Genomic DNA, 72,089 nt, shown 5'->3' on the forward strand with positions numbered 1-72,089 from the left:
AGATAGATGTAAGCACGCCCTCCAACTTCACGTATCTTCAAACTGCTCGGGTTTGGATAACTGGCCCGACTGGACTGACCAAACTTACACGGTGTATTTTAGATGCTGGAAGTCAGTCCAGTTTTATCGAAACAAGCCTCGTGGATCAGCTCAACCTTACTGTTGTCGAAAAAAGGAAACTGTCTGTTACGGCATTTGAGTGTGATCGACACACGGTTACAACACGTAGGGTTGTCCAGTTTAACATCAGTGGCGTGTGGTCGAAAACTAATATAATGATAACAGCTTTCGAGAGCGAAAACAAGTATTCCCCGCATCCTGCTGTTCCACACGATGTCTATTCTTTATCATGCGCCCGAACGTTGCAATTAGCAGACCCCAAGGACAATGAAAGCGACCTGCCTATTGAACTTCTCATAGGTGGTGATCACTACTGGAAGGTGATCCGAGATGGCCAACCAATACGCCTTTCTGAGTCCATAGTACTTCTCCCGTCTAACTTGGGTTGGGTTCTTAGCGGAAACAAGTCAGGAATCACAGTCCATCATGTCGCTATAAATCATGTTCATACAAGTCAAGAATTTGAACCTAAAGACGACAGCATGCGACAATTCTGGGATTTAGAGACCATGGGAATAAGAGAGCAGCAAGGTAGAACACTTTCTAGGAAGGACGCTACCATTCTTCAACAGTTTCACGATTCATTTCGTATGAAAGAGGGGCGGAGAGTAGTGTCTCTACCCAGAAAACAGGAAGTTATCTTACCATCAAACCGCGTCAACGCCAAGAATCGCTTTAGATCACTTGAAAGGAAACTTCACGACAATGCTGAGTTTCGAGAAATGTACTGTTCACAAATGACTGACTATATTGAGAAGGGTCATGTTGAAATGACTGCTGCAGAAGATAATCTAAGCGATGTTTTCTACCTACCACACCACGCTGTCAAGAAAGAGAGGAATGGAGCTATCAAATGGAGGATTGTTTTCGACGCTTCGTCACACGAGAGAGACTCGCCATCTCTTAACGACGCTCTGGAAGCAGGACCAAACCTCCTTCCTGAAATTCTGTCAACGCTAATCCGCTTTCGTACATATCGAAAAGCAATAGTCGGAGATGGAACTCAAGCCTTTTTGCAACTGTACCTAGATGAAAAAGACAGAGACTTAACCAGATTTTTCTGGTATCACGTCCAGAAGAGGGAAGATGGTAACTGGCAAACAGCAGATGAAATTGTCACGTACAGGTTCACGCGGCTACCGTTTGGTCTTACGTGCAGTCCTTTCCTTCTATCTGCGACTCTACGTGAACTGGCTTCAAGGTACAGTAACACATACCCCACAGCAGCAGAACTCTTAGATCAGAGCACATTTATGGACGACTTCGTTGCTGGTGCTGACGACGACAATGGGGTCATAAGCTTATATTACGAAGTAAGCTCCATGCTCAGGCACATACGACTACCAATGGATAAATGGGCAACGAACTCAGAAACACTTAAGAGCGTATGGCAGTCTGAGAGACGAGATATCAAACAAGAAACTGGAGTATTAGGTATCAGGTGGAACACAGAATTGGACTGTATCCTTTTCGATCATCGAGAAATTACTGAAAAGCTAGCTCACATTCCTACCACGAAACGTCAGCTCTTACAAGGAACAGCAAGATTTTACGATCCGCTGGGGTTATTCTCACCCGTCTCAATTGTTGGAAAGTTAATCTTCCAAGATACTTGGTGTCGAGGCATAGAGTGGGATGAGATTCTTCCACAGGATATAGCCTTAAAATGGCAACTTTGGATCTCGAGCATCAAACAGCTGTCACTTATAAACGTCCCGAGGTGGACTGGAATGTGTAAACAGATGCCAAACGCTACGCATATCCATGTGTTTTGTGACGCTTCTGAGAGAGCATATGAAGCCGCATTGTACACTAGAACGGTAACAGACGATAATATATCAATACACTTGGCCTGCAGTGAAAGCAGATTGTCTCCAGTTAAAAGGATTACACTCCCACGACTAGAACTTCTGGCTACCTTGATAGGTTCCCGCCTCTTGAAATATTTTTGCCAGTCAACAGGATTTGACAGCACGCGAGCTACCCTATGGTCGGACTCTATGGTGGCCCTCGGTTGGATACGGAGTGACCCAAATCGCTGGAAGACATTCGTATGCAACCGCGTGACAGAAATTCAAGACTATCTGTCGCCGGTTCAGTGTCAATATTGTCCCAGTGAAGACAACCCCGCAGACCTTCTGACGCGTGGAATGTTAGCGACAGATCTAAATTCCTCTTCATTATGGTGGAATGGACCACAATGGCTTGCTGAGGCTCCCACTTCTTGGCCACAGGAAATCTCACGTCAGAAGGTATCACTACCCGAATCCAAGGAGGCAAACCCTCAAGTCCTTGTAATCAGTGCCAATGAATCACTGATAGATATTTTACGATATAGTTCGTATTGGAAGGTAATACATATCACCTGTTGGATTTTACGTTTCGTGGAGGTGACACGGAGAAGAGTGGAGTATCCACGCCATTTGACAACCACAGAATTAGAAGCTGCAAGGCTCTACTGGATACGCCGAGTTCAGGAGGAATGTTTCTGTACAGAGTTTACTGCCCTGACACGAAAGGAACCGGTACCGGCTACATCCAAGATTGCACGATTCCATCCACTTCTAGAAGACAATCTGATTCGACTTGGTGGTAGGCTCCAGTTTGCAGATCTTTCCGAGAATGAGCGAAACCCCCTACTTCTTGATGGCTCTCATCATTTCACTAAATTATTGATAAAAGAAACGCACGTAAGACTTCATCACATGGGAGTTCGTTTTGTGTTATCAGAATTGCGTCGTGAATTCTGGATTTTGAAAGCTAGGCAAGTAATCAAGAAGGTCGTTTACTCATGCCTTCCCTGCAAAATAACACACGCCAAGAGATGTGAACAGATAGAAGCTCCTTTGCCAATGGACCGTGTTAAGTTTCAACGGCCATTCACCGTTTGTGGTGTAGATTTTGCAGGCCCGTTGTTCGTGAAGGCTGGAGCTGCAGAGAAGAGATGCTACATCGTGTTGTTTACCTGCGCAACGACAAGAGCCATTCATCTCGAGCTTACAACTGATTTGTCAACTGATAAATTCCTACTTGCCTTTCAGCGCTTCGTAGGAAGACGTGGACTTCCGAACACCATGTATTCAGACAATGCTCGAACGTTTCACGCCGCCAACAAAGAAATATCCGAACTCCAGGAATTATTAGAAGATTCAAGAGTACAAACTCACATGTCACACCACCATGTTACATGGAAATTTATAGTACCAAGAGCCGCATGGTGGGGAGGCTTCTGGGAAAGGATGGTAGGGTCCACTAAGATGTGCCTCAAGAAGATACTCGGACGAGCTCAAGTAGACGAGGAAGGGCTAAATACTATTTTGGTGGGGATCGAGGCCACTCTAAACTCGCGCCCTATTACCGTAGATGACAGTAACTCTGATATCCTGACACCTTCACACTTCCTCATAGGAGAAAGGCTGATATCTCTTCCAAGTACAGCAGATACTTCCATCTATCAAGATTTGACTAAGGTGTACAGACAGAGACAAAAGCTAATCTTACACTTTGAGCAAAGATGGAAAAGGGAATACCTCCTTCAATTAAGGAGTTACCACGAAGTGAAGCAGATCAAAAAAGAAACCGAACTACGGATAGGTGATGTAGTACTTTTACAAGAGGATCTGAAGCCTAGACTGGCGTGGAAACGAGACCGAATTTGTGAACTGCACCGAGGACGAGATGACAGAATCCGAACAGTCATTCTTCAGCTCCCGGATCGCTCAATGGTCACAAGACCAGTGCAGCTGGTCGTTCCCTTAGAAATCGACCGACCAGGGTGGGGAGGATGTTGAAGATTATGACCATGTACAATTAGAGAATTTTACTTTTGTATGTTGACAGTTGATATAGATGACAAAACAGTTGACAGTAGATTATTGTATTGTATGGACACGAGACGTAATAAAACATCACGATCTGCTCGTTTTGTAATAAACACGCTTTCAATTAACACCCGTAAAACATATCACATGGCCTTTGTGTTCCAAGAATGTTGAATCTTAAAGTTACCATATGAGGCCCCATGCCAATCGTATTGAGAAGCTTGAATATATCTTTATATCGCAGAGGCGACACGAGGCAGGAAGATGGCTGCTTTCTGTCCCACGCTATGACATGTGACGTCATCCGCACGTGTCGAAGGTGGATGAATACAGAAGAGTGTTTTGGTTAAATAAGTATATTTAAATAAAGGAATTAGCAATGAACGTAGTATAATAAGTGTCCTGTAATTATCTGTAAGGCAGTTGGTCTTTAGTAAGACAGATTTGAGATTGATAAGCCATTTCGTGGATATTTCAGGAAGGACGTGCGTGTCTATTTTACCCTGAGTCGTCAGAATATAGTACCTATCAAATGAGGTCAATTAACCAGTTAATTTGGTATGAGATGATTTTTAATGATCATGAACAATGTCACTAGCAGGTTAACAAGTACTTGGTTACAGCAAAAACTGTTATAAATACATTTCCACAAAGTCGGAAAAAGTACGCAAAGTACGGAAAGAAAAATGACTGAGAGGGGGAACAGAATCTATAAATATAAGGGGACGCCATCTTGAAATCACCCTGCATTGTATCATTGAAGCTCGTGAGAGATGGTTATACTGTTGAGTCAATCGATCATCGAGAAACAGACTAAGTCCAGCAAAGATAGACTTTGGCCGATGTGGCCGGGGTCTTGACTCCAAGTGGAGGTAGTTGTTTATCACAAAATTAACCTGATGTAGAGACGGTCAAGATACCGAAGTAGTATTTGTGAAATGATAATATCTTGTGTTGTAAAGAAAAGTATTTCGTGTGCGGGCAACAAATCCAATCATTCGAGTTCGATCTGCGAAGACACCGAGTGAAGGGCATTTCTTTTTTATGCTTTATTTTCCAGGAAAGAAACATGAATGAAACCAAATGTGAAGCCAGAAATATTAAAATGGCTAAATAAAATGCCAGATGGTTGCTTGTGAGCAAACAATTGAAGCTGACATGCAGGTAAGGTAGGTGGAATGCCATCTTACCGCCAATTATATCTTGTTTTATGATATCAAACTTATATGTATTTGTAATGGGTATTTATGACGCAGTTTGGTCACCCATTTGTTTCGTGAATGTCAGAAATATGACGGAAGGTCATTTGTTTTCTTTTCCTGCTTGGATAAATTTTATAAATTATTACGAGGGCCGTGTAATGTGTTGTAAATAGTCAATGATGAGGTTTACGAAGTGATATCACGTCCAAAGTAGATCGTCATTTTCCCTGAGGTTATTGCCTGTATTTTGTGGTGTCAAATTAAGATGTGTTATCTGACGTAACATTTTTCTGTTTGAATTGATGGAGGTGGCGTAAGATATCCGTGGTTAACAAGTTTCAATCGGGTGTAAGCGGGCTGTCGTGTTGAGTAATGCAGATCGGTGAATATCTGTCACGAAGGGGAATGCTATTCTATGTCCGTTTAAACTGTGTCTGATTGACAATAAATAACAGTAAAGTTGTCAGCCATTTTTGTGAAAATCCAGTTTTTAAATATACGAGATCATGTTATGCGAAGTTGTTCATTATTGCGTAATTATGTGTCGTGGATTCTAGGGATTATTCCATTCTTTTGTCAGTAAGATTGTCGAATTTGAGACAAGAGGTTAGATTTGTCTTATGAATTGAGGTATGATTTGTGAATCAGGTGATTGGAAGCCTGTAAATGACGCCGGGACTTCTGCGTGAGCCCGAGGAAGATGTTTGTATAATGTTTGGGATGGGAAAGTGTGAGAGTATCCTCGTAAGTGTTAATTTGCGACATGTATAATTACTGAATGACATCTTAAAAGTACATCTATGTGCATAAATGTTTGGGTCAGGAATGTTGTATTTATAATTCTATTTGCGAAGTCGAAGATTTCATTCTTGTGAGACCAGTTAAGCGTGAACATAGGACAGGTGTTTTGTTTCAAAGAGCTCATAAGGAGGGTTGCTTGTTTCCGATGCTGCCTGCTGATCGAGGGTTTGCAGCTCGAAGATAGCGGTATTTGTGCTGCCTGTTACGTGTTGAAAACGAGAATGTATTTTTTAGAAGGGGATAGTAACTTTGCGAGAACTAGTTGAAATTTTCATCTGGGAGTAACGTGTAGGTTATTAGAGAATATTAATTTGTTTAACCGAGATCTGAATGTATATTTCAAACCACGAAGTTAGACTATAATGAGCGAAGTTAGCCAATTTCAGGGTGTCCAAAATAGTCTGATGGTTGTAGTGATTGATTTATTTTTGAGGGGTGCACAAAGCTTTATGAAAATGTCATGGTGGGATATGACATACTAATTGGCTTACATTTTATGGCGAGTTACTTATGCAGATTTTTGTTTTGTATTTAATTATTAGGGTTATCCAAGTAATAATAAATTGCTAGTATTGGATTAAGCTTAAAGTGTGATGTCATGAAACAAGGGATAATACTGGAAATAAATTATGTAAAATTTCTTCCAGCTGCACGATAACAAACGACGATATAAATTATAAAGGAATTACAATTAATTACGTCAGAATTTGAATAGGGACTTGTTAAAGAAACCATTCGTCCGCGGAGATAGAATTTGTTGTTAATTTAGATTCATAAAACCATTTAAAATTAAATTATTAAACTCACTGAAAACCGTATTTGTGAAATAACTTAAAACCAAGTGAATAACTTGAAGGAGCATTCTGGAAATCTTAGTTTACTTTTCTGGGAAACTTCAAATATTAACGTAACGCTTAAGGGGACATGTCCGAAGGTAATGGATTTTACTGCCACAAAATATTGTTGAGTGTTGTTGTTGTATTATTTGACTTTGATTGATTGAGCATTAAATGTGCTGGGATTAATCAAGTGGAAACTTTGGTCATCAACCGATGTAACTTAATTGTGTTTAGCCTTCAGCTAAGAAACTTGGATGGTCATGGGGTCATCAACCTCAGTGACTTAGATTAAGGCCATATTCCACTATAGCATCATTTTCCTCGCGGTCATCATCCACAATGACTTTAAAGTAAATTAGAAGTTTAGATGTCGGTCCATAACATAGTCGCAGGTCACATCGATTTAATTAAGGGTCCGTGCCGTACAACCACTGTGTGGCACACACCGATTGGACCCAGAGTCCAGAGTTCGTGTTACGAGGGCTGGACCATCACGGATCATTACGATGGTACATGCAGTCTCACAGGGAAGCCGAATTTAAGGATTTCCAGACTTTGTTTTCTTCATTCATAATTTGTGGCAATGGTTTCTAGTAAGGATACCCATCAGGCAGTTAAGTCAAAGGCTCAAACCAGTATTCTGCTCCTCTGTGTTGTAAATATTGTGGTGTTAATTGGACAAGATGAGTCCAAATTATATGTTGATTTCAACAATTTTCTTTATTTCTTTAATAAACACAAAATATTTCTTGAATAGACCTTTCATTCGAGTAGCTAGAGTCAAATATGAAACCCCACCTTACCTCAGCAAGTGATGAAGAGCCCGTAAAGACCAAAGAGACAGATCTCATGCTAATTGCTGATAGGTAAGGAAGGTAGGTATCCTTTATGTACCACCAAAATGGTTCAGTATGTATGTGTGTGTATGTAAGCGCATCACGAGAAAATGGATGAAGGGAATTTAATGAAAATCGGTATGTAAAGCCGGGAGATAAGTCGCTGCAATCTAGGCCATACATAATTTTGTTCACGTTGAGTGAAATGGTAGTTTAGGGGAAGGCCAAAAATTTAATTCTCAAACGTTTATGTTATTAGTGGTCCTATCGATAAATACTGTATACACATAAATACATACATTCATTATCATTATAGACTATTATGCCTTTCAGCGTTCAGTCTGCAAGCCTCTGTGAATTTACTAGACGTCGCCACAATCATTTGCAAGCAATGCTGTGGCGTCATTTAGTTCTATACCTCTTATGTTTAAATCGTTATAAACTGAGTCTAACCATCGTCGTCTTGGTCTCCTTCTACTTCTCTTACCCGCCATAACAGAGTCCATTATTCTCCTAGGTAACCTGACCCTACCACCGAAGCCGGCTTATGCGTACAGCTTCACCCATCCAGTTAATTCAAAATTAGCCTTTATCTCCTCATTCCGAGTACCCTCCCACCACTGTTCCCACCTGTTTTTACCAGCAAACATTCTTGCTACTTTCATGTTTGTTACTTCTAACTTATGAATAAGATATCCTGAGTCCACCCAGGTTTCGCTCCCGTAAAGCAAAGTTGGTCTGAAAACAGACCGATGTAAAGATAGTTTCGTCTGGGAGCTGACTTCCTTCTTACAGAATACTGCTGATCGCAAATGCGAGCTCACTGCATTAGCTTTACTACACATTGATTCAATCTCACTTACTATATTACCATCCTGGGAGAACACACAACCTAAATACTTGAAATTATATACCTGTTCTAGCTTTGTATGACCAATCTGATATACAATTCTGTTGAATTTCTTACCTACTGACATCAATTTAGTCTTCGAAAGGCTAATTTTCATACCATACTCTATGCACCTATTTTCAAGTTGCAAGATATTAGACTGCAGGCTTTCGGCATAATCTGCCATTAAGACCAAGTCGTCAGCATAGGCCAGACTGCTTACTACATTTCCACATAACTGAATCCCTCCCTGCTATTTCATACCTTTCAGCAGATGAGCCATGTAAACTACGAACAGCAAAGGTGAAAGATTACAGCCATGTCTAACCCCTGTAAGTACCCTGAACCAAGAACTTATTCTACCATCAATTCTCACAGAAGCCCAATTGTCAACATAAATACCTTTGGTTGATTTTAATAATCTACCTTTAATTCCATAGTCCCCCAGCACGGCGAACATCTTTCCCTCGGTACCCTGTCACATGCTTTCTCTAGATCTACGAAACATAAACACAACTGCCTATTACTCGTAGCATTTTTCAATTAACTGGTGCATACTGAAAATCTTATCCTGACAGCCCCTCTGTGGTCTGAAACCACTCTGGTTTCATCCAACTTCCTTTCAACGACTGATCGCATCCAAGATGCCAGTGAATACTTTGCCTGGTTGCAATCCTTCTTGTTCCCTTGCTTATAGATAGGTGCAATTACTGCTTTTGTCCAATCTAAAGGTACCTTAACAACACTCCATGCTAATCTTATTATTGTATGAAGCCATTTCATCCTTGCCTTCCCACTACACTTCACCATTTCAGGTCTAATTTCATCTATTCCTGCTGCTTTATGATAATGGAGTTTATTTACCATCATTTCCACTTCCTCAAAGGTAATTTCACCAACATCATTTTCCTCCTCCCCATGAGCTTGGTTGTTGGCAACACCACCAGGAAGATTTCCTTTTACATTGTGAAGATGTTCAAAATATTCCCTCCACCTCTCCAGTGATTCCCTGGGATCTACTATGAGTTCACCTGAATTACTCAAAACACTGTTCATTTCTTTTTTTCCTGCCTTCGTAAGATTCTTTATTACTGTCTAGAAAGGTTTCCCCGCTGCTTGACCTAGCCTTTCCAGGTTATTACCAAAATCTTCCCAAAACTTCTTTTTGGATTCAACAACTATTTGTTTCGCTCTGTTTTTTTCACCTACGTACAATTCCCTGTCTGCATCGGCCTTTGTTTGGAGTCATTTCTGGTAAGCCTTCTTTTTATGTTTACTAGCTGCTCTCACTTCATAATTCCACCAAGATGTTCGCCTTTTCCCATCTTTACACACAGTTGTTCCTAGGCATTCCCTTGCTGTTTCTACTACAGCATCCCTGTATGCCACCCATTCTCTTTCTATATCTTGAACCTGCTTACTGTCTACTGTTCGAATCTTCTCGCTAATCATATCAATATACTTCTGTCTAATTTCTTCGTCCTGAAGATTTTCTACCCTTATCCGTTTGCAGACAGATTTCACTTTCTCTATCCTAGGCCTAGAGATACTTAGTTCACTACAGATCAGATAGTGGTCTGTATCATCGAAAAATCCCGGAAAACTCGTACATTCCTAACAGACTTCCTGAATTCGAAGTCGGTTACGATATAGTCTATTATGGATCAAAAAGCAATTACTATATAAGTAAAGTTATATTTCCGATTATTTATATCTTGTACAATTTTTACCGTGCCGGCTATGATAACAGAGATATTCATGTATTTGGATTTTCGTTGCCAAGTCCATACCAGCGCCGAGTCACGAGAAAATGGGTAAACAGGTTTTAAGGGGAGTTTGAAAGGCCTATCCTGCCATGTTAAATATGCCAAGATTATGTTCCTATATTTTTGGAACCAATGAAGATACGACTCTGAAGTTTTTACAGATCCTTTACCATCCTTCCAGGTTATTTATGTTGACGGAAGCAGAATTAAAATATAGAAACCAAAGGAACGGGATATATTAATTTTTTATAAGGTGCCATTTTTTACACCATCTTTACACACACATTTCATCCCTGCCTTCCCACTACACTTCACCATTTCAGGTCTAATTTCATCTATTCCTGCTGCTTTATGATAATGGAGTTTATTTACCATCCTTTCCACTTCCTCAAAGGTAATTTCACCAACATCATGTCTATGGAAACCTGTGCTATGATTCTGCTTCAGTAACGACAGTAAGATATAATAAAGCATCTCACAAAGTTTCATGTATGTATCACAAGTAGTTTTTCAGATACAGGAACATTAATTGTAAAAAAAAAGTCATTTTGAGAAAATCAGGTTTAAAACTTGAAATTATAAGAACTCACTCAGATTTTTAAATTAAGGCTCAAAAGCACCTTGCAGCATAGTCAGTATCCCCTTCCTGGTATCCCTCCTCTAAAAACCTTTTCCTTCGCAATGACTTTGCTGCTTTCGTGTTGATCTCTGCTGCACGCTGTGCCTTGGCAATTCTTAATTTGTCTAAATGTTGCACTCCCTTCATAGTATGACGGCCAGGGTTGATGTTGAGATGCAATAACACTCTTACCCTTCCTATGTTGCCACCATTAAATGTTAATACAGCATCACTGACTCCCCATTTGAAAGTTCTTAACCCTACAAATTAATATATTTTTGGGCACTCGAGTCCAGATAATATTGTTGAAAGACTCGTTGGGATTCTGAGTGCGCCCATGTAGACACTTTCTGACAAGGTCTGGATGAGCAAGGTCTCTGTAGATTGGCTTGATAGCATCCATAACTGCTTCAGGTATAGAATTATTGTGCTCAAAATACTCTCCTGAAACTTCAGCCTTCCGGATCTCAGTTCTTCAAAATGTTTACCTAATTTAGATTCACTTTCACTGGTAGGGGGCGTGTCTGTCTTGTTGTTTGGTGTCACATTTTGACAATCTGTTTCTGCACTGTTGGCGGATTCTACCTCATGTGAACCACAAGGTCTTGTGTTTTAGAATGCTGGTTGCGACAAAACTTATGTTTCCCAAAACTTCTAGGCATATTTATACTTTGTTTACCAAAATAAGTGCAATTAAACTACACGGAAGCACTTCTAGAGACGCTAATTCACACGAAATTCAACATTCTTCACACAAAAGCAATCATAGTGGCAGACATATTTGAAACAGAAGAGTAACGGAAATTGAGCGCCGAGTATTCCCCATCGATAGGCGAAAACCACAGCCTTCTACATGCAGTAGTTTCAGAGATATTCGTAAATAAAGACATACATGTCCGAAATCAACCAGCTTGACGGCTACGCAAGCAATGTTATACAGTTAAAAATAAAATACTTCTAGCAGTCACACAGAGAGAAATTATATACCATTTTATTCATGAAACTCTAAATAATATTGTAGGACTTATTTTGGAAAATGTCAAAGAATTCACATATTTTGCTTTCAAACTCCCCTTAATGAAAATCGGTATGTTAAGTCGGGGAATAAAGAACTACAGTCTACGCTATAAATAATTTTATTAGGTACCCTAATATCGCAGATTCGGAAAAACGTAAATGTGAAGGCCTGTGATATAGAAATTGATCAACAATAACATTATATTGGTCATTGTTTGTTGTGATGTGCTTTGTATCTTCTGCTGCCATTCATATCCGACAGATGGGATTACTGCTGCGTACCGATTATAACAACCTGCCTGAAAGTAGCTGGTGAATTTGATCTCTCTCTTCTTTAGCATGCCATTCCTCTGGTTCATGAATTTTTTGATACTGCTGGTATGCAACACACTGGCTCATCATAGCATTCCAGCTATTTAGTCCCTACTCTGAGGCACTGATTAGAATGAACAGTGTGAAAATTTAACGGAATAATGGAAGAGGAGTGTTTGCGGCTGTCTGCAGCCTGGTCATTCCGTTAAATTTTCACACTGTTCACCGTAATCAGTGCCTCAGAGTAGAGATTGAATAGCTGGAATGAGCCAGTGTGTTATATACCAGTGGTATCAGAAAATTCATGAACCAGAGGAATGGCATGCTAAGCCACAGGTGCAAAATGTATTGGCTTAACATGCAATGGCCTAGCCTCAAATATTAGATTTTTTATATAAGTTGTGCTGAAATGAAATGAAATGACATATGGCTTTTAGGGCCGGGATGTGTCCGAGGACTTCGGCTCGCCAGGTGCAGGTCTTTTGATTTGACTCCCGTGGGCGACCTGCGCGTCGTGATGAGGATGAAATGATGATGAAGACGACACATACACCCAGTCCCGTGCCAGGGGAATTAACCAGTTAGGGTTAAAATTCCTGACCCTGCCGGGAATCGAATCCGGTACCCCTGTGACCAAAGGTCAGCACGCTAACCATTTAGCCATGAAGCCAGACATATAAATTGTGCTTATAATGTGGTTTATGGTTTATTACTTTGTATATTTGTGTTCAAAATCTACAAGACGATTAGGCATTTCATCCTATTGTATTAGTTTTAGGTTTCGTTTGTTTATATTTTTACATAGACCTACAGTTGATATAATATCGTAGCAAATTGTTCGCTAAGTATAATGGAGTTAGTACTTATAATCTGTGAAACCACATTACCAAATTACTCTTCGAATTAAACGACTGACATAGTTTCACCTGATCACTATATAGTAGAATCGTTTCCTTTCATCCTTTTAACCTCCTCTTTCGTGGGGCGCCAGTAAGCGCGTCTGGCCTTAAACACCCGACCAAAATCAAGTTGAGCTTGGATGGCTTTAGTTACCCTAGAAATAACTGGGATAAGCTGAATAAAGTTAGTTCAACCGACCGACCAACCGACCGACCGACCCAACCAGTAGTGTGATTTGGGAATTAGAAGTAGGGCGGGAGGCTAAACAATTTACAGACAAGAAAAAGTGCCCGGGTTTGTTAATTATTAAAGAAAATAAAGGAACGAATTAGCTGATAAGACAACAGAGCTTATACAAATTGCTTTTTTTAAAAATAATTCCTAGTTTCAGGAGGCTAAAATCGAATAAAAACGTGATGTTTTCTTCACAAAGTGTGGGGTGGGCAGGGAGGCGACTGTCTCATCCCCCCCCCCTCCCCAATCGCGGCCACTGCACCTACCTATCTTTACTAATAACTTTACACGTAATCAGAAATGGCATTCAGTTTTCGGTAACAAAGATTCTAGGAGAAAACTGCACAAAACTATTAGTTACTGAACGCCAACATGGACATTTCTGTGTGATACCAAATTTGATAATGTAATTTAAGAATATCAGATGCTACGATCTAATACCTCTGGTTAACATTTGATTTCCGACGCTGCTATCTGATGACGAAAAGTAACTTCGCAAGCATTTCTTTCTAGTTGAAGTGGCCATTCTTGAATACCAGGATATTTAGAAGCCCTGAACAATTTCTTGGGTCAGTGGGAGTTCTTTTACAGAAACCGGGACTTCCCTGTCACCTTGGAGAATTCGGAGTTTATTATTTTATTTCTCTTACGTTTCAAATTTAGAGCTTAAATTCCTTTGAAGAGTCATTTGAAGCTTTATCGAGATACAGTATGTCTGTTATATTTTATATTGGAGATAGCTGTAGGTCTGAAGTGAATAACGAACTCGTAGAACAAAAGTTTGGCGATACCAGTTACTGACTTTTAAATCACGGTTATTTGAAATTCAGCTTATACAGTTCTAACAATGACTTTTAATAACTCATACAATTTTAATTGAAGCTGAAAGGGTAATTTTGATGTCGAGTATTATCACCAGTGAAAGAGGCCAAACGCTCAGAGTAATTTTACATGAACGTCCTTTATTGGTTGTATCTTTCATTCATTCATTTTTATATTTTGTGTTATATTTCTTGGTGGATAAAGTATATTTGTATCTCTCCCTTCCACAAACCATAACAAAAGGTAGGTTTCGTCGAAGTCACAGCCTCATTTATGGCTGTGACGGTATGAAGCTGCTGGGGTATGGGTGGTGCTGTGTAATGATATTCAGACTACGACTAGTGAATATGGATGCTGTGATAGGCGCTATTCGTAGAGTTAGTTGTGCTGCAATAGACATTTCTGGTCCACTGAGGAAAGCAATAGTAAATTTCTCATCTTGTATCTTGTCTAGCACGTCTTGTTATAGCGTCGCCATCGGTTTTGGCGATTTCGTTGTATGTGCATAACTTTTAATGGTGCTATTCGCAAATCCAACCAGCATCTGGTCTGATAATCAAACTGTACGACTTACGGATATCCTCTGGTATAGAATGAAACAGTTAAGGGCGTGGTCATATTGAAACACGGGAAATCTCCATGAGCAACATTAGGCGTAGTCATCATTTGGATGTGCAGTTCGCGCGCTGTTGAGTAGAGAAGGAGCAGAAAAGATCTGATACCTTACATCAAGTCAACTCTGTATCAGGATGTGGGTAGGTCGCCAAGTCGAGGTTTGGGTAAGGCACTTACCTTTTGATAGAATGAAATCCACAAACAAACAAACACACACACACACACACACACACACACACACACACACACACACACACACACAAACAAACAAACAAACAAACAAACAAACAAACAAGCAAGCAAGCAAACAAACAAACATACATACATACATACATACATACATACATACATACATACATACATACATACGTACGTACATACACACCATGGCGTTATAGCCTTGATGAGTCTTGGCCTGCCAAGCGAAGGCTTTCTAGACCGGGCCCGCTATCTCTCCATCAGGAAGCTCCCTACTCTGACCTAGCCGGGAAATTAAAGTCAGAACCTCCGGGTAAGCTAGCAGCTCACTATCCCCAGACCGTCGGTCCGACGAAAGCCAGAAATCCTACTATAAACAGTAAGTTACTATTGCGTGGAATTTAAGTTCATTGACGATTGGTTTTATGATTTGCCTTTGCGCCTGTTGCCACGGGATAGCTAAAGGTCTGGACTAGGATTTTACAAAAGTAACCCTGGGACTGGAGGTGGAACTGTTCAATTGGGAACATCGGCAAAATCTTGGACAATCAGATTTGTCCCCATCTGGAGCAAATCTAAGTTACATTCTTGCAGTTTCCCCGTGTTATCCTGCAGCATGGTAGTCTTTTGGTGAAGGACTAGGACAGCTTCTGCAGCATCAATGTATAATTCGCGTCTCTATGTGAACCCTTCTACTTCAAGCGCAGTTAGCTTACCTTGGAACTCATGTAAGAGGGCAGCAATTTCTTAGCTTGATTTCAGAAGTTTTCTTTTCATTGACGTTATCTTTTCTAATTCACTCCTATCTCTCTCTCTCTCTCTCTCTCTCTCTCTCTCTCTCTCTCTCTCTCTAAGTTTATATGCACGAAGATTTTCGTACAACTAATATAAAAAAGGTGATGGACAAAAGCAATATAACATGTTATGAATAGTTCTTTATTAGTGAACATTGATTCTCATCTGGATAGAAGACAGTGGATAGATTTTTGTTGCAATACTGTTGCTGATAATACGCTATGCGTTTTTCACTCCCGACGTATCTTGCTCTTCATCACTTAGTGACGTGTGTCTCGATTTGATATGTCGATCGAGATCTCTTCTTCTAACCAGTATTTTTCCACATAAGTCGCACCTGAAATTATACAACGACACTTTGAAAACAACTGTGAATATAGATACTTTGAGTCTAGTTAAATCTTAGGAAAATGATTTATTGGTGCTCATTATTTCATCAACAAATCACACAAGTCTATGAATTCTATCAAGAAATTTCACATAAATAGAGGTAATAGAATTTTGGTATTTCTTAGGCTTCTCGCGCACTGGCAACATTTTATCGCCGCCTACTAGCAACTGTTTTTAATTGCGCTGAAAACGGAACCCATTGTCTTATATTGAAACCTGCGCATCAGTGATTAACTGTGCTAACTTAAACATTTTCTCATGTTCTATTCTGAGGGTGGAGAAACTGTTGTCGGTGATAGCCGCGATGCTTATATCAAAGAAATTGAGAGACGACCAGTTATATACATTGTTGAAAAGGAATTTTAGATCACGAAATTATATGTTCCCAACTAAATTGAGCGAATTCAAAGTGGGATGGGATTTGGACTATTATTTATTTATTTATTTATTTATTTATTTATTTATTTATTTATTTATTTATTTATTTATTTACTACTTGCTGCAGTACCCGGCGTTACCCGGATAGTTAATGGATGTTCAGCCTTAGGACTTGTATTGTCGTTAATTATGTGTAAAGTGAATTTTTGTAGAATTCCGATCTATTATGTAGTTTTAGAGTTACATGTATTCATAAACTTAATCATTTTGGTTGTTTTCTGTCTCATTACTTCTCACTGCCCTTGCCGTCCGACTCGTTGGCTGAACGGTCAGCGTACTGGCCTTCGGTTCAGGAGCTCCCGGGTTCGATTCCCGGCCGGGTCGGGGATTTTAACCTTAATTGGTTGATTCCTACGGCACGGGGGCTGGGTGTATGTGTTGTCTTCATCGTCATTTCATCCTCATCACGACGCGCAGGTCGCCTATGGGAGTCAAATAGAAAGACCTGCACCTGGCGAGCCGAACCCGTCCTGGGATATCCCGGCACTAAAAGCCATACGACATTTCATTTTTTTACTCCCCTTGCCTATGGGATTGTACTTTGATTTAGACGACATCCGGAATGTCAGTGTTCATCCCAACGACCCCCCAAAAATATGAGTTCTAAAATAATATTGGTTGTTTTCGATTATTCTTACATGTCATCGCCAAACCTAGGGGTGCTAGGGGTTTATCACATCTATAACACATTTTTTCAAGATAGTAAGTGTGATGTGTTGCCCAACAGGATAATGCTTGCCCACACACTGCGCGTGAAACTCAACGTGCTCTACAAGACGTGCAGCAACTTCGCTGGCCAGCACGATCTCCGGACTTGTCTCCCATAGAGCACGCGTGAGATATGATGGGACGGCAACTGACACGTGCGACTCGTCAACCCACAACTCTTGCAGAACTACGTGAACAGGTCGAGCAGGCGTGGAATAATGTATTCCAAGACAGTATTCGCCATCTGTTTGATCGATCGGATGCCAGAATCAGCGCCTGCATTGCCGCCCGTGGAGGATACACCACGTAATAACATGGGAGTTTCAGCATGGATCGACACCTGGTACCTCAGTACCGCTTGAGCTATTGATCTGTAAATGTAACCATTTCATATAATCGATATGCACTGTTTCAACAATAAATCTTGAGTGAAATGGAAAACTCTAAGAGGGTGTACTTTCTTTCCGGCAGTGTATTTACCTATCTACATACAGGTTTTGAGATTCTAATGCATTAAATTAAAATGTTTGTGGTAATTATGTAAAATTAATGAAAACAACTGATAAGTTAAATAAGGAGTAAACAATAATATAATTATTACGGCAATAATATGTTATGTTTACATGGCAGAGAGCTTCACTGTCATCCGAATGTTTGGGAGGTGGCAGTATCAGTTGAAATGCACGAGTGTCTCAATTCAAAGTGTGTGCGAAGGACCGGCGGATGCAGAGTCGGCCTCGGCCGTGGCGGTGGCCATGGGTGGAATGTGGCTCGACATTTTTGGATTCGGGAGACGAAGAGAGGCTGGTTCCCACCGTCGGGTATCTTGAGGATGATTTTCCGTGGTTTTCCGTTCTACTTCACTAAGGCGAATGTCGGAACAGTTCCTAGTGTAGGTCACGGACATCACATTCACCTCTCCAAACCTCATTGGCCTGGGAGAAGGCGTCACATTTTGTAGTAGCAGCAGCAGCAGCAGCAGCAGCAGCAGCAGCAGTGCACGATGTTTGGTGTGTGTGGAGTGTAGTGTAAGGCATGGCTAATCGTGTGGACCGAGACGGGGTGGACAACGGGCAAGCAGTTGTCGTCTTATGAAGCCACTAGTGCACTTGCGCGGCATCAAAAAGGCTACCCTAAGAGGAAAACAACCTCAGGGCAGTATCGTTTTGTGCGTCTAATAGGTCTCTGAAACCACCAAATTACAGCACGAGCACTACAGGCAGCTCCACAGCAGTCTTCTGGAGTACGAGTTAGTGACCAAATAGTCAGAAACAGGCTTCAAGAGGCAATTTAATATCCCAACGACCTGCTGAAATATCTGCAGTGCACAGACGACATTGTGGCAGGAGACTACAGTTTGGTAGAGGTTAACTGCTTTGGCAGCTAAAACCGTTCTCAGATGAATACCGTTGGCGTTATATCGTTCAGATGGTCGTATGCAAGTCTCGAGAAGAAGTGGTGAGCGATTTTACCCGGCAGCTGTTGATTATGATCTGTTATGGTGTGGGCAGACATGGAGAAAACGTGCGGAGCGATTTTACCGGAGAGCTGTACAATCTATCGTTGCTTATGATCTGGTATAGTGTGGGCAGGCATAAATCTTGACATGTCCGTCTCCATGGCTAATGGTTATCGTGCTGGCCTTCGGTTCAAGAGGCCCTGGGTTCGATTCCCTGCCAGTTAATTCCAATGGCTGGGGGACTGAGACGACTGGGTGCATGTGTCGCCTTTAACATTAGAATTATGTAGTTATTAATTGCAACATGTTCATTAACAAGTATAGAAAGGAAAATACGAAATAACGGTTGGCTCCGTGGTCAAATAAGAACGAAGGCCAACATTTTTAAATAAGGTCTTGACATGAAACTCGATCTCCTGATCATTTGTTGGGCGGAATTCTTCTTACGGGTACTTGTTAATAGTCTACGGTCTGCTTTCATGGCCTAGATGTGTATTGATGAGACGAAGACTTGTGTTTTGCAAAGTGAACAGTATCTTTAAAAAAGCGTTAAAATTAGTTTGTGGCTGTAAGATACAGCATTGGAGAAATAATCTGGATCATGATACCTTGTATCGATGGTACGGACTCTGAGATTTTTGTATCGTTACACGAATTTATCGAAGTGTGTCGCTTTTGAACTTCGTCGTTGTCTGTCATTTACTACAAATGGTAGCAAAGTCGCCATCGTCTTGAGTCGACAAAGAATGAAAGAAAGAAAGAAAGAAAGAAAGAAATAAAGAAAGAAAGAAAGAAAGCCATATTCTCCCATGTACTTTCATTTCAGGATTAGCTTTGTTGTAAATATTTAAAGTTAGGGAAAACTTTACAGTATTTTTGTACACTTAAGCAGGGTCGATGTTTATTTTATGCTTACGTTGACGATATGCGTATACGTAGATGCTAACAGAATAGAGATGGTTTATTTAAATTCATTGTGGATGAGTTATTTTAGAAGAGTAATCTATGTGCAGTTTCCGTCACTTTAGTAATTTTCAAGGGGATTAAGTAAGATGCACCAGAACACAGCCTCATGTACACACCCTGGGAGAGAAGGATGTTTATGCTCCATTAAAATTTAATTGGAGGGATCCATTCTTTGTGAAATCTGGTGCCCGATTCTCCAGATATTATTATTATTATTATTATTATTATTATTATTATTATTATTATTATTATTATTATTATTATTATCATCATCTATTCATCTACTGTGAGATGAGAATAAACCGGGCGAGTTGGCCGTGCGCGTTGAGGCGCGCGGCTGTGAGCTTGCATCCGGGAGATAGTAGGTTCGAATCCCACTATCGGCAGCCTTGAAGATGGTTTTCCGTGATTTCCCATTTTCACACCAGGCAAATGCTGGGGCTGTACCTTAATTAAGGCCACGGCCGATTCCTTCCAACTCCTAGGCCTTTCCTGTCCCATCGTCGCCATAAGACCTATCTGTGTCGGAGCGACGTAAAGCCCCTAGCAAAAAAAAAAATGATGAGAATAAGGGAGATAAGTTACATGAAAAAGGCAATAGGGGTACAATATTAAGGCGTACTAGGCTAGATGAGGCACGGGATCGTTTAGCATTTCCTTCCTCACTAACAAGGGGACATTCCCTACTTGTCACCACCGATTTCGCTCAAATTTATAGAACGTGCAGGGCTTGGCTAGAAATGAAAGTACCCAAAGTGGTAACTCCAGATGGCCAAGCGCATAGAAAATAAAAATAAATAAAAATGTTGACGCGGCTCTCGCACCGTATAAGCCACTTAAGTTAGTGCGCACGCCGAGCAGTTGTTGGCGTAGTGGTGAGAGCTCGGACTGGTAATTCGATGGTCGTGGGTTCGACTCCCCGTGTGGGCAATATTTTTCTCAATTTTTATATTATTCGTTTATTTTAATTTATCTTCATCATCATCATCTGGTTACCCTCCAGGGTCGGCTTTTCCTCGGACTCGGCGAGGGATCCCACCTCTACCGCCTCAATATTTTTATTTTTATTTTCTATACGCTTGGCCATCTGGAGTTCCTACTTCGGGTACTTTCATTTCTAGCCAAGCCATCTGGAGTTCCTACTTCGGGTACTTTCATTTCTAGCCAAGCCCTGTATGTTCTATAAAATTGAGCGAAATCGGTGGTGACGAGTAAGGAATGCCCCCTTGTAAGCCAGAACTCTATGCGTAACTTCACAACATTCAGAAGCACTAATGGTCTGAATAGTCGGCACAAACCGTACCTCAGGAGCTTCCATAATGTCACAGCCATGAATTGGTGTGAAACTTAAGCTAAAGCTACGGTAACTTTTCTTCTTCTTCTTAATCTGTTTATCCTCCAGGGTCGGCTTTTCCCTCGGACTAAGCGAGGGATCCCACCTCTACCGCCGCAAGGGCAGTGTCCTGGAGTTTCAGACTTTGGGTCGGGGGATACAACTGGGGAATGACCAGTACCTCGCCCAGGCGGCCTCACCTGCTATGCTGAACAGGGGCCTTGTGGAGGGATGGGGCGATTGGATGGGACAGGCAAGGGAGAGGGAAGGAAGCGACCGTGGCCTTAAGTTAGGTACCATCCCGGCATTTGCCTGGAGGAGAAGTGGGAAACCACGGAAAACCACTTCCAGGATGGCTGAGGTGGGAATCGAACCCACCTCTACTCAGTTGACCTTCCGAGGCTGAGTGGACCCCGTTCCAGCCCTCGTACCACTTTTCAAATTTCGTGGCAGAGCCGGGAATCGAACCCGGACCTCCGGGGGTGGCAGCTAATCACGCTAACCACTACACCACAGAGGCGGACTACGGTAACTTTTACGAAGCGAATACTTCATTCGTCTTGGACATCGATTTCAACCTAAGTAGATGTCCCACGTTGAACAAGATAATATGAGGGAATGATGATGACGTGACAAGTTCTCATGACAGACACTAATTATATATAATTATTAGAATAATATAATATTATAATATAATTATAACATTATAATAATTATTAGTAACATAAATACTAGCATGTGGTGCTGAGACGTTCTGTTACGGTTGAATAAAACGAGTAGAGGAAACTCTTGATTGATTTATTTTTATCTATCATACAACTTGGTAATATGAATAACAAGTGGCTAACTTATGTACTTACTTATAAGGCGTTTCTCCTTCTGCGTGTAATCTGACATGTTTGTTGAGATTACTTGGGTCACCAAAAGGTCTCAGACAATACTTGCATTTGAGAGGTTTGTAGCCAGTATGAGTCCTGCAACAAGAAATTTACTTTAGTAGGTTCGAAGTGCCCCAAATAACCCACCATGTTCTAAAAATCAAGCGATGGTTCATTGATTTATGTGCATTTTACCGATCGTTGTATTTTTAGTTTATGAGTGTTGTTTATAGGCTCTAGCTTCTTCTTGCAACCTGTATACAATATTCTAAACTGTAACTGATTAATAATGATATTATTTATTGAGAACTGGAAACAATGCGGGCGTGAGATTTCTATGAACACTTCCTGAATACAAGTATGACTGAAAATATATTATCTGTAGTAATATAAGGAGAGCTCTCTTGGAAATTCACCACGAAGTTCACTCAAATGACTTAAATAGAGTTACAAAGCTCTTGCTTATGTTGGCACAAATATTTTAAAATAAAAACCAAAGAGATTTAACCGTTAAACAAGAATCAAATACAATATCCGGCAAAAATATCCAAGCATTCAATGAGTGACGACTAGTTTTATTAAAACGAGTCAATTGTGTACATAAAAAATTCCAACAGTTATCACGACGACACTAGGATTCGCAACGAAGTTTCGTAACTGACTCTTATTTGAATGCGCATGTGTCATTGCAGTTGTGGCACTAAGTTATGACACTAGCAACTTTGGATACTTCTAAAATTTTTGTAAAATCAAACTAGTAATTTGGGTGTTATAAACGTTGTGATCCGCTATTTGGTTTGCAAAATGATTTGGGAATGCGAAGAAAAAGTCGATTTGTACGGAGTCCAAATCTATTTACGGGATTTAACGACGCACTACTGCACTTAAATCTATTCTGAATATTAATGTGCATAGCGTGACAGTAAGTTGACGAACTAAGAAAATTAGGAATACGTATACGAAATAATTCATGAAGATAAATAGTAAATCTAGTAGTGGCAGGGAAGAAATGTATAAACCGAGAACACCCTGGTCCAAAATTGCTGATTTCTTCCTGAGGAAAAAAAAGTTATTTAAATCTAGTAATATATACAATATATCGCATTAAGATATGGAGTTTCTATCTATCTCCTATCTTAATCTGTTTACCCTCCAGGGTAGGTTTTTCCCTCGGACTCAGCGAGGGATCTCACCTCTACCGCCTCAAGGGCAGTGTCCTGGAGCTTCAAACTTTGGGTCGGGGGATACAACTGGGGAGAATGACCAGTACCTCGCCCAGGCGACCTCACCTGCTATGCTGAGCAGGGGCCTTGTGGAGGGATAGGAAGATTGGATGGGTCAGGCAAGGAAGAGGGAAGGAAGCGGCCGTGGCCTTAAGTGAGGTACCATCCCGGCATTTGCCTGGAGAAGAAGTGGGAAACCACGGAAAACCACTTCCAGGATGACTGAGGTGGGATTCGAACCCACCTCTACTCAGTTGACCTCCCGAGGCTGAGTGGATCCCGTTCCAGCCCTCGTACCACTTTTCAAATTTCGTGGCAGAGCCGGGAAACGAAGCCGGACCTCCGGGGGTGGCAGCTAATCACGCTAACCACTACACCACAGAGGCGGACGATATGGAGTTTCAAGTACTTAAATAGTTGAATAGCCCTGTAAACCTCTGAAGTAAAATGCAGAGTATATAATGAAACTACAATATTCGCTAGTGTGTCCATGTAAACAGCGATCCATGCAATGACTTTCATAAAACCATTTGCGCGAAATTAGTAGCAAAAAATCTAGTGTCGTCGTGTATATGCATCTCCTTTAAATGAACATGCATTTTTCAGTTTACTTTTTCTTCATGTGACGACCTTTCGTCTTTAATCTGGTGAAAACAATGTCAGTTATAACCAATACCTCGAAATATATTATGTTTGCAATTGTACGTAACTTGCTACGCCGCATTCTGTCATAATTATGTCTTTTTGCTCATTTTCCGTAACTTTCATTTTTACGCTTGATTTTCATCACAATTCAGAATTTACTGAAAATATTTGCACGAAATTTTGCATGGTGCCTAGTACGCCTCATTTTGGTGCTGCCATTGGTTTTTGGGGTTTCCTCATAACCGCATAACCTTTGGTGATGCTATTTGAGAATCCAACCAGCCTCTGGGCTGATGACCTAACAGACAGACAATGCTGTAGGCTCTTTTCTTTACCCAATTAATTCAACTTTAAATAATAATTTGTAGCTATTGCAAATATTATGCAAACATTGATATGTAAGGTAACAATTAAGAGAAATGTGTGAATATCTTAGAAATGATATTCTTGATGTAAGTAGCTAACCTATTTCTGAAACAAAAATATCATATAAATATTAAATACATTCTAGTTCAATATAATAATATAATTTCTTGCGGCTGTTTCTAGCCGAGTGCAGCCCTTGTAAGGCTGACCCTCCGTTGAGGGTGGGCGGCATCTGCCATGTGTAGATAACTGCGTGTTATTGTGGTGGAGGATAGTGTTATGTGTGGTGTGTGAGTTGCAGGGATGTTGGGGACAGCACAAATACCCAGCCCCGGGCCATTGGAATTAACCAATGAAGGTTAAAATCCCCGACACGGCCGGGAATCGAACCCGGGACCCTCTGAACCGAAGGCCAGTACGCTGACCATTCAGCCAACGAGTGGGACGTAGCTCAGTAAAACCTATTTATAACGGCATCCAAGGGACCTGTTCAATTGTGTCGTTATAAATTGCCGTTTTAACAGAGATTTATCCTATCAATGATTTAGAACAAAACTTCATTAGCTCTTTTTTAGATTGTACATATTTTTAAAGCCTGACATTAAATTGCAAAGTTGAAGTACGTACAACGTAAAATACAGTATTAGATTTCACGGATGAGTTTCAGCTCTTACATTGCAGTAGGCCTATATTTATAGTACTCACGAGACTTCTTCATTGAGGAATAAAGATGAGTAGTTGTTTTACCTGTGCCCAGTATACACTTTCTAAATTACATTCCGTGTTCATAATTTGCGAAATAATTTCACTGCATCTTCCTCTAGCTTCGTAGAATGTATCCTCAACTCTGATGCCTTTTAAAGCCACCCACTGTTGGAATAGGCAGTACAGATTCCTCCTCTTCGTGGTCACAGTGCCCTTTATTCCTCACTTTACTTTATTATGTAATAATCTGCCCGAAATTAAAAGTGATTACGAGCATCTAGAATAGTACAGCAAGTTACACATAAATAGCCTACAGCGGTTATAAATGTTGGAGAAATTTAATATTAGAATGGAAGATTTATGTTTTGCAGACCTATAGTGCGTTAACATAAGAGTGCATGAAGATGATGCCTGAAGATCCTGATTGACCCATTCAGTGCTGTGAAGGCAACGGCCTGGACATCAATGTTGATTCTGAGTCTGTTGCGGAAGTCGACGAAGAAAGACGCAATCGTTCCCTTGACTCCGATGATATGTCAAGGTTTCTGAGGTGATGTTTATTAAAATAGTACAGGATACACTAACTGTATATATTTTTTCTCTTTGTCGACTTCTACTAGCTGTGTCGCATCAGTCTCGAATCTGATAGTTAGGTCGATTACATACCTGTTCCTTTTTTAGTCGTCTCGAAGGCAGTGATGTCTTCTCGACGAGTGCTGCCGGTAGATGATATGTCGTGGACGTCTTCATAGACGACGATACCAGAACATTTCAATTCTCGGCTAGGATTGTCGTCCGTTTGCGTTTACATTGTAACTAGGTTATCGTCTAGTGTTGCATAGTCACAAAGATTCAGAATATTACAGTCTATTTCTCGCAGCAATTCAAATAGCGACTGATTATCGTCACTGTCATTGACATAATCTTCAGCTTCAGAATGTTGAAGCGACAATAAGAATCTTAAAATTCTTTGGTTCTTAGAAAATCCTAATCTAAACTAACATTAAAAATTATGTTATAGGGTAAAGTTAGGTGTTAACCGTGGTATATGGTATTATTGTGATACTTTATTTGAACTTCTACCACGGTAATACTAAACGGGGTAGAGGGTCGGTTTGAAGTAGAATAGTTTCTTTGTACTATGGCCCTGCAGTGAGCATAATGGCGCCGTCCAAGAAGCCACAGACACATCGGGAGAGGAAATCAGTCTGTGAATTGGGAAAAGAAAATGGGTAAGTAGTATGTTAAATGTGTTGAAGTTAGTTTAAATTACGCCATATATTCTGTGTACGAACTTCACTAGGGTTATTCTACACTAAATACCATCTCAAGAACTTTGAAGTCGTGGGACTTTCGGTCGGAGCCAGGGACATGACTGTCTTTCTTTGTCAAGTTATGCAGAAGACCCAGAATTAGCAAAGATATCATCCATGTCGTTGCTCTCACAGCAGTGAAGATATCCATCGGGATGTTGAGACACAAATTTACAATCATCCTCATGTTAATGCAAGAAATGCGCCGAAAAAAGACACATTTCTTTAATTTTTTGGTATTGATATTTCATTTTCTTTGTTTATTAATGCTGTAAGCTATTATTTTAGCAATTTATTGTACTATTCTGGATTCTTGCGGTCACCTATAATTTCAGGCAAATTAATAAGAAGACTGAAGTGTCACGAGTGGCACCTCGCTGCATGCCTTTGATGTGTTTCGGTTTGTCTGTTAGATCATCAGCTCGGTGGTTGGTTGGATCTCCAGATAGTAAAACCAAAGGTTACGCGGTTATAGGGAAACCGCAATAACCAATTACGGCGCCAAAATGAGGCGTACTAGGCAGGATGCGGAGGAGTCAGTTTGCCATTGCTTTCTTCACTGCGCAGACGATTACTACTGCACCACGACTGGGCCTATAAGTAGCACCTTTCATAATGCCCAGACGCGTAAGTCCTGCTCCAAATGCCATTAGTTAGAGCCACCCAGAATTCAGCAGCTTTCATATTGTCACAGCCGTAAATGAGTCTTTGGTGAAAGTTACCTTTTTCTCTGGCCTATGCCAAGAGACCGATGCAAAAATGCACATATCCATCAAAAAATGACAACAGTAACTTAAAAAATCGTTCACATACATTCCAATTGGCAGTTGCATATAGTCAATCAATTTCGTTTCCAGATCATACAAATATGAACGCAACATATTAACAGTCCAGAAAATTTGCAGTGAACATCAAGAACATGCCATATTACATATGTAGAATGGGCCATGCAGTCCTGCTTTATGCGACTTGTAATTTTGATTTGGTTAATGTTTAATTTGATTAGCCAGTTACCTTAATTAAAATCATTATTCATTTCCAATAATCCAGCATTACCCGACAAAGGTACCGAATGAAAGGTATGGGACAAAAATGTACGTATTTAGACTCTTAATTGGGCAACAGTGGTAAATATAGCTTCAAAGCAACCTGAGAACACTAACAGTAATACGTACCTTATGTGAATTTTCAGTCCATATTTCCTGGAGTAGATTTTCCCACAGTAGATACACAAGTGTCCTTGCTTTGATTTTCCTAAGTTGCTGACTAATGTTTCCATTTCCGCTGCGTTTGAGTGAAAGCTGGTGCTGTCCATTGGTAATTCTGAAGTCATGCCTAAACCAGATGGCAAAACATTCTGATGATATACTGGCTGCCCTCTTGGTGAAGAATAGGCATCTACTGATGTAAAACGTTTGTTGCTTAAGGGATATAGCAAGCCTGAATTGAATACTTGAGATGTTGGACTCGGAGTAGATTTATACACATAGTCCAAAGCCACAGTCTTTCTATTTATTTTATCTGTATTGGACTTGGTATTTTCAAAAGAAGGGTCAACTGAGGGGAGTGGTTTCTTACGCCAGTAAGGTTTAAAGGCTGAGTTACGAATATTAATTGACTCAGATAAGGGACACGACACCTGAGGCTGGGATGTAGAGGACAGATCTATTCCTTTACTATCATCATCTTGCTTCTGTTGCTCGTTTGATGAAGCAGATCTGCTTGAACATGCCTGATTGCTGCTTGAAAGGCGCAAGTTTAACGCCTGAAGTTCAAACCGAAAACCAGACGACAAATTTACTGGAAGATTCGTTTCTTTCGTTGGATAACTAGCAATTTTTCTGTCTGTGTACAAGTTGATTTGCTTTGCTAACCGCTTCCACAAATGTGATATTTTGAAATGTCCACATTGGAGAGCTAAGTGAATTTTCAGGGGATTAGGAATTTCGAAAAGTCGCCCACAGTTGTGACACACGTAGCGTTTCTCTCCTGAAACATAAAAAAATAACACTTAGCTTGTCTGAATTATTGAATGATATATTAAAGGCACATTATGATTTTATTTATGTGTTGTTGGAGTAGATTTTTATCCATTTTTGAGTTATGTAACGAAGAAAGATCATACAATAGTTGAGAATGATAGGGAAGATAATATAATAGAGAAGAGAAGGAAGAATTATATTATCTTTAATATTTTTCTTTTTAAATATTCAGAGCGAGGTATTTAATTAAGCTGCAGAGGATAGCTGTTTTGGAAATCTGTAGCATTATAAGAGAAGTGCTGAACAGTGATTTGAAAGGATCATATATGAAGACATTGAGAAGATAGAGTTTCACTAACCCTGGTTATTAAACCCGCCTGATGCAACTGAACACCGGAGAAACTTGGTCAAACATGGATGATAATAATAATAATAATAATAATAATAATAATAATAATAATAATAATAATAATACGAAGAAATTACATTGGCTTGCAAACTGTAAGACCGCATATTGACGAAAGGTTAATTAATATCTTTCTCTTAGCTTTCTGTGCATGCTGATTTGAAGACCATACCAAAATGACACAATTATTGCTTCATTTTGTGAAAGTTACCATCCCATCACTTGCTAATTATTGCATCATTTTGGGAAAGGTTCCAACCATCATACTGCATCATTTTGTGAATAGTACATCCATCATTTGGCAGTTATTGTACCATTTTGTGAAAAGTGGTATGTCATCATTTACCAATTACTGCATCATATTGTGGTAAGCACCACTTCTTCAATTGCCAGCCTGCATCATTTTGTAAGATACGCATACTATCCCCATTATTTGTATGAAGTTGAAAAGAAAACCAAAGCAAAACCATTTCAAACTCACCTCTCTTCCGAAACCCAGACGTCCCAACGCTTTGAGCCAGCCACATCAGTGGTATTGAACTGTTTAAAAACAAAAAACCTATTCAGTGAACTGCCTGTACGACAATGTGATACAGGTCGAGTCATACTAGACGAAATTCTGGTCAGCACTCTTAGTAATGAAACTGGGAACTCCGAGGTCACTGAAGGTTATAACTTTTATCGGGTTCTGTTACATATGGACATGAACAACGTGGTAAACTGAGAGATTTTCCGTCTTCTAAATTCCACTGAGCATGATTGGGTTCGAGTCCTTTATCTTGAGCCGGGCTTAGTGACTCTGACGGTAAAGGTTGGCTTTCTGAGCCCAAGTTGGCGGGTTCAATCCCGTCTCAGATCAGTGATATTTGAAGTTGTTCAAGTAGGTCAGATTCGTGTCGATAAATTTTCTGGCACGTAAAAGAATTCATGTGGGACAAAATTTTGGCACCTTGGCACCTAGCAGTTTGGAGAACGTAAAATAAATAACGTTATTAAACTTGAGGGCAAGAAGCTAGCTTATTAGTAGCGACATAGCAATGCCGAACATTCAGTCTATTTTATTCTTGCTCGAGAGTGAGAAAGGTCATAAACCTCATGGCAATGCTGATAATCAAACTGGTGGTAGCCTCGATGTATGAGCGTATAAACACATTCAAATTACTTTATTCAGCTTTCCTTTTCAGAAGAAAAATATCACATCTTGTTAAAGTAAAATGTTTTTAACAACATCACTCCACTCTAAATCAATATTCCTTCATTCCATACTTTTTGAAATTAATTTGTGGATCGAAATCTGGCATATAACGCTAAATTAATATTTACATATGGACATGAACCATAGTGCCGAGAGTGTCCGAGGACATGTTCGGCTCGTCTGGGGCAGGTCTTTAAAGGAACACCGGAAAACAAGAAAAACAATCCTGGACCAAAACGGAAAAAAATATAATTTGGATGAAAAATAAACTACAGGAAATATATCAAATCAGAGGAATACACAGATGCAATCAGAAAATAAAGAGATTCAAATTTTACAGTCACTTTTAGAGAAATGGCTAACAAGAGGCTAACAACGAAAATTCTAAACCAAGCACAATCCCTAAGAAACCATAACAGTTGGCTATTAGAAATGAGAAAAGATCTACAAGAAATTTAACAAAGAAAATATGACATGGAATAAAATTCAGAACCCTAATGAACAAGAGAACGCAAAAAGAAACTCAGCGAACGGATGAAGAGTTACTAAAAAAGAAAGAATCAGAGTGCTCCATGGAAAAGAATTATGGAAATACTCAAGTGACTATATGATACTATGTTTAACAGAAGTCATCAACGGAATATGGAAAACAAACAGTTTACCATCAGAATGGACATCTGCATTAATACATCCACTACATAAAAAGCAAAGAAAACAGATCTTAACAAGTATAGGAGAATCTCCCTCCTGCTTGCGACCTACAAGATCTTGTCCAAGGCACTTTTAAAATGAGCAGAAGAAATACTCGACTCACAATTAGGAGTGTATCAGGCAGGATTCAGAAAGGGACGGTCATGTGCAGAACAAATATTAAACTTAAAGAACATAATAGACATGAGGAAAATCAGAAACTTGAAATATGTACTGTAGTTACTTTTGTGGATTTTAAGAAAGCCTTTGACTCAATTGACAGAAAATGTACTAATTGACATTATAAAGAAATTAGAACTTGATAATAAAGCAACCGAAATAATTAAATCAACATTAATAAACACAACATCCAAAGTAAAATTTAGGGGTGAGATCTCAAAAGCTTTCGAAATAAAGTCATGTGTAAGACAGGGAGATGGTTTGTCACGTCTAATTTTAAAGGTAGTTAAAACAGGGAGGAAAGCAATTGATACTAAAGGTATTCAACTAGGAAGAAATCCAAAGATTTTCCAGCTTTTGCGGATAACATGGCATTAATTACCGACTCACTAGAAAATTCTCAAGAACAAATCAACGAATTGCAAAAATAAGCATCAAAAGTAGGATTACAAATTTCATTTGATAAAACTAAGTTCATGATAAAAATCAACGAACCCCGCCAACATATCACAATTCATAACAACTCAATATGCAAAACAAATTGATTTAAATACTTAGAAGAATGGATAACGAACAACGCAAAAAAATAGAAGACAGCCATAGAAACTAGACTACACAAAATGGAAAGGATGTTTCACATGACAAAAAATATATATAACAAAAAATCTTTATCCTGGAACACGAAATTAAGACACCACCAAACAGTGGTCAGACCCGAAAATCTATATGCAGCAAAAACACTTAAATTAACTAGAACTGGAGATCTCGAAAAACTAGAGAAAGCTGAAAGAATAATTTTGAGAAAAATGCTGGGAGCTACAGTAAAAAACAAACAAACAATAATGCAGAATACATGTTAAGGCCAAAGAGAGAGCTATATTTGAAAACAAAAAGGAAACTGATGTAATGGGGAAGAGAAGACTACAGTTTTTTGGACACATTTATAAAACGGAAAGCAATAGACTAACCAAATAGATCTTCAATTTATTGAACAGTTACAAATTCAAACCCACATGGTTTGTTACAAATGAAAAAGATATGAAGAACGCTGGAATTGAAACAGACAAAATAGAAAACAGATTTTTTTAGGGAAGTAACTCAAAAGGCAAGATTTCAGGAGAGGAAGAAACCGAAAACTAAGAAGAAAGTGGACTCAGTAAGAGAAAGAACGACACTCTCGAAGGATGAAGGAAATTTGGAAGCAAAGGAAATCGAATACAATGAAAAATATCCAAATTTGATTTATCGTACCCTCCAAATGGGTTATTCGAAAGAACAACAACAATAATAATAATAATAATAATAATAATAATAATAATAATAATAATAATAATAATAATAATAAGAGAGGAAAGAAAGAAAGATCCTACACACCATGTTTGGCCCAAACTACAAAAATGGCATCTACATTAGAAAATACAGGCAAGAAGTATAGTCTAAGATAGAGAAGGTCACGGACACAATGCGTAAAGGCAGAGTTCGCTTCTACGGTCATATACGACGGATCATCGACTCTCGATGGACGAAACGTATCTTCAATATATTTGACTCAAAACCAAACACGGGAATGCCATGGTATGTTAATGTCAAGAAAGATCTTAAAGAACTGGGCCTACAAGCAGAAGATGCACAAGACGGAAATCTCTTCAGAGCAGCCATCAAGACTTTTGGGACTTTCCGGGACAAAAAACGCGCAACTGGCGCTAAATGGACAGAAGAATGTCGTGCTAAACACAGTGAGCTAATGAAGACGATGTGGATCAAGCGAAAAATGAACAAATGTTAGAATGTAAAGTGAGGCTTATCGTGGTCCCTAGTTGTCCGATTAGGAAGTTGAATGAATAATAAAAATAAAGTTATATGCTTTACGTCCCACTAACTACTTTTACAGTTTTTGGAGACGCCGAGATGCTGGAATGTTGTCCCGCAGTTCTTTTACGTGCCAATAAATCTACCGACACGAGGCTGACGTATTTGAAACCTTCAAATACCACCGGACTGAGCCAGGATCGAACCCGCCAAGTTGGGGTCAGGAGGCCAGCACCTAAACCGTCTGAGCCAATCGGCCAGGTAATAATAATAATAATAATAATCATAATAATAATAATAATAATAATAATAATAATAATAATAATAATAATAATAATAATAATAATAATAATAATAATAATAATTTGAACACGAATAAGAATCATAACTATTAAGCATTTTAACTTTAGCTAATTATATCTTCATCACAGTACTCTAGGAATCAAGGTTTATTGTAAACTGTGTATTTAACCTGTTTTTTGAGCACTGTATATTTAGCCTAATTAATTTACAGGTTTATGTAATTCCGACATCTGATCTGACAGTCTTGTTCTATTCGAACATTCCCATTTCCACACCAGTAAAATGCTGGGGCAGTATCTTAATCAAGGCCAGAGTCGTTTCCTTCCCACTCTTACCGAGCGAGTTGACCGTGCAATTAGGGTCGCGCAGTTGTGAGCTTGCATTCGGGAGATAGTGAATTCGAATCCCGTCATCGGCAGTCCTGAAGACGATTTTACGTGGTTTCCTATTCTCACACCAGGCAAATGCTGGTGTTGTACCTTAATTAAGGCTACGGCCGCTTCCTTCTCAATCCTACTCCTTTCCCATCCTTCCGTCGCCGAAAAGTTCGATGTGTTAATGTGACGTTGAACAAGTAGCGAATGAGATTTCCACTCCTAGCCTTTTCCTGTCCCATATCAGACTTATCTGTGGTACGTTTTACCCTTTACTTGTGAGTAATTATGTGTTTCATTCGTTGTTTTCCCGTTCTTTGTCGTCTTCTTGAGATTGTATAACCATACTGTCAGCAGTTTGGAGGATGGGTTTGAAAATAGCTACTTATTTTATTGCTTACGCCAGAGTTTCATACTCCTTTGCTACGGTCTATTGAAATTACCTCAAAAGTCAAAGCTTCAATATTTTCCTGGCATGAAGTTCGAAATGTTACCTGAAACAACAATACATTTTATTCACATCGATATGACGTACGAAATAAATGATTCGATAACGTAACACTATGCCATGACAAGTGTGTGCACTATAGAGGATGGCTTCCCTGTCTTACATTCGTTAGTAGGCTTCTATGTTCATGTCAGTCATAAAATGCTCCGACAGAATTAGAGCTATGGGAGTATGAAGGACATCTTCAACGTTATTAATAGACATGCAGTATGAATGATTAATAGCCTCTAAAGAATACGCACAGCAATATTGAATTTGATAATTGATAATTGCAAAACTTCATATTACCGAGCTCGATAGCTGCAGTCCCTTAAGTGCGGCCAGTATCCAGTATTCGGGAGATAGTAGGTACGAACCCCACTGTCGGAAGCCCTGAAAATGGTTTTCCGTGGTTTTCCATTTTCACACCAGGCAAATGCTGGCGCTTCCTCCCCACTCCTACCCCTTTCCTGTCCCGTCGTCGCCATAAGACCTATCTGTGCCGGTGTGACGTAAAGCAACTAGCAAAAAAAAACCACTTCATTTTCCTTCTAGAAATGTTATCCCAGTACCAGTAGGTAATGTGAAGAAATAAATAGGGCTATACGTATGATTGAATGTAAAATGTAGCGAGAAGATGTACTCAACTAAATAGATTTAAATTAGGTAAGAGTTAAGAATTTGCGAAGAGGGGAAGAACATGCGGTCGATTCTCTATCAGGATATCGAAGAATTTAGAAATAAAATTGCCACTTTTGGAGAGCCACATAGCCCCGAGGTTCACTTATCTACATTAAAAATGAGTACCAGATTAATTCTTAATGTAAAGGGAGCGGAGCATAGAGCTAAACACTCTATCCTACAAGGGCCTTCATGGCCTGTACGGAGATGTCTTTGCTTTCATTTTAGTACGAACGGAGGAAGTAGAGGTAAATACTCAGCATATTTAATGATAACGTCCGACACACTAGTGACGGACAAAGTGCGGCTTCACAAGTGATGAGGGGTGTGGAATTCTTTTTCTGTTTCTGCATGGTGATACGGTGTACACTGTACCCATCACGTCGTTGTGAGATACCAAATCACATTTGTAGAGTTATGGGTATAGGGATACCTATCACTGTGCTATCATTTTATACCACACACAACCTTGATTTGCCGTATGAACTCAAAGGAAAATACACCAATGCTGTCATAAGAAAATGACGCATGAGATTCTAAACATACAGTTCTCCTTCCAATCACTGACTGGATCCCAAACAGTTCTACTATCACTTGCCATAGACATTCTTGGCGACACTGAAGAGATATACTAAGGAAGTTAGGAGTAATGTAGTTACCCGTTGCTTTTCTCACTGAGCCCAAGGAATAGCATTACTAGCATCGCTCTTACTTCAGTCACTTTCAAATTGCCAAAGTCAAAGAGATTGAGACAAGTGAACGAGTGACAAATTTGTTCTAGTTTGTCCATACCGAAGGACATAACGCTCAGTAAACACCATGTATCATCACCAAAGGCAAACAAAATTATATAATTTTATTAATATTCGACGATTCAACTTGTTTCCTACATCGTCTGAGGAGGATTTGGTGATGTCAGGCACTGCATTGCAGTCATGTCTATACTATTACCTTGTATGTAAACATGTGGTGTCTTCAGACACCACCCTGAAGACGATGTCATGTCGATGATGTTACCTTGTTTGTAAACATGTGGTGTCTTCAGACACCACCCTGAAGACGATGCCATGTCGATAATGATGATGATGATGATGATGATGATGATGATGACGTTAACTACAGACGACGATAAGTCCATCCTGTTACCTTGTATGCAAATATTTGGTGACATCAGAAACTACACTACTGACGAAGGCAAGTCCATACTGTTACCTTGTATGTTGGCTGGGACGAGGAATGGTATGGAGACCAGAGCAAGTAGCCGTTCTGAGAACCAAAGTTGCAGCTCTTCTCCGCTCCTTATTGGCTTCACTACTTGAAGTAAGAGTTCCTTGCTGTTGGGATCTTTCGTTCGAAGCAGAGCATTGCAACTGTGACAATCATCAGCCAGGCGCACCTTCTTGACCCAAGACGCTGTCTTGTCTTGGGAATCGCGGGCGGTCAGCTTATTATTGTCCGATAAAGAGACTGTCACCTGTAATTTAATTAAAATTAAAATATAATTAATCCGGCACACAACAGGGCTCAGATGTCGCTAAACGTCCAAACACCTGCAGAGATACATTGCAAATTTTGATTAATACGCCACCTTTAATGGGCCACCATAAAATTAACAATAATGTGTGTAATACTAATTGTATAGATAATGTTTAATAATAATAATAATAATAATAATAATAATAATAATAATAATAATAATAATAATAGAAAAATACCTTCAGTAAATTGGCAATTCGAGATCGATTCTAATTCAAAAAAGCAGTCAACAACCACCATTTTGCTGAGAAAATGAATACCAGGACCAATAAATCATGGACTGAAGAACGGAGAAATGTTTTCAGTGCCCAGATGAAGAGATTTTGGGAGGAGAAAAAAATCAGCATCAGCTAATTAATTTCTATCGCGGTCCACAGATGGACATAGCGCTGTAAAAGAAAGATATAATAATAATAATAATAATAATAATAATAATAATAATAATAATAATAATAATAATAATAATAATAATAATATTGATAAACACTAGGTCGTATACAAGGACTAAAAACATTTATGACTGTACTAAAATACGAGTTTAAAGGACATTAACTAACTACGTGTTGTCTGATAATTACATTTATATCATTTAAACCTGTCTTAATGACCATTGTATATTTAATTATAGTCCGACTCGTTGGCTGAATGGTCAGCGTACTGGCCTTCTGTTCAGAGGGTTCCGGGTTCGATTCCCTGCCGGGTCGGGGATTTTGACGTTCATTGGTTAATTCCAGTGACCTGGGGGCTGGGCGTTTGTGCTGTCCCCAACATCCCTGCAACTCACGCACCGCACATAACACTATCCTCCACTACAATAACAAGCAGTTACCTACACATGGCAAATGCCGTTCACCCTCATCGGAGGGTCTGCCTTACAAGGGCTGCACTCAGCTAGAAATAACCACATGAAATTATATTATATATTTAATTATGCAGTCGAAACCGGCTATAGCGACTCCGAAGAAACTGCCAATTAACGGTTGTTATAGGGGATAGTCGTACAAACCGATCTTTTTTTTTAAAATTGTTTCTAGAAGTGTCCTATCTGTAAGTTTTAGGCTGCACACTTACACGATAATGTTAAAACTTCAAAAAACATAAGTGAAATATGTACTGAATTTGCAATACAATATTTGTGGAGTGGGGCTAAGGAATTTTTCTCCTAATGTTTACACAGTACGTACAGCAATGATATGCCAGCAAAATATAAAAGAAGTAGCAGCAATATAAATTGATCAGTAATGTCACACACGGTCTTGGCTAATGAATGGGATGCCCTCTCTATCCTTCCAAATTGTAAAAAGATTTTAGTATGATACTTCCAGTTCCTTCCGGATGCTGACGTTCGTTAATCCATTTCGTTATCTCCTTATTATACGTGACATTTCTTCAATATTAAAGATTTTCGCTTTCATTTTGTGACATCTTCAAAGCGATGATTGCCTTGATTATGTAACAGATGACTGATTTGAAATCTACTGAAAACAAAAGTTAAGCTTTACTTTCGAATCAGCAATCCCCAAACACGTAAACAACAAAAATAAGCATTGGACGTTACAGTCAAAACATTTCTTCGGAAACGTGATAAAAAAGATTCGCCGTTTTATACGATATGTCGTAATAAGCGATGTCGTACTAGGGGATTTTTAAAATACAGTGTTTATGTAGGATTTAGACGGGACCGTTAGATTTCGGCATTGTCGTTAAAAGCGATGTCACAAAAGCGGTTTCGACTGCACTTATTCAGAATGTTTATGTCACAGTGGATATGCATTTGAAATACTATTGTTCACGTAATGACATTTAATAAGAATGTAGTCATTTCTGAAGTGGATCACTGAGGTCCAGAATGTATTTTTTTTTTTTTTGCTACTTGCTTTACGTCGCACCGACACAGATACGTCTTATGGCGACGATGGGATAGGAAAGGCCTAGGAAGTGGAAGGAAGCGGCCGTGGCCTTAATTAAGGTACAGCCCCGGCATTTGCCTGGTATGAAAATGGGAAACCACGGAAAACCGTCTTCAGGGCTGCCGACAGTGGGGCTCGAACCCATTACCTACCGATTACTGGATACTGGCCGCACTTAAGCGACTGCAGCTATCGAGCTCGGTCCAGAATGTCTAGAGCACCGCTGTTTCATGCTGACTTTTGGCCAATGTTCAAGGGAACAGTCTCGAGATAAAAAATGGATAATGCGGTCATTTTTAATGGAAAACATAATATGGTTCTGGCACTTTTAGGCAACGATTCAGCAGATAAAATTACATCAAACTTTGTTTTTCTTTTGTGCAAATTTCCAGTTTTACATGTCGAATGTCAATTTTCTTCTGTAATATTCCGTTGTTTACAAAAATTTTACGATGCATGCAATCATAGTTATATTAGAAAAACCTGTGGATCATAAGATATTTAATGTGGTAGGGGCCGCTATATCCAAAATGTTGATACAAAAGGAAATTTATTAAATATAATATGAAAATGAAAATACACAGCCTGTTTCCAGTCATTCGACCGGGTCAGGGATGGAATGAATGAAGGTGAGGACAGAAAATGTGCCGGCTGCCGAAGCCTGTCGCACTCCTCTGGGGCAGTGATAAATGGCTGGTAGATGAAACGAAATGTTAATGGAGAGTGTTGCTGGAATGAAATATGACAGGGAAAACCGGAGTAGCCAGAGAAAAACCTGTCCCGCTTCCGCTTTGTCCAGCACAAATCTCACATGGAGTGACCGGGATTTGAACCACGGTATGTGGTGAGAGGCCGGCGCGCTGCCGCCTGAGACACGGGGGCTTCTTATTAAATACAATATAATTATATATATTACATACTTACTGGAAGAGGGTTTAATCGTAGGCAGTGATAGCAGGCTTACTTTTCGCATCTTCATAACTACCATAGGAAAAGACTCATTACATCTGTACTTGGTCGTCGCAACACACTCCACCACAGGACACTACATGTTAATATGTTATACGTTAGTTCGTAACTCTACCTCACGAGAAAGTGAAATATTATAGTTATCCTTTCATTTAGCCTGTAAGTTAGTTTGTAACTCAACCTCACGAGAAAGTGAAATATTATAGTTATCCTTTCATTTAGCCTGTAAGTTAGTTCGTAACTCTACCTCACGAGAAAGTGAAATATTTTAGTCATCATTTCAGTTATAATTTAGATTGTAACTCTGACTTATGATGATAAAGTGAAATATTGTAGTTGTCTTTTCAATTATTTGTAACTGTACCTTATGATAAAAAGAAATATTATAGTTTTGCTTTTAATTATAAGTTAGCTTGTAATTCCACGCATGAGAACATTAAGCTCTTGTTATTATTTCAATTGCAAGTTAGTTCGTAACTCTATCTCATGAAGAAGTGACATAGTGTAGTTATATTTTCAATTATAATATAGTTCCTAATTCTCACTTATGAAGAAGTGACATATTATAGTTATCCTTTCAATTGTAGGTTAGTTCGTATCTCTCTACTTTATGAAAAAGTAAAATATTGAAGCAATTCTTACCTTTCAAGTTATTATAAGCTAGATCGTAACCAACCTCATGAGAAGAAATATAATAATAATAATAATAATAATAATAATAATAATAATAATAATAATAATAATAATAATAATAATAATAATAATAATTCAGCTAATTCTAATTTAACTTCATTTAGGCTGTCTGGGCGTCAATTTCGACGTTTCTTTATACTCTACCAGATAGCAGACTAAACACTCTTGGGCGATTTGTGGCTGAATGATAATTAATTCTGTCGGATAAACACTAAATGTGTCACCAGAGATCTTTTACATGCCGACATCATACGACTTGGAGTGACGAATGGACATTCTTTCATCCTTAAAAAATCCGACTACCTTTGCCGGAATTGAACTCGCGATCTTTACATCCGTAAGCCGATACCCTGCCCGCCTCTGTGGTGTAGTGGTTAGTGTGATTAGGCTGAGTGAACTCCGTTGTAGGCCTCGTGCCAGGAATCGAATCCGTGCCTCCGGATTGGCAGTTAATCTACTAACCACTACACCACAGAAGCGGACACTGGAGTATTAACTCAATATAAACATGATTTTCCACTTTCAAAAATCCGTAATTAACCTTAAAGATTCATTGTATTCTGGTATATGTGCAGGATGATCACATGTATCACTTCAGTTGTAATCAATACAAATGTTACAAAACATACAGAACAACACTCGCATAAAAACTTCCCTTGGAATATTGTTCTGAACATGATTTTTTTTTGCGGAAACCGGAATCATTGTACATCCACATCTCCCAATGTGAAAGAAGAAAGGAATTAAGGAAGAAGGGTCATCGACCTTGGTGATACCAAGTGAGTTGCTGCGTGGTTTGGGTTACGTAGCTGTCATCTTGAATTCGGGAGATAGTGGGTTTGAACCCCACTGTCGGCAGTTTGTTCTCCAGAGTATACCTGTACACCCAAGTATAACCCGTTGTTTTCACAATAAGTGAAAGTGCTTAATTCTTAGAAACGTTTCTGGATATTACTTAGTAAGTCCAATTGAACAACAAAACTTTATCCAGCAGAAAACATCTTTAAAATAATCTCAATGTGAAATTCGCTATAAAATAACATGATAGAGGCAATTAACGATTGTATTCGTATTTCAATTTCGGAAATCAATTTTGTGATATGCCGTGAGTGATTTACCTAAATGTTATTAATCACAACCCCTTACTTTGTGACCATTAATAAAAATCTGTTAAATGTTTAATATGTCATGATTATCGTGTTCTCCAAAAATAATCGTCCCTAGTAATCCCAAATAATTACAGTTACACCCATTACTTGTTCCACACACACGTTGCTTTACGTCGCACCGACACAGATAGGTATTATGGCGATGATAGGATATGAAAGGGCTAGGATTCGGAAGGAAGTGGCCGTGGCCTTAATTAAGGTACAGCGCCAGCATTTGTCTGGTGTGAAAATGGAAACCACCGAAAACCATCTTCAGGTCTTCTGCCGACAGTGGGGTTCGAACCCACTATCTCCCGAATACTGGGCATTGGCCGCACTTCAGTGACTGAAGCTATCGAGCTCGATCATTACCTGTTCTACAGGTTACGAGGAAGTATTCGTAAACTTGAATACAAGGGATTAATGATCAGGAAGTCTGCCCGAAGACTATATTATCATCAGCGAAGTACTACCACCACCACCACCACCACCACCACCACCACCACCACCACCACCACCAGCACCACCAGCACCAGCACCACCACCGCCATCGTAAAAAAAACCCGGCAAATTTTTAAGAATGTCTGCAGACGACCGATGATATCAGAATATTATTTATTTACACAGAAAAGCGCACAATGTGCAGGGGTATAAACTTAATCACTAAAAAGTTTTGTCAGAGAACACGGTCTCTTCGGGCACTCCAGTGCGTGGTAACGACCACAGAACTTCTCACACCATCGACATACACAGTCATGGTTCGGATCCCAGTCTCGTTCGCTCTGTTGAGTGGTGCGGTTGTACCTGATATCAGAATATAGGCTACTACTGGAGGATTATGCCTTCTCTCACGGTATTTCACTAACTATGGAAACATTAATTTATTTTCATAATATTTGTCATTTCTATAGTGAAAGCGTTTCAATATCGCAGATTTTATCGAAATGTATAGACAGGTAGGCTCCAATTAAATAGCTTCTGTCCTCTACAGTTTCAGAATCTCAGAAAGAAGGGACAATATTAACTATTATAAAATTTAACGAAGGCGATGCACAGAAGCATGCGTGATTGTGCAAGCAGTGATATATATTTAAGTGATAAATATTTAAGAAATAGCTAGGTAAACAATTATAAATAAACGTAAATATGAGGGAAACAATTGATAGGTAATCTGCCACCTTGGCGATCGCCCTAAATGCAGATCATTGATGAATGACTGATTGATTGTGATGGAAGATACAAGGTGAACTACACAGTCTACATATCGTTACATTTATTCAGCTAATAATTGGGATATCGCGAATAGCTAACGGACACGGTCAGAGACTCTGAGACCTGCACAGTCCAATAACCTTTCAATTCGGCGAATGTATAAAAGTACTACATTATTTCTTGTTTTGCAAGTTAATGAAAGTTTTGAATATTTTACACAGAATATTAAATAGTTAAATCGCTCTTCAGGCGTCTAGTCAATTAGTTGTTCTTCCTGCGTGCTTTCTAACTGAGTTGATATGCTATATCTAAATATTCACAAACAAAACATCTTAGACAGCATACTGTCGCTCAGTATTGTAAAATTATCTGTGATAATAGAGGACCTAGTGTTTGGAAACCATAAGGTCCAGTTAGCTAAATCTTCAAAAAAATAGGTTAGTTAATTTAGTAACTAAGGTGAAATAAATTACAGATATGACATGTAATAAGGATAATGAAAACATCCTTTATCATAAACACGACCTTTTGATATCGAAAACATTTGTGTTATTTTACACTTTTAATATTAAGCATGAAATATTTGTGAAACAATTGCAATAGGAATATCATTTTTTTTCTTGTTAATAGTACGCCTGACAATCTTTCATCGTATATGACGGTCTTGTTTAACAGATTTGCAAGTTAAGATTTCCCAGGGAATTTAATTAAATTTAAAATTGTTCACAACTTTCTATAAATTACTTATTTATCAGTAAAATTCTAGAGATTTATCATGCTAAACCTTTTTTTATTATAGGGAGGAAATATTACGTTGATGATCTACAGTAATGCATAGTTTCTGAAACTCTGAATGCCAAATTAATGATCGTGCCTGTAAGTATCAAGTGGGAAACATGTGGTATATTTTCTGGATATCACCGTCATATATGACAGTTGATTTCAGCATAAAGATCGCGTGTGATGAGATTCATATAAAATAACTTCATGCACACAAGCAACAAAGTAATTAAGCATCGATATGGTAAAGGAAAAAGTGCAATTCCTACCCATACCTAATAGATAATACCTATGCAATTGGTTACCATAACTGAACATCTCTTTAATTGTAAAATATGCAATTATTGCTGTACAACTCACATGTTCTAAGGTCCCTGATGACTTCTCCATCCTCTGACACATCTCTTCGACGGTGAAAGTTTCCGTTACGGTGTCCACTGGTATACACGCACCGGCTATAACCCTTGTTGTCGGCTCGTCATTACTGCTTGGTATCGCTCTCTGGGACGTGGATGTCGCTGTAGGGGTCACTACGGAACGTGACGTTGATGTTGATGATGATGCTCCCGAAGTAAAGTGTTGTGGAATGATAGGAAACATGATGAGCTGGGTTTGTAGTGGAAAAGATTTCACCCTCTGGTTGAATGTTGCATATATCGTCATACCACTGGTATTTAATTTCCTTGCGTTGTGTTTATTTGTTTTAATATTATGGTATATGATTAAACGGAGGACATGTTTAGCTATATCTCAAAAGTGAGGAACACTGTTAGAACGAAATAAAATCAGAATGAATTATTATAATTACTGCAGTAGACGACATTGAAGTTTCTCAGAGGAAATTCCGTAGTGTTCTACAAATATTCCTGATTAATTGATTGCTGATTATCAACACGATACTTGGTAATCGGAAACCTTTGCTACTTTGACATCCGCTCGAAGAGAAATGAACAGAACACTTAGTCTTCCCAGTGTCGAACTGGAGTAGAGTCGACCAATCGAACTGAGAGTTGAGGACCAACTAGGCCTTGTCATTTGACATCCACCACACATATTAAATTGTTCTTGTTGTTGTAATCGAACCCCCACTCTAAAAACCTGCTGCTCCTCCTCCCCATTCATAATTCCTCCCACCTTCCAAACCCCGAGGTAACCTGTGTACAATAGAGAAACAGCAAGTGCATCCAGCATGAAGATGAGGCGAATCTCAGATATGCCTCCCCCTTCTTTACCACCCCCTGAACGGGGGATATATGGTCAACACTCACCCCTCTGCTGTCGCTCAGCCCCCTCGTACCCTATACTACCCGAAACATAAAGTGTATTGTCCTGCAATAGGTGGTGTCAGCTGGATCAAATACGGAATTCTCTCATACGTCTCTTAGTAGCGTGCAAGTTTGATAGTACAGCCAGTGTGTGCTCCAATAGAGCTCTGGGTAACTTCGATAGATTAAAACATTCGCTCTATTTTGTTGTGGCAATCTGATGGCCGCTCTTCAATAGTAGAGCATTAAATATATTTTCTGAACCATAAAGTACAGTGCATCATTGGGGTATTAGTTAGAAAGCTTTAATGATCAGTGAGGAGGAACTGGTTTGGCTCAGGTGTTTTGTCTAAAGGGTCTTTCGCCTTGTAATGGTAATGGTATCTGTCGATGATAAGTTTCTATTCCACCGAGCTCAATAGCTGCAGTCGCTTAAGTGCGGCCAGTATCCAGCATTCGGGAGATAGTCGGTTCGAGCCCCACTGTCGGCAGCCCTGAAGATGGTATTCCATGGTTTCCCATTTTCACACCAGGCGAATGCCGGGGCTGTACCTTAATTGAGACCACGGCCGCTTCCTTCCACTTCCTAGACCTTTCCTATCCCATCATCGCCATAAGACATATCTGTGTCGGTGCGACGTAAAGCAAACAAAATTCTATTCTAAGAGTTCTGACTGTCGTTCATTTTCGAGTTCTGTACCTAGAACATATGATCTAATGATTTTTGTTTCATTTTCAGACAATAATAATAATAATAATAATAATAATAATAATAATAATAATAATAATAATAATAATAATAATAATAATAATAATAACGACAGTACAACACAGTTGTCAAACCAGAAACCCTTTATGCATCAGAAACTCTGATAATTGTTGGCAGATCACAAATAAAAATATCGAAAAACAAGAGGAGATAAAACTCAGGAAAATTCTAGGACCTACATGCGAAAATGGTATTTGGATGAAAAGGAAATCACAGGAAATCTATCAAGTAACAGTAAAAAATCACAGACACCATTAGAAAAAAGGAGAGATTAAAATTCTTTAGTTACCTGATCAGGATGGATAACAATAGGCTAACAAAAAAAATACCAAATCTCGCAGTATCTCTAAAAAATTACAACTGGCTTACAGAAATAAACAAAGATCTTCAGGAAGTTAGTATAAATGGAGAGATCTTGCAAGACAGAAAAGATCTGAAATCTCATAAACAAACATAAATTTTCCGATCAACCTAAAAGGCAAGCTACAGGATGGACGGAAGAACGCAAAAAGAAGCACAGCGAAAGGATGAAGAGATTTCGGAAGACAAGAAGAAACGAAACGTTGTGCTAAATAAGTTCACACGCGCTCCGTAGTTGGGCATAACGAATCAATAATAATAATAATAATAATAATAATAATAATAATAATAATAATAATGGTTCATGGTGTGGGTTACTGTAGTCACTTCCTAGTTCGTGAACCATGGGCAACGGCTGAGTGGCCTGGTAAGTGGTCCTGAGAGTCGGGATACCAGTTGCTATGGAATGGGAGTGGGCATCTCGGACATATCATCCTGAGTCATGGCCCTCTTTGTGCTCAGACGGCTAGGACTAACCCGTTAGAGGAGAGATCCTCACTTGGACTATGTGCAAGTAGGGTAGCATCCTGCTTCATGAATTTACCGACCTCAGAACATTTTAAGCAAGCCTCGGACCTATGGGAATAACGGAGTCCTATTCCCATTTTACAGGCGAGGTACTCGTTGGAAATGGCGAACGAAATGGAATTTGTTGGGGACCTCTCAATATTCATGGGACTTATGGAAGAAAAGAAAGTAGAACTGGCTGAGTCAGCAAAAAGGATGCATCTGGATGTGCTAGGAGTAAGTGATATTCGGTAGAGGGGAGATAACGAGAAAACGATAGGAGATTATAAAGTGCACTTGACGGGTGTTAGAAAGGGAAAGGCAGAGTATGGGGTAGGGCTGTTTATCAGGAATACCACTGCACACAACATAGTTTCTGTTAGGCACGTAAATGAGCGAATAATGTGGGTAGATTTGTCAGTTGGAGGAATTAGGACGAGAATTGTCTCAGTTTATTCACCATGTGAGGGTGCAGATGATGATGAAGTTGACAAGTTTTATGAAGCATTGAGTGACATCGTAGTCAGGGTCAACAGCAAGGATAATAAAATATTGTTAACGGGTGATTTCAATGCGAGAGTTGGAAATAGAACTGAAGGATACGAGAGGGTGATTGGTAAATGTGGGGAAGATATGGAAGCTAATGGGAATGGGAAGCGGTTGCTGGACTTCTGTGCTAGTATGGGTTTAGCAGTTACGACTACATTCTTCAAGCATAAGGCTAGTCACCGCTACACATGGCAGGCTAGGAGTACCAGATCCGTAATAGACTATATCTTAACCGACTTAGAATTTAGGAAGTTTGTTAGGAATGTACGATCTTTCCGGGGACTTTTCGATCTTACAGACAACTATCTGATGTGTAGTGAACTAAGTATCTCTAGGCCTAGGGTAGAAAAAATGAAATCTGTCTGCAAACGAATAAGGTTAGAAAATCTCCAGAACGAGGAAAATAGACAGAAGTACATGGATATGATTAGTTATAAATTTCGAACATTACACAGAAAGCAGGTTCAGGATATAGAAAGAGAATGGGTGACTTACAGAGATGCTGTAGTAGAAACAACAAGAGAATGCCTAGGAACAACTGTGTGAAAAGATGGGGAAAATCGAACATCTTGGTAGAACGATGAAGTGAGAGCAGCTTGTAAACGTAAAAAGAAGGCTTATCAGAAATGGCTCCAAACAAGGGCCGATGCAGACAGGGAATTGTACGTAGATGAAAGAAAAAAAAAAACCGAAACGAATAGTTACTGAATCCATAAAGAAGCAATGAGAAGATTTTGGTAATAACCTTGAAAGGATAGGTCAAGCAGCAGGGAAACCTTTCTGGACAGTAATAAAGAATCTTAGGAAGGGAGGGAAAAAGGAAATGAACAGTGTTTTGGGCAATTCAGGTGAACTCATAATAGATCCTATGGAATCACTGGAGAGGTGGAGAGAATATTTTGAACATCTTCCCAACTTAAAAGGAAATCTTCCTGGTGGTGTTGCTAACAGCCGAGCTCATGGGGAGGAGGAAAATGATGTTGGTGAAGTTACGCTTGATGAAGTGGAAAAGATGGTAAATAAACTCCATTGTCATAAAGCAGCAGGAATAGATGAAATTAGACCTGAAATAGTGAAGTACAGAGGGAAGCCAGGGATGAAATGGCGTTATAGAGTAGTAAGATTAGCATGGAGTGTTGGCAAGGTACCTTCAGATTGGACAAAAGCAGTAATTGCACCTATCTATAAGCAAGGGAACAGGAAGGATTGCAACAATTATCGAGGTATCTCATTGATTAGTATGCCAGGCAAAGTATTCACTGGCATCTTGGAAGGGAGGATGCGATCAGTGGTTGAGAAGAAGTTGGATGAAAACGAGTGTAGTTTCAGACCACAGAGGGGCTGTCAGGATCAGATTTTCAGTATGTGCCAGGTAATTGAAAAATGCTACGAGAGGAATAAACAGCTGTGTAAGAAATTCAACAGAACTGAATGTCAGATTGGTGATACAAAGCTAGAACAGGTCGATGATTTCAAGTATTTAGGTTGTGTGTTCTCCCAGGATAGTAATATAGTAAGTGAGATTGAATCAAGGTGTAGTAAAGCTAATGCAGTGAGCTCGCAGTTGCGATCAGCAGTATTCTGTAAGAAGGAAGTCAGCTCCCAGGCGAAACTATCTTTACATCGGTCTGTTTTCAGACCAACATTGCTTTACGGGAGTGAAAGCTGGGTGGACTCAGGATATCTCATTCATAAGTTAGAAGTAACTGACATGAAAGTAGCAAGAATGATTGCTGGTACAAACAGGTGGGAACAATGGCAGGAGGGTAGTCGGAATGAGGAGATAAAGGCAAATTTAGGAATGAACTCGATGGATGAAGCTGTACGCATAAACCGGCTTCGGTGGTGGGGTCATGTGAGGCGAATGGAGGAGGATAGGTTACCTAGGAGAATAATGGACTCTGCTGTGGAGGGTAAGAGAAGTAGAGGTAGACCAAGACGACGATGGTTAGACTCAGTTTCAAACGATTTAAAAATAGGAGGTGTAGAACTAAATGAGACCACAGCACTAGTTGCAAATAGAGGATTGTGGCGACGGTTAGTAAAGTCACAGAGGCTTGCAGACCGAACGCTGAAAGGCATAACGGTCTATAAGGATAATGTATGTAATAATAATAATAATAATAATAATAATAATAATAATTGGATGAAGTTCAGTGTAGTGGTCTTTGACTTAAAAGGTTCTGGGTTCCATTCACGGTCGTGCTGGGGATATTAGGCACGCCTGATTAATTCTTCTGCCTGGTGCTGATTTTCTTCATACACATAACATATCACACTGCTAACCACCATAGACAAAAACAACAGTGAATTCATCCCTCTACATGGGGTAGGCGTCTTGAAGGTCAACCGGCAGTAAAACTGGAGAAATCCACGTGTACTGCCGATCCAAAGTAATTGAGACAAAACCTGGAAGGATAAGAAGAAGATTCTGTACCTAGAATTAATTGTGCCCGTCCCATTAACTACGATTAAGGTCTCTGCTTCTTATCTGGGAACTTCAAGATCGATTCTTGGCTTCTCCATGGATTTTATTCCTGCTCAGATAGTTGAAACCGAAAGTTGTGAAGTGAAGTGTGCAGTTGTCTAAAATATGAGGCAGAAAATCTGCTCATGAAACCAAGCAATACGACCGACGAAGTCGTTATGCTGATCGTGTGTATTCCAATATCTGCAGGCCACCTGACTGGACATCCGTTGTTTTGGGTGGAAGTAACAAGCCTGGATGCCTGTCTTCGACATCAGAGTGCTACAAGGAGTCTTTAGTATTTCCTCACAGTTAAAATTTATACCTTAGACTAGGAATAATAATAATAATAATAATAATAATAATAATAATAATAATAATAATAATAATAATAATAATAATAATAGTATTCGGGAGATAGTAGTTTCGAACCCCACTATCGGCAGCCATGAAAATGGTTTTCCGTGGTTTCCCATTTTCACACCAGGCAAATGCTGGGGCTGTACCTTAATTAAGGCCACGGCCGATTCCATCCCACTCCTAGCCCTATCCTGTCCCATCATCGCCATAAGACCTATCTGAGTCGGTGCGACGTAAAGCAACTAGCCGAATAATAATAATAATAATAATAATAATAATAATAATAATAATAATAATAATAATAATAATAATAATAATAATAGCCATCGTATGGCCCTAGCTATCTTGTACATGCATTTTGATTTGACGCTATTCAGACTGCCAGTGTGTCAAGTTCGACGTTCTGGTTTACTCTACCAGGTAGAAGAGAAATGGATTTCTGGTGGGCGATCTATGGGTGACTTTGAATTAGTTTCGTTGGGTAAACATCAAGTGTGCCATTTGAAATAATTTTCATACCGACATCGTGAGTAAAAAAATCCTCCTACCTCTGCCAGGTTCTACCACGCAATTTTAGGATCCGCAGGTCGACACACTGCTACAGATCCTCAGTGTAGTGATGATGATGATGATGATGATGATGATGATGATAACTACAACGACGACAAGGGTGATGGTTATTGCTTTAAGGGGAAGCACAACTGGGCAATGAAGCCTTAGGGTTGGCTCGGATGGATTCTGCACTTCAAGAGAGATGCGAGCTGTACAAGCTAAATGTACTTTTTAGGAAAAAATGAAATGGCGTATGGCTTTTAGTGCCGGGAGTGTCCGAGGACAAGTTCGGCTTGCCAGATGCAGGTCTTTCGAATTGACACCCGTAGGCGACCTGCGCGTCGTGATGAGGATGAAATTATGATGAAGACGACGCATACGCCCAGCCTCCGTGCCAGTGAAATTAACCAATTATGGTTAAAATTCCTGACCCTCCCGGAATCGAACCCGGGACCCCTGTGTTCAAAGGCCAGCACGCTAACCATTTATATATATGGAGCCGGACTACTTTTTAGGATATATTAGCTTCGGTTCTCCAGTTTCCACGATACCTGAAGCTAAGAAACACATCGGAGATCATTGTCTTATTTGATACCACTTGGTCATAAAATTGCCGTGGCTATTTTTTTTTTATGGCGTGTGGTCTCCGAAGAGGCCTGGTGCAGGTCTTTCGAGATGACGCCGTATAGGTGACCTGCGCATCTGTGGGGATGGGGCCCTACCTATAATGAATTCTAATGATGAAGACGGCACACACACACCCAGCCTCCGAGCCGTCGGAATTAACCAATGAAGGTTAAAGTCCCCGACCTGGCCAGGAATCGAACCCGGGACCTCCTGGACCAAAGGCCAGTACGTTAACCATTTATCCACGGAGCCGGACATGGCTTCAATGAACAACTTAAGTATGGCGTGTTTGTTACACCTTGTCAATGGCCTCTCGTGTTAAAAGAACATGCTTAGATGGCCCATTACTCATGTTTCCGATCATTCGCTCTTCTCATCACAGATGCTCATGTTGGATTGTCTTGCATCTATTTTCTCATACTGTCCAGAGCTCCTTTATAGTTTATATGTAAAGGGAAACTCATTTCATGAAATTAATTTCATGATATTGGTTTCCCTTGTGAACGGGAGGCGTAATTAGCGTTAGTGGCTTAGAGTAGCTATTGGCTTTTCACTCGGACGGTCGAGATTTGATTCCCGGTCGATCACAAATTGGAATTTTCACCTGAATAATGACGTTGTATCTGACCAAAACCCAAAATGAGCCAAGTGGCTTCAGCAACAGGATGGGACTCATCATTGTACGGTGTTAACACCGTGTGCTAGAAGTGAGGAAAAACTAGATGTCTGGTGTCGATTCAAGAATTTTATCAATTGAGTTGATTGCATTGTGTCTAAGAGTCCTGTATTAGTCAGTATTCATCTCTTCTAAGTCTGGGAACAGAATAGAAATTGTCGGTTTGGTTTATCGTCATCGCTGTTCGTCTTCGACTTGATGTAGTGGATCACGTAATCATTAGTATTATCTTGTTCTGGGCTGTTTCTATTCTCTTTCGTGGACTTTCTCTTGATCTGCGTCTTGATTGCGCACTGGCTTCGATATCTGGTGTAGAAAACAGGGAAACTTCTTTATTCAAAGTATTTTGACTCGAGAGTTTACTAGTTGTAGTATTTTTAAAGCCATCATCTGTCTGTATTTCAGTGACAATAGAAGGCAGTTCTTCATGTACCGGTAGTTTGTATTGCTAATATTATCCAAATATTTCTCATAAAAGTTCAGAAATGGCATCTTATCTAGAGGATACAATTTCCTATTTTTCACCCCTGATCCATATCGTGGTTTCTTTAAATTGCGTGTGTACACTATTCTCAGATTCCTGCATTATTCTTTGCATTCCTTCCCTGAAACAAACAGAAAATAAAAATGAGTAAATCTATGTAAGTTGAAAATGAAATGCTTTATTTGTTCTTATTCAGTTATATGAAGTGTATTAATTTAAGATATTTGACATTAGGTACCAGTTTTAAAAGTTTGGCTTAGCAATTTATATGGGAGGAGGCAAGCATTGGTATGGTCATCGGTGAGACAATTTGGGCATGTCTACAGCCAGAATAAAATACAAGTTTGTGGAAGAATATTGCAGCACGTTATCCCGACGTTTGGAGTCCATCGGATTAATTGAAGATAAATGTATTAGGATAAAAAAATCCGTTATGAAGAAATAAAACAACCAGTAGAGATTTCTAAACAATGCATTATTTTATTTGTACGTACATTCGACTATTTTTCGATAGCCATCTGCGACGGTAGTAAATGATTCCTTAAACTCTTCGTCCATTGCAAAGCGTATTCCATGAAATAAGACGTTGCGGAGAGGGATGGTGGTTGTTTGCGATCAGGTTCGTGCTGTACTGCAGATGGCTCAAAATTTCCCATCGAAAACTTGCATGGACTTGCTTTCACTGCGGGGAAGGGCATTATCGTGCAGAAATACCACGCTGGCAGTCAACAGTACCCTCTACAATTCTAAATTTCCCGCTTCATTTCTTCAGTGTTGAATTGCATGTGTCAGCATTGATTGTGCGTCCCTGGGAAAATAATTCAATAAGCAATGGGCCTTTTGTGTTAGTGAGTGCACTTGCTATGAATTTTTGTGTAGGAAGAGCCTGTTCGAGATTTTGAGGTCGGATTGGTGAATGTGCATGTTGCTATTCCATTGAAGTACGTTTGCTTGTGGGCGTACTCTGGGAAATATGCGTTTCATCATCTGTTCCGATGTGTCAGGATTGCTTCTCTTGTGTACCGATACAAAAGTCCACAGTTCTAGCCCTTCAGACAAGCAACTCAATGTTGAACACATTCTAGGGACATGAGCTACGAAATTTAGGTAAATAAAATATAATAAAGTATTAGCATATATTCTTTATTTATTCGTAAAAATTGCAGTCCTTTTCTTAATTACCGTTATCCGGTCGATTAACAGTTTGCCTTTTTACCACTTCGAGCGCTACTGTTTCACTTAAAACCAAACCAAACCAAACCAAACCCCATGGCACTACAGCCCTTGAAGGGCCTTGGCCGACCAAGCGACCGCTGCTCAGCCCGAAGGCCTGCAGATTACGAGGTGTCGTGTGGTCAGCACGACGAATCCTCTCGGCCGTTATTCTTGGCTTTCTAGACCGACTGTTTCACTGAAGCTCTTATAACTGCATTCGGTGTGGGCATTTTTTAAAATAAAAAACGCCTGAGGGTATTGAACCAAGGAACACATTAGAGAAATAATTATGTAAATAAGTTAATTTGGCTGGGATTTGAAGGTAAAGGAAAACGAGGAAAGAAACAAGCGATTTTAGGCTGCTTTTCCGGAACTGCATTTGGGCCGGAAACCAAACCCCATGGCACTACAGTCCTTGAAGGGCCTTGGTCTACCAAGAGACCGCTGTTCAGCCCGAAGGCCTGCAGATTACGAGGTATCGTGTGGTCAGCACGACGAATCCTCTCGGCCGTTAATCTTGGCTTTCTAGACCGGGGCCACTATCTCACCGTCAGATAGCTCCTCAATTGTAAGCACGTAGGCTGAGCGGACCTCGATTTAGGCCGGAAGTGATTTTCGAAATTTGTTTTTAGTTTGTTAGAGCTATCCAAGACTCACAATTCAAAACCTTTCCGGGCCCTTTACCCCTTCAACTTTCGGCACAGTTATGGAACTTGCTTAATTGTACGTTTTTAGTAGTATGCGGACCCCTGCGCTGTCTGCTAAGAAATGTTTTCAACGTTAGAAAGCCAAATCTGCACCCGTAAGGTTTGTTTTGTGTTGTTCCGAAAGCATTTGTAGCTCATTTCGCGCAAATGTTCCTATATTAAGGTGTCCTACGATATATTCAGACTTTTAGTTTAAGAAACATGCTGAAATATCGCATGAATCTCATCGAGAGTGCTATGTCAGTCCTGCTTAATGAGTAAGTTAAGCCACACAACGCAGCAAAACATCCCGTTCGTTCTTCATCACGGACGTTCTCTCACTCAGCATTACACTTTCGATACCGTCGCCGCATTGGTGAATCATCCGTTAACATTATCACACACGTCTACGTTTTGACAATGGATCTCTCACGATTCCACACCTTTTGCACTGCTCGAAATAGCAATTACAAGCGACAGTTGTTCTTGTTCGTTTCAAAACTCATACTGTGGCACAGCCAGGCATCACACTACAATGATTCTGACATAGAAATTGGTCAGCACGTGAATGAAAGTGGTTGGTCTTCCATAGGAGTCTGTTTATTTCCACAGGCGTGATTTAAGAAGAACGATTGACACTTAATGGATCGCCCACGCGAACCGCCATTATTTTTTAATTTCTATCATCTTCTGGTGAGTACGCACGAACAAACCTTAAGAAGTCATTATTGCAAACCTAGCTATTGACCTTCGGTTTAGAATTTCTACGTTATGAAGGAGAACACCGTTCTCCATCTCCATCATCTTTTTTCCTTGCTTCAGAAATTACTGCAATATCCAAACCTGTAACTTTGAGTTCTTTCTCTAAATGTTTTTCTGGATATATTTCTCAAGTTCTCAACCCACTTTACATGACTCTGGACGTACGAACCGGCTTCAGTGGCCTGATCCTTGTGGTGGCGTAGCGAGTGGCTAAGGTACCACAGGGCACTTTAAAAGTAATATCAATCTATTGATCTGATCCCAGATCAGCGATGGAGGTATCGAAGTGCCGAAAATACACCTTCTGTTTCAAGCGTATTAGAGGTACATAAATACTTTCTTCAGCTTATCTCATCCTGGATCATTTTGAGTGTTTGCCAGGTGCCCTTTATGAAGCCAAAAACGTTTTCAATAAAAATTCCATCTTGAGATCGAACGGAGTGTGACCCTCGGTCATCCGTGTGGAAAACCGACAAGTAGATAAAATTGCAAATATTTATATTAGTAGTGTTGGTACCGGTACTAATTATTGTTTTAAGAGGAAGTGCATCTAGGTAACCATCTTCTATTAACACTAATAGGAGAACATCACATTACATACTTTGAAGGACGAAGGTGTCGGAAAAAGAAAGACCCCGATAGGGGTAAATATTTATATTAAAGCATTTATTAATTATTGCAGTATTGGTTTCAAGTTGTATAAGTGTATCATTTGAAGACTACAAACTTAATCTCCTCTGGGTGACGACGGTAGAATACACCCATGGTATCCCCTGCCTGTCGTAAGAGGCGATTAAAAGGGGGCTCAGGGGCTCTCAACGTGGGAGCGTGGGTTGACACTCACGGGGCCCTTAGCTGATTCCTGGCATTGCTTCCACTTACTTGTGTCAGGCTCCTTACTTTCATCTATCCTATCCGACATCCCTATGTCAACTCTTGTTTTTTCCGACCCAACGGTATTCGAGGCCTAGGGAGTCTTTCATTTTCACGCCCTTCGTGGTCCTTGACTTTCTTTGGCCAATACCTTCATTTTTCTAAGTATCAAATCCCTTCCATTTCTTCTCTCTGATATGTTTCAATAGAGGATGGTTGCCTAGTTGTACTTCCCCTTAAAACAATAATCAAAACCACCACCACCACCACCACCACCACCACCACTACAAACTTAACCACCTTTGGGACAGGGAAGTTCAGGGTTTCATTGAAGTACTGGTTGAAGGAATTAAGCGATTTCTTGTTCTTAGTATCTTTATTTGTACTTCTAAATATTACATGTTTTAGTTGGGATTATTAAATTACTGAATACTGGTTATAAAGTTCCTATTGGACAAATATGGGTTGCTCTGAAGCACTAGGTGAAGGAAGTTAAACTATTTTGTGTTGCTGATGTCCGTTATTGCAACTGTTAAAAAAAATTGCGTATTTTGACTGACTTGGATCGATCTTTAATACAAGTGTCACGCATCACCGAATTTTATTAACGGTATTTCACTTGATGACGGGTCAATTATGCTTTTAAAAATTCTAACTTATTATTCTGTTAAATTTCTGCAAAATTATTGTAAAATACATTTCTATTAGAAATTGAAAATTTAATACCACACGGTTTTTGACTTTAAAACGTTGTAACTCAAAACAAAGTTGTGACATTGATAATTTTTTCCGAGTGGTTTTCATTTCTTTCCTACGGCATCTTCATATTCCTTCTTTCTGCCTCGGTAAGTTACCTGTAATTTCTTCGTAGCTACCGGCTGCTTGATGGATAGAAACTCATGCAATAATCTTGGTTTCATGGTGTTTCTCAGATAATTTCTTTTTTATTCTGTTGTAATTACGCTAGTGAAAAATGCAGGAAAGCAGCCTCTGTCATATCTTCCTAAATGACAACTGATCACACAGTAGAAGGCAAGATAGAAGGCAGACGTGGACATGGGTGTAGAGGATTATCCCAGGCATGGAATCTCTGATAGTGGCTCGACATCCACGATACTGTAATCCTGATACGCGAAGTGCAAAATAGAAACAATTACTCTATGATGTCGCTAAACTTCTGTGAGGAGACAGTGCCAGAAGAAGAAGAAAAATTGCGCTAGTCCGGAGATGGGTCGTTTTATATAATTACTGTTCTACAGCTTCTGGAGGATATTCGTAGATGGCACATCCGTATGAAGTGCAAATCACCTGCAGCAGGCTGCAGGTAAGTGTGCTGGTGAGCAGCAGGGAAGTAGGTACAGAAATAAATCAGGGTCGTGTACTGGTAAGATCGTGAATCCATAGCTTTTCTCCTGCCATTTCAGGTGCAGTTAAATAAACTATATAGTCGATGAACTCATGCTTTTCTAACACTATGCAGATGTGAAAAAAAATTCATGAAAACTTCGTGCGTAGAATAATTTCTCTTTATCCTTTATAAGAGTGAAACAATGCAAAACATGTAAATAAAACATTAATTAAGATTTTTCTTCTTCCTGGCTTTTTTCCATGACTTCGTGTTGTCACTTTGAAAGCCCAGTTTTTCGGCCGGAGATGGCTTTTCTGACTCGAACTCAATGTGGAGGGTGTCTCTGTGATGGCTTGCAGTGTGATGTGTTGGAGGGTGTCTCTGTGATGGCTTGCAGTGTGATGTGTTGGAGGATGTCTTTGTGATGGCTTGCAGTGTGATGTGTTGGAGGGTGTCTCTGTGATGGCTTGCAGTGTGATGTGTTGGAGGGTGTCTCTGTGATGGCTTGCAATGTGATGTGTTGTATGTAAATGAAGATGTGTATTAATGCGAACACAAACATCCAATCCCGACCCAATGAATTTAACCAGACGAGGTTAAAATCCTTGGTATGGCCGGTAATCGAAGATGGAGAACTCATTATTATCTTTTTATTCACATTTTTAGAGGAACTTTCACTCATCCCAAGTATCATCTACCAAGTTACCAAGCTCGGACGTTATTTTATTAATATTACAAAATATATTTACAATACATTTATAATTATTACAGATAATGCTATTTTATTTTAATACACAATTATTATTTGCCCTAACAGTGTTTAAAATGCACAGATAGATAAAATAAACAAAATACATAAAAAGCCTTATTTATTACAATCTGAAGTTATACTTTACAATGAGGTTCTGCTGTCCAGGCTGCAGCTTGTTGGCCCATGTGATTTTCATAGCCTTCTCACTTTTATCTGACTCGCTTAAATAATTTAGATTTGTAATTTACACAATTACTTGAGCCATTTAATCTCTTATCCTCCCCATTACATTACTATAGTTTACCATTTTCACACCATGCAAATGCTGGGGGCCGTACCTTTATTATGAGGGTATTTAGGGGTTGTAGTAAGGATGTAAAGAAGAGGGCATGTAAGTCTCTGGTAAGACCCCAACTAGAGTATGGTTCCTGTGTGTGGGACCCTCACCAGGATTACTTGATTCAAGAACTGGAAAAAATCCAAAGACAAGCAGCTCGATTTGTTCTGCGTGATTTCCGACAAAAGAGTAGCCTTACAAAAACGTTGCAAAGTTTGGGCTGGGAATACTTGGGAGAAAGAAGACGAGTTGCTCGAATAAGTGGTATATTCCGAGCCGTCAGTGGTGAGATGGCGTGGAATGACATCAGTAGGCGAATAAGTTTGAGTGGTGTCTTTAAAAGTAGGAAAGATCACATTATGAAGATAATGTTGTAATTCAAGAGGACAATGGGGTAAATATTCGTTTATAGGAAGGGGAGTTAGGGATTGGAGTAACTTTCGAAGGGAGATGTTCAATAAATTTCCAATTTCTTTGCAATAATTTAAGAAAAGGCTAGGAAAACAACAGATAGGGGATCTGCCACCTGGGCGACTGCCCTAAATGCATATCAGTAGTGATTGATTGATAAGGCCACGGTCGCTTCCTTTCCACTCCAAGGCCTTTCCTCTCCCATCGTCGCCATAAACATATCTGTGTCGGTGCGACGTAAAACCAATTGTAAAAAAGTGCTATTAATAACTGTACTAAACAACCATCGACGATAATAATGTACTTGACGGTGAGTTGTTGTCAAAAGCAGATAATACAGTGAAGTCTTCCAACAACATCTCACGATAATCCCATGTCCAAAAGTTAGCTAACGAGGTGTAAGATACATGACGCCCTCCTATCTTTTAAGTTATAAAACCATGCTGTGCTGATTATAAACGCAAACTCACCCGCGCTCGTTGAATTAAAGTTTAAATAAAATGCCCAACTCTGCTGTGATAAACTTAACATAACATAAACTTAACATGCTTCGTTCACGAAAAACCAGAAAGTTATTGAAATAACTTACAATTCCCACTCGAGGGAAAGGCTATATTAATAATAATAATAATAATAATAATAATAATAATAATAATAATAATAATAATAATAATAATACGAGGATTGGGGAAAAAGTCATGGCAACTATTTTTTCTTGACGATACCAGCCCGGTTGGAAAATGTGACATATACAGACATATACAGACGAAAGGAAGCCTCAGCATTTGCCATACCATGTGTGAATCGGGTCACTTGTTGGCACACAGCATTTGCAATGTCCTCTCGTGTTGCAAACCGCCTACCACGTAGTGGTTCCTTAATCTTTCGAATGAGAGCAAAGTCACAAGGTGAAATGTCGGGAGAGTACGGTGGGTATTCGAATTCTTCCCATCCCCAACGTCGCAGTAGCTGCCCTACACACTCTGCTTTATGTGGCTTTGCATTGTCGTGCAGGATTATTGCACTGTCCACAAGATCCGGACGTTTCTCCCGAACGCCACGTCGTACCTGTCGCACCAGGAAGTCCCTGTAGTACTGTGCGGTCACTGTTCTGCTATGTGGAACAAAGTGGCAAACAATGACACCCCTGACGTCATACGCGACGATCACCATCAATTTGACTGGGGAAGGACAATAATTGATCGCCGTCCTGTTGCCAGCGTGCAAGGTGGTCGGAGTATATTGCATAGCGCACTCACCTTTGAACTTCCGTCAGTGCATGCGGTACCCACCGCGATGCGATTTTGCGCAGTTGCAGCTCATTACGCAATATCCTGTGGACGATGCGTTCCTCGATGCCACTTGCCCTCTCTAACTCCAGTAGCGTCCATTGTCTGTCTTCATCCAGGAGCTGCTCGATGACGGTACGTGCCATGCCGGTCCGCACACTGACAGGTCGTCCCGAACGTTGCTCATCACTGGTTGACACGCGTCCTTGCTGAAACTTTCCTACCCACCGTGCTACTCTACGGTATGGTAGGGCATTATTCCCAAGGGCTTCCACTAATTCACTGTGACATTCCATCGCATTTCTCCCTCGGAGAAGAGCTATTTTGATATAAGCGCGCTGCTCAACACGTGTTACTTCCATCTCGCACGACACTCACCAACTGACAGATTTCACAGCCCTCGCTGCGCTACTACCAGCTATCACAGAGCCATCTGTTGTTCTGCATACACACTATGCCTGCAGAACTTCCACACGACACATATACGTTTGTGATCCGTTCACATATCTACAAGATAAAAAATAGTTGCCATGACTTTTGCCCCAATCGTCGTCGTCGTAATAATAATAATAATAATAATAATAATAATAATAATAATAATAATAATAATAATAATAATAATAATAATAATAATAATAACATTTTAAAGACACCCGAACTCCTACAATATGAACTTGGAATATCAGATCGAAATGGCAGAACGAATAACCCACCAATAAATATCCAACACTTATGACAAACGCGCACTTGACGCCACAAAAATAATCCATATAGGTTATTTACATACAAACAAACATGAAGATGACACTAAACAGAGGGGCGTGCGTCGCAACCCCACCGGTATTCACACACTCTCATACTTCATGCAAATTACCTAGAAAATGTGACGGCATATAGACGCACCCTTTGAAAATCCGTCATCTAAGTAAACCTATCCTTTATTGAATTGGATTTTAATCCCTTTTAAAGTTACAGTTAACACAAGACTTCCTTGCGTCTATTCTTCAAGAAAATAAAGTACGAACCAGAGATTAAACATAAAAACTCATAAATAATACTAACTACTCAGCTATGCAATGATAATAAAAAATAGAAAACTGTGACTTCATGCATTTTGTCAGACATGTACTTTAAAATATTTACATTTCAATGTCAAATCCATCCTACATCTTACTGAAACTTAGGACGTAGTCCGGCAGAACAAAATAAACTAAGCCTAATAAATTTACATAGCAAATCTAACCTATCCCTGCAAAATGGAATAAATAAAATCTGATTAGCTGATTTTATCTCTATGGATGTTATGCTATTGATTTCTTTTTCTGCGAGCTAAATTACCTGCTGGTCACGTAGTGACACGAGTGACTAACTATACAGCCCGAACAGATGTTTCAATATATCTGGTAATGTTCAAAATGTCCTAATTGTCCTAAGTCTGTCGCAATGGGACCGTAACGTTGGGTTAAAATCCTCTATTCAATGATAAACACGTCATTTACATTCAGAAAACAAAAATAAATTCTCACATTTTTTAACCCCCATAACTTCGTCCCACTCCCGGCACGTCCCACTCGTACCGTTACAGTAGCATCATATCAGGCTCGGAGAGCGAGCGAGCGAAAGATGGAGAGAATGCTTTCTCATGGTACCTCATATGAGGGTCAAAATCAATCAATCAATCAATCAATCAATCAATCAATCAATCAATCAATCAATCAATCAATCAATCAATCAATCAATCAATCAATCAATCAATCAATCAATCAATCAATCAATCAATCAATCAATCAATCAATCAATCAATCAATCAAAATCTGCATTTAAGGCAGTCGCCCAGGTGGCAGGTTCCCTATCTGTTGTTTTCCTAGCCTTTTCTTTAGTGATTTCAAAGAAATTGGAAATTTATTGAACATCTCCCTTGGTAAGTTATTTCAATCCCAAACCCCCCTTCCTATAAACGAATATTTGCCCCAATTTGTCCTCTTGAATTGCAGCTTTATCTTCATATTGTGATCTTTCCTACTTTTAAAGACACCACTCAAACTTATTCGTCTACTGATGTCATTCCACGCCATGTCTCCACTGACAACTCGGAACATACCACTTAGTCGAGCAGCTCGTCTTCTTTCTCCGAAGTCTTCCTAGCCCAAACTTAGCAACACTTTTGTAACGCTACTCTTTTGTCGGAAATCACCCAGAACAAATCGAGCTGCTTTTCGTTGGATTTTTTCCAGTTCTTGAATCAAGTAATCCTGGTGAGGGTCCCATACACTGGAACCATACTCTAGTTGGGGTCTTACCAGAGACTTATATGCCCTCTCCTTTACATATTTACTATAACTCCTTAACACCCTCATAACCATGTGCAGAGATCTGTACCCTTTATTTACATTCCCATGTATGTGATTACCTCAATGAATCATTGTAGATACCTACAATGATCGCCAAAAGGAACTTTCGACCCCATAACGCAGTAATTAAAATTGAGATGACTTTTCCTATTTGTGAAACTCACTACATGACTTTTAACCCCGTTTATTATCATACCATTGCCTGCTGTCCATCTCACAATATTACCGAGGTCATTTTGCAGTTGCTCACAATCTTGTAACTTATTTATTACTCTATACAGAATAACACCATCTGCATAAATCCTTATCTCTGACTCCACTTCTTTACTCATATAATTTAAATTACAAACATAACGGTACAATAATACCGCCTTGAGGAATTCCCCTCTTAATTACTACAGGGTCAGATAAAGCTTCGCCTACTCTAATTCTCTGAGGTCTGTTTCCTAGAAGTATAGCAACCCATTCAGTCACTCTTTTGTTTAGTCCAATTCGACTCATTTTTGCCAGTAGTCCCCCATGATCCACCCTATCAAATGCTTTAGACAGGTCAATCGCGATACAGTCCATTTGACCTCCTGAATCCATGATATCTGCTATATCTTGCTGGAATCCTACAAGTTGAGCTTCAGTTGAATAACCTTACCTAAACCCGAACTGCCTTCTATCGATCCAGTTATTAATTTCCTAAACATGCCTCATATAATCAGAAAGAAGGCCTTCCCAAAGCTTGCATAACGCATGTCAAGCTTACTGGCCTAATTTTCAGCTTTATGTCTATCACCCTTTCCTTTATACACAGGGGATACTATATCAACTCTCCATTCATTTGATATAGCTTCTTCATGCAAACAATAATATAGTAGGTACTTCGGATGTGGTACTCTATCCCAACCCATTGTCTTTAGTATATTGCCAGAAAGCTTATCAATTCCAGCCGCTTTTCTAGTTTTCAACTTTTTTACCTTCTTTTTTAAATTCTTCTTTGCTAGACTTCTTTGCTAGACTTCTTTGCTAGATTCAATTTCCTAGCAAGATCCTTCAGTTTCTCCTTACTTCCACAGCCATTTCTAACTCTATTTCTTTCCAATCTGCACCTCCTTCTAATTAGTCTCTTTATTCCTCTATTATAATAAGGTGGGTCTTTGCCATTCCTTACCACGTTTAAAGGTACAAACCTGTTTTCACATTCCTCAATAATTGCTTTAAACCCATCCCAGTGTCTGTTTACATTTTTATTTACCGTTTAACACCGATCATGGTTACTTTTTGAAAACTCCCTCATGGCTGCGTGATCAAACATAAAATTAGTCCTACATTTAGGACCTTCCTTTCTATCACATTTATTTTTATCTAAGACAAAAGCAGCTTCATGATCACTAATACCATATATTACTTTGGTTATCTATAGAGCTCATCTCGTTTTACCAGCACCACGTCCAGAATATTTTTCCCTCTAGTTGGTTGCATCACTTTCTGAATCAGCTGTCCTTCCCATATGAGCTTATTTGCCATTTGTTGGTCATGCTTCCTGTCTTTCGCATTATCTTCCCAATTGACATTTGGTAAATTCAGTGCTCCCACTACAATCACATTCCTTTCCATGTCATTTTCCACATAGCTGATTATCTTACCAAATAATTCTGAATCAGCGTCAGCACTACATTTTCCCGGTCTGTATACTCCAAAGACATCAACTAGCCTATTATCTTTAGAAATGAGCTTTACACCTAGAATTTCATGTTTGTCATCTCTTTTTCGTAGCTTACAAATTCTTCTTTCACCAGGATAAATACTCCCCCTCCCACTATTCCTATCCTATCTCTACGATACATACTCCAGTTCCGTGAAAACATTTCTGCATCCATTATATCATTTCTCAGCCATGATTCAACTCCTATTACAATGTCTGGTAAGTATATATCTATTGAATTACTTAATTCTATTCCTTTCTTTACAATACTTCTACAGTTCAACACTAACATTTTTATGTCATACCTACTTGACTTCCGGTTCCCTGTTCCCTTATCACCGCTCCCTAGACCACCCCGTTTCCCTGAATGTACCTCCCTATTACCCTCCCAAACAAATATCCTAACTTATACGAAATGCAAGGCAAAAATCAGATACTGTAATATATTGACAGGGCGGTTAAACAATCGCCCGTGTACATTATTGTTAGAAGTAAATACGGACCAATTATGGACCGATAATGGTCAAGTTTGTCTAATTTAACTTATACGTACCACTGCGGTTTAAGTGGTCATCTGAGCGCAGATCCGTATCTCCTACTCACCCATTAGGTTCTATAATTGATATTTAGAAGGCCAAATCGCCAATTATTCAAAACTGTTGTTGAACATTTTTGATGTCCACAGTCACTTATTTACGAACTGTACTTGTATTCGCTATAGTGTCACTTACGGGTATGTATGTTAGCCTGTCTATCTATATAAATAAAGTTGTAGGGGGTCCGCTGTCTGTAATTTCTTTTGTTTTGCCTATTTTTCAGATATTTATCCGTTTTAGGTCAACTCGAGACCGAATCAGTGGTTTTTACTTTTCTTGTCTGTTTGTTTGTCTGTTTGTCTGTCTGTTTGTTCCACCATCACGTCGAAACGGCTGGATAGATTTCAACCAAACTTCGTATTTAGAGTATACTCATCCCGTGGAAGGTTTCTATATGCATATAATTTTAAAATCTTTGAATAGACGGGGGTTTATAGGAAAACCAGAACGGTTTTCCTCCATTTTCTCTTATACTATTGATTTTCTGTACATTCCGTGGACCGTACGGGAAACGTCTCTTAATTATAAACAACTTTCGTTATGTTCATAATGTACCTTACTCTTCACATGACGGAGAAATTTACTATTTTCTGCGGGTATCATGCTCTGCATTGAGTGACCGACAGACCGACGACGAACCTACAGGTTACTATGGCAACGTCTTTGACTGCTTGCCAGCAGGGACGTAACGTATTGCCATTTTCCTCATCATGCTTTTAAATTCGTGGTTGTTCCTTGGGTAGAAGGCAGGAGAGGCGTCAATCGGCCTATCTGGGGGATATTGGCGGAATATCGTTGGAGGTTATAAGCACCTTCGAATAGATTAAGTAATAACACCATTAGTCATCTTCTTATCTGTTTACCTAAGAATCACTGCGCCTAAATTTCTCCTCTGTTACCGCTTTATTATATCCATAACTCACACCAGCATATTTTTTGAGGGGCATTTTATTTTCCAATACAGTCACTTGGCATTTACATATTTGTCGTTATCCGCCTATCCTCAGTTATAATCCATTTTCTATTAATTTCAACTTTCTTAACTGTATTATTTTCTTCCTTAATTACTCCGTATGTACGCGGGTGCTAGAATCTAATGGATATATTTCCACCAAACTTCATATTTAGAATCCACCTGTCCTTGGGTAGGTTTTAGGGCAAATATTGTTTCTAAATCCCTGAACTGACTGGGGGTTTATACGAAACCGAAACCATGATTTTGCACTCCCACAAAATACACACAACTAAACTTAATGGAAATTAATTTCTAAACCTTTTTTTCTCATGTCCATCATTTCGATACGAGGGATAATAAGGGAGATATCATTAACGGACCGTTTTTCGGTACAAGTCCCACCGGACTTAACTCAAGAGCGGGTGCGTGTAAAGCGTATTTCTTACAACTTGAAAACTACTTAAGATATTCGAACCAAACTTTATATTTAGCATCCATCTGCCCAAAGGTAGGTTTTAAAGGTCAATAACATTTCATATTCCCGGAATGGACTGGTGGTTTATAGGGAACCGAAATTGTGATTTTACTCTTCCACAATAAATACAGTACAAGACCAACCTGACTGGAAATCGACAAAACGTGATGGAATTCCATCTCTAAAACTTTTTTTCAAGTGCATTTTTTCGTCAGGAGGATTAATAAGGGAGATGTCATGAATGGTCAGTTTTGCAGGTTAAGTTCAGCGGACAGAGCCCAAAAGGTGTTGTTCGTGGAGCAGATTCCTTATCTATACTAGTATTATAAAGAGGAAATATTTGTTTTTTTTTGTAACGAATAGACTCGAAAACTACAGAACCGATTTTAAAAATTACTTCACCTATAGAAAGCTACATTGCCAGTGAGTAACATGGGCTGTATTTTATTTTCAAAACAATTAGGGGTGGGGGGCACGGGGGGGGGGCGGGGAGATATAAAACTAACAGGCTAATGTAGGCAAAATATAGAATTTTTCGTATAAGGACGAGAAAGCTCAATTTAATCCTCTTGGCGCAAAGAACAAAACTCGGTAAGCCCTACGGGCCCGAAAACCATGTTTTAAGGCCCTAAAACCAACCGTTATGGAAATATTGGAACCACACTACCCCTGCTCTAGGAATCGGATAAAGAAACGAACGGCCGTAACCATGGCAACGTCAGCTCCAGGATTATACAGCAGCTAGATTATGCATGTATGTTTGGGCATAGTTGCCAACCAAAATTGATACACATATGAATTACTATCTGGAAAAAATAAACTGTTGTGTAAGACGCTCATAGCACTCCTTTGAGCGGGGATGGAAAGGGAGTGAAGTATAAAAATAATAGCCCCGGAGATCTCCGTAGTACAGCGACCAGCGGTTGCCGACGGGCCTCCGTTTTTACGTACTGCCTTAGGTTTCAGCATTTTGCGGAGTCTGTTACCTATAGTTTAAACTATTTTCTATCAAATCAGGGAGTAGTAGGATCACTGATATTATTATTGCGGATATTTTGGCCCACTTTTACGATCATTGTAACCATGAAAACAACCTATATACTGTACACAATTGACAAGATGGTGCGCCCATGACTTGAAAAAATTTCTCAACATTTATACTCAGATTCATTATATGATGTGCGACATGAGTGACAAGCCCTGAGTATTATAATCCTCGATAATTATAGTAGTTTCTTTTATGCATCGCGTGTTTACTTGATCATTTGTAATAGTTACGAAATGTCGGATCAAACAAATACATTCAATAATATTTATAATTATTTGTGGTACTATCTAGCGGAAGTATACTTACACTAAACCTGCAGCTTTGTGAAGGGAGCAGGTATATCTAGGTGAGAATGAAGGAAAGACATGGTAGCAAAAGATCTTAGAGGTCGACGCTAATTAGGACCTAATATTTAGGGGCCGCCATGAAGAAAAGAAGAAGAAGATACACTATAATTCCAAACATGACAAATAATTTTTACGTACTTAAGTAAATACACCAGTGATATACATATCTAATGAAGTCAGTCACACCGATAGTATGAGTAACTATAGCCAGTTTCTGATAACCCGTACGAAGAACGGGTACTTCTGCTAGTCTATCAATATAAATAAAATCGTAACGACTGTGTGCCTCTACATTGACTATTTGGGCGAAATTTTCGCACGGTACCCGTTTAAGGGCTAATAATGACCATCTGCATATTTTTTGGTTTAGTTTCCTGAATGTCCTAATTTTTACCCTCCTCGCCCAAAATCCAGATTGCGGCATAATCCGCCAGACGAAAAATAAAATGGAAATTTGACAAAATTATACGTTTTAGCCTGTAGCGGACGGAAAACTTCCAAGATCTTTCAATTTTTCACTTTTTATCCCCGAAGAATATTGAAATATGGAGGAAATTTTAATGATGGTGCAGACATTCGGGAAGTCCTATCACATAACGGATTGCACAATCTCCGTTTAATCCGGAATGATCTACAACCTTGGTCTTATGACTTTTTGTCGTATCTGTATCCTTTTTACGTTTGATTTTTCTCTATTAATAGATGTTAAGTAAATTTGGACTTTTCACATGCATAATTCATACTTTCAATCACTTATAGGAAATATAGAATCATCAAACTTTTCACGAAAATTGGCCCACCCAGTAGCCATATGTCAGCCAAATGCTATGTATGTAGCTGTCACATAATTATCCGAAAAGTAATGCAATGTGAGATAATCTTACAAATACTTTACCCTGTTCAACGTTTCTAATTCAATCTGACCCAAGAATAGATGAGATATCATAGGACAAGCCATTTAGGCCACTAAATCCGGCGTCTTATGGTATAATCCTTTGTCGATATGACATACGTTTAGCAGCAGTTAATCTGTAAATGAAGGTCTGCAATATTGTAAACAAGCATATACTTTCGTATGTCGATATATATATATATATTCACTGATGTCGATTTGTAGCGATCGAGAAAGGGTGTGTCTGCTATTGTAATCAGCACTCCCAACACCGAATTTGACTGGCAGTAGGAATAGGGTCCTTCTCCAACTCCTGTGTAACTGGCATTAGTAACGAAGGCCTACCATTGTAATGAATAGTTCGCTTCTCGATTTGACTTGCAGAAGGCAATGGAGCATGCAGTTTTGTTTAAAACTCCCCTACCCAATTGTGTTTGGCAGTAGGCAAGGGTGCCCGCAATTATAAACAAATGTCCTCATCTAAAATGTGACTGGAATTAGGCATAGTGGCCTGCTATTTTGATGGAAACTCACCAACTGGTGTGACTGGCGGTAAGCTGCTGGCAGTAGGAAAAGGCGTCTGACCCTATAATGATAACTGCACAACTCAATTTCGACTGATAGTAGGGTAGTTGCCTGCCATTATAATAAAAAATCCTCAACTGTTATCTGTCTGGAAGTAGAAAAAGGGAGCTGCAATTGTAACGAAAACTCCCCAAATCGATTGTGACCACGCAGTAGGCAATGAGGCCCGCAATTATAATGTAAACTTCCCAGCTCGATTGTGAATGGCAGTAGGCAAGTGAGGCTGCCATTATATCACAAATCCGTAAGAAACACTTCACATTGGAAACAGCGTATGGGGACCTCCCCATGCTGTTTCTCGGATAACGCTAAGAGACATGCAATTTTAAAACAATCTTATTTACTGCATGTACAGTATTTACTTCGGTATTCGAATACAATGTAGAATACCGTAGCGAAGCACGGGTACATTTGCTAGTTTTTAAATAAAACGGGACCAGAATATACGACACGGTGTTTTTAAAATGTTCCTTACCTAGTGGGCGTAATTGAGCGTTCAACGCATGAGGCTCCCGCGGGAAGAGGTTACATCATTGTGCTATATGTATCGTTGTGGCATTTTATTTTTGCTATTTTGCTTTACGTCGCACCGACACAGATAGATCTCATGGAGACGATGGGAGAGGAAAGGCCTAGGAGTGGAAAGGAAGCGACCGTGGCCTTAATTAAGGTATACCGAGCTCGATAGCTGCAGTCGCTTAAGTGCGGCCAGTATCCAGTATTCGGGAGATAGTATGTTCGAACCCCACAGTCGGCAGCCCTGAAAATGGTTTTCTGTGGTTTCCCATTTTCACACCAGGCAATTGCTGGGGCTGTACCTTAATTAAGGCCACGGCCACTTCCTTCCCCCTCCTAGCCCTTCCCTGTCACATTCATGCCATAAGACCTATCTGTGTCGGTGCGACGTAAAGCAACTTACAAAAAAAATAGGTATACCCCCAGCATTTGCCTGGTGTGAAAATGGGTAACCACGGAAAACCATCTTCAGGTCTGTCGACAGTGGGGTTTGAACCTACTATCTCACGGATGCAAGTTCACAGCTGCGCGACCCTAACCGCACGGCCAACTCTCCCGGTATTGTGGCATTTAGCTGAGATAGTACACTACTATACTACACTACACTGACTACACTGCCAAACAAGTTTGGTTAAATATTAGTGGCGGTTGGACTAAGTAACTACAGAACTAGCTATGATTGGAGCATGATTACAGGTGCATAACAACCTGAAGCAGTCCTGGTAGAAACTGCATCTGCCCATCTATCTGATTGGAGACACATAGAAAGCTAGAATCAGTGCAGAATTATTCGCAAGTTCTACGTTGAAAGTTCCAAGACAATTTTAAAAGAAGAAGTCTGTTAATTCATTCAGTATGATTGTGTATTTAATTATGGCAGATGTCTATGAACTAGGTAATAATAATAATAATAATAATAATAATAATAATAATAATTTTATTGATTTTGTGATCCCCAAATCTCTGCAGTTTTCAGAGACGCCAAAGTGCTGGAATTTTGTCCCGCAGGAGTTAATTCATGTGTTGGTAAATCTATTGTGCCAACACGAGGGTGGCGTATTTGAACACCCTCAGAAACCATAGAAGTGAGCCAGGATTGAACCTGCCAACTTGGGACTCCTCCATCTGAGCTACTCACAATCAGCTAGCCCAGATCTCGCAATACCAATACGGTATTTGTCGGAGGAGTACAAGGCTGGTTAAGGGAAGCTGGATGGGAAAGATGAAGGCGTGGAGACTGGCACAAATAATTATGTGGAAGCAATGTTAGACTCAAGCAGGATTTTTCTGATTCCACTACATGTTCTTAATTCGAGAGTTTCTGAAGGTCACCGCATTTAGTCCTCTCCATCCCCCACCCTCAGAGCGTCGCGGTGAAGCTTAACTGTCGTATCCTTACTGGTATATAAACATTCTTGTTTGTCTTTCTTTCACGTGAAAACTACTTGACTGATGGAGCTAAAATTTAACTCTGGTTATAGCTGGTACCTTCGGTTAACATATGGGATGCTTTCTATCACACTGCCTCTTAAGAGGGTCGCGCAGCGAAAGAAAATATGTAGGTGAATACGCTACCTAAACGCTTTGTCCTGTTGAAACTGGAGCCTACCACGTGTTCTTAGAATTAATAATAATAATAATAATAATAATAATAATAATAATAATAATAATAATAATAATAATAATAATAACAATAATAATAATGTTATTGGCTTTACGTCCCACTCACTACACTCATGTTCATAAAAACCAGAACACATTGAAAGACTAAAGATAGGAAGTTCATATTCACAGGACATGTGCATTAGTATGTTCTGAAGAAATGGTTAGCATTAGAACCATTTCGGCCCTCAGGTTCAAGGTCTTCATCGATATCTCAGCGCTTCACCACCGACTGGTAAAATGTGTCTATGGCTCTTGTCGCTATAAACCGAAGGTAATGGATCAGTGTGACTTGACCAGACGTGCAGGATGCCTCACAGGCATATGCGAGAACCGTGCCATCAACTGAGTGAGTTTGAAAGAGGGCGTATTATTGGCATGAGAGAACGTAATGAATTCATCCGGAAAATTGCCGCTCGTGTGGGACGAAGTGTCTCGGCAGTGCAACATATGTGTACAGAATGGTTCTCAGAAGGCCGTAGAACACGACGAGATGGGTCTGGTCGCACCACCCAGACCACCCCCCGAGAGGATCGACACCTCATGCGAATGGCATTGCAGAACAGATTTGCGTCCTTCTCGGCTCTGGTGCAACAGTGAAACAGTGTAACACATTGTACACTGTCAGGAGTGACAATCCGTCGCCATTTATTACGGTCTGGGTTACCGGCGCGTCGTCCACTTCTCTACCTGTGCATAAACATGCTGGACTGCAATGGCGTATGGAACGACGTCACTGGGGACAGGAATGGCAATAGATAGTGTTTTCGGACAAATCCAAGTTCTGTTTGTTTGAAAATGATGGCCGCATTTTGGTTCGCCGCAGAAAGAGGGAAAGGCATTACATTGACAGCATTTGCACAAGACATACAGCGCCAACTCAAGGCCTTATGGTGTGGGTGCTATTGGGTACAACCACAAATCACAGTCGGTGCGTGTCCAGGGCGCTGTGACCATTTTGACCTACGTAAATGACATCCTGCGAACCGACAATTCGCGACCAGGAGCCTCCGTGGCTCAGGCGACAGCGTGCTAGCCTCTCACCGCTGGATACCGTGGTTCAAATCCCGGTCACTCCATGTGAGATTTGTACTGGACAAAGCGGAGGTAGGATAGGCTTTTCTCCGGGTACTCCGGTTTTCCCTGTCAGCTTTCATTCCAGCGACACTCTCCATTAACATTTCATTTCATCTGTCAGTCATTTATCATTGCCCCAGAGGAGTGCGACAGGCCTCGACAGCCAGCACATTTCCTATCCTCGCCGCTACATGGGGGCTTCATTCATTCCATTTCTGACCCGGTCAAAGGACTGGAAACAGGCGTGGATTTTCAATACGCGACCACATGTTGTTGCACGAACATGTGCCTTCTTGTTGTCACAGGATGTCAGACTGTTACTCTGGCCCGCCCGATCATCGGACTTATCGCCAATCGAAAATGTGTAGGATATGGTGAAGCGACGGGTACGGCGCTGTGACCCAATGCCAACCACCAAAGATGAAGTGAGGAACCAGGCGAATGCAGCATTGATGGCTATACCCCAAGACGCCATTCGCGCCTTTTACTCGTCGATGCCATTACGCAATGAACAAGTTATTAGTGCCCATGGAGGACCCAATGCCTACTAGGCTACAGGACACATGCTGAACCAAGGTGACAGAAATGCTAATCGTTTCTGCAGAACATTCTAATGAACATGTTCTGTGAATATGAACTTCCTATCTCTAGACTTTCAAGGTGTTCTGCTTTTTATGAACAGAAGTGTACTTTTTCGGTTTTCGGAGACCGAGGTGCCGGAATTTTGTCCCTCAGGAGGTTTTTTTACATGCCAGTAAATCTACCGACACGAGGCTGACGTATTTGAACATCTTCAAATACCACCGGACTGAGGCAGGATTGAACATGCCAAGTTGGGGTCAGAAGGCGAGCGCCTCAACCGTCTGAGCCACTCAGCCCGGCTCTTAGAATTCAATTTCCTGCAATAGTAATATACATTTTCTTCTTGACTCTATCAGTTTTCCAGAGAAATGTGTTCTGGCGCTTGTTTTATCCGATAACAAACCAAAATAATGGCTGAAGTGTAATACTTGCAGATGGACTTGGAATTAAATAGCCC

At 39.8% G+C, this 72,089-nt stretch overlaps 1 protein-coding gene across 1 annotated transcript; it reads right to left on the reverse strand.

Moving 5' to 3' along the window:
- Positions 1-16,005: 16,005 nt before the first annotated feature.
- Positions 16,006-43,165, reverse strand: Prdm13 (PR/SET domain 13). The gene is made up of 5 exons (XM_067146167.2): positions 42,926-43,165; positions 35,530-35,791; positions 27,386-28,199; positions 21,941-22,054; positions 16,006-16,123 (listed from the first exon to the last, which is right to left on the reverse strand). The coding sequence occupies exons 1-5, from the start codon at positions 43,163-43,165 to the stop codon at positions 16,006-16,008; spliced, it is 1,548 nt and encodes a 515-aa protein (XP_067002268.2).
- Positions 43,166-72,089: the final 28,924 nt, after the last annotated feature.

The sequence above is a fragment of the Anabrus simplex genome, chromosome 1 (assembly GCF_040414725.1).
Source record: "Anabrus simplex isolate iqAnaSimp1 chromosome 1, ASM4041472v1, whole genome shotgun sequence".
In the NCBI taxonomy this organism is placed as follows: Eukaryota; Metazoa; Arthropoda; class Insecta; order Orthoptera; family Tettigoniidae; genus Anabrus; species Anabrus simplex.

What these genes read in the sequence shown, in the direction of transcription:
- Prdm13 (XM_067146167.2), bottom strand. Translation starts at nt 43,165, where the DNA reads ATGTTTCCTATCATTCCACAACACTTTACTTCGGGAGCATCATCATCA. An exon ending in GGACTGAAAATTCACATAAG is followed by an intron (nt 22,055 to 27,385) that starts GTACGTATTACT and finishes TTCTTGTTGCAG; the next exon opens with GACTCATACTGGCTACAAAC. An exon ending in GAAGGAGAAACGCCTTATAA is followed by an intron (nt 16,124 to 21,940) that starts GTAAGTACATAA and finishes GTATAATTTCAG; the next exon opens with GTGCGACTTATGTGGAAAAA.